Source organism: Procambarus clarkii, chromosome 42 (genome assembly GCF_040958095.1).
Source record: "Procambarus clarkii isolate CNS0578487 chromosome 42, FALCON_Pclarkii_2.0, whole genome shotgun sequence".
NCBI classification, from domain to species: domain Eukaryota; kingdom Metazoa; phylum Arthropoda; class Malacostraca; order Decapoda; family Cambaridae; genus Procambarus; species Procambarus clarkii.
This window is the reverse complement of record NC_091191.1, coordinates 22649370-22721458: the sequence shown is the minus strand read 5'-3', so window position 1 is coordinate 22721458 and position 72089 is coordinate 22649370. Positions and strand designations below refer to the sequence as shown.

The following is a 72089-nucleotide window of genomic DNA, read 5'->3' as shown; positions in this document are numbered from 1 at the left end:
AAGGAGGACCTGGAAGTAACCACCAATAAGGAACTGAACACCATGGGTTCCTCAGAGTCTGTATGGTGCAACATACTAGCTCAACATGGCAACATACTGACAGTGGGAGTATGCTACAGGGCTGACACAGCAGCAGAAGAGGAAGTTAATGATCTGCATAATGTGATCAATGCTGTGTCACAAACCCAAATTCTAATAATGGGCGATTTTAACCACGAGACAATAGACTGGGTAAATCTTACATCACAAGCAGAATGAGATCAATTTCTTGACCTGGTGCAGGACTCATTTCTCATACAACATGTGGTAGAGCCCCCGAGGTAACAGCATTCTGGACCTTGTGCTAACACCAGAAGAGGACGTGATCGATCAAATTCAAGTAGGGGAACCGCTCCCCCCATCGTGTGATCACAATATCCTAAGATGGAATACAATCACAGCAAACTCTCGTAAAGGTCCAGGATGATGACCTTCTAGACTACCATGGAGGAAACTATCAGAGAATGAGAGAGGTATTGCTCAACACCTCCTGGAGGGAGGTGATAGGTGATCACGGCAAGGAAACATCATGGAACAATTTCAAAAAGGTCATTACTGAACTCGTACAAAGATATGTACCAAAAAGGAGAAAAAAAGGAAACAAGATGGATGACACAAGTAGTAAAATGAGCGTTAATAACTAAACGAAACCTCTGGAGACGGTATATATCCACGGTGAACATCATGGACTATGAGATATATAGAAGGGCATTAAATTTAGCCACCCAGGAAATCAGATTAGCTGAAAGGAACTACGAAAGAAAACTTGGCCAAAACAAAAAGAAAGATCCAAGATTATTCTATACATATATACGAAGTAAAACCAACCAAAGTACTCTGTAGGACCCCTAAAAGATGAGACTAACCAAGTTATATTGGATGATAAAAGGGCGGCAAACACTCTGAATGAAGACTTTACATCAGTGTTCACACTAGTAAGATTCAACGATATTCCATCACCAACACAAATATTTGAAGGAGGTGAAGAGAATGAATTAAGGGATATACCCATCATATGCGACACAATCAGGAAGACCATTGACAAACTAAAAGACTCAAAAGCCTTCTTGCACTTTCTTTAAGTCAATATTGACTTATTAAATACGTCCATATGTGACATACTAATTTATTGTGAATATTTTAGTTTACCTCGAAAAGCTTCATTGAAAACACCGACCTTATCTAACCTTCTTAGTATGTTAAGATAAGCATCTTATTGCTTCGTAATTACAATTATTACTTAACCTATACCTATAATTGGTTAAGTAATAACCTATACCTATAATTGGTTAGGTAAGGTCGGTGTTTTCTATGAAGCTTTTCAAGGTAAACTAAAATATTCACAATAAATTAGCGTGTCACATATGCATTTATTTAATAAGTCAATATTGACTTAAAGAAAGTACGAGAACGGGTTGCAAAAGCCACAGGTGTGGATGGATTTCAATCCAATGTCGTAAAGGAACTGGCAAATGCACTGTGCATGCCACTGAAACTCCTTTTCAGAAAATCCCTGCACCAAGGGATAGTTCCCCTGGATTGGAAATATGCAAATGTCACCCCGATCTGCATAAAAAAGCATAAGGAGCTCGACAGAAAACTACCGTCCGATCACCTTGACATCACTCATCTGCAAGCTCATGAAGGCAGTCCTCAGAGAGGGAATCATACAACATCTCGCAGAGAACAATCTTGTAAAATCAACGCAACATGGGTTTGTTAACACTAGGTCCTGCCTCACTAACCTGCTCACATTTCTGGGAACGGTAACCCGCTATTCAGACAAAAGACTTCTGGTAGATATAGCTTACATGGACTTTGCTAAAGCTTTTGACAAGGTACCACATGAGAGACTGGTAAGGAAATTACAGGCACATGGAATAAATGGGAGAATACTGGAATGGATAAAACAATGGTTAAGAAAACAAAGGGTCGTGTTAAATGGGAATGAATCTGACTGGGGAATTGTGCTAAGTGGGTGCCACAGGGGTCCAGATGTGGCACCCACTTAGATGAGAATATTGCAAACCACATTATCTAATTTGCAGATGACACTAAGATCTCTGGTAAAGTGGGAAGTGAAGGTGATATTGAGACCTTACAAAGTGATCTACTTGAAATCCACAAATGGTCAGATGACTGGCAAATGGGTTTTAAGGGGCACAACAATCCGCGTCACAACTACCAAATAGAGAGAAGTACCTTACAACAGATTACTGATGAAAGGACCTTGGAGTCAGAATCCATCATTCACTAAAAGTTATGCAACAAGTGGGAGCAACAGTAAAAAAAAAAAAAAAAAAAAAACTGGGAAAAATCAAGCGTACCTTTACCTTCAAGTAAAAGAAAGTGGTCGTTCAGTTGCACAAGTCTCTGGTGCCCCCCCCCCCCCCACCTGGATTATTGCATCTAGGGATGGAGACCTCATCTTCAGACAGACATAGCTGCTCTGGAGAAAGTGCAACACCGGGCAACAAAAATCATCCCAGAGCTTAGTCAACTCACGTGCCAGGAACGGTTGAGGGCCACAGGGCTAACAACACAGCAGACCAGGCATGACAGGGCGGATCTCATCGAAACCTTTAAAATACAGAACAATTTGGAGGATGTTGATCCGGACAATTTCTTCAAAAGGTCAGATGTAACACGAACGAGGAGCAACGGGTTCAAGCTCAACAAGCCACAATGTAGGACAGAGAACAGGAGATGCTGTTTCACCCATAGGGCTGTAAACCCGTGGAACCGCCTACCCGCCGAAGCCGTATACGCCAAAACTCTCCTGGGTTTTAAAATAGAATTGAAAAAGATCATAAGGGCAAATGGGGGACCTTTGACAAGCCACCGGCTTCCTGTCCTCATCGAGGCCACTAGTATTGGTGGCCCTCAGGTAAATTCGGGTAAATTCTCCCATAACGCTTAGATGTGATATTCAGTGACATTAAATACAAATATGTCATAATGCTTATTGTCTGGTGATATTTGAAGGTTTGTCTTAAGGTGCGTTAGGGCGTCATTACTGGAGAGGAAACACAAGAGTCAGCATACATGGTCACAACTCTTGTGGGTAAACTGCTGCAAGTGGAATGTCTCAGGGCTCTCATCTTGGACCTCTGTTGCTTACCATATAAATAAGAGCTTTAGGAGTAGTATACTGGTAACTTATCGGCTAGCTATTCTAAGCTGTTCAACATGTACTTTTTAAAATTAAAGTAGCTATATGACCCAGCATGGAAGATCTAAAGAACTATAATTTCATCCACCAGAACTAAATTGTCATCCAGTCATCCACCAACTAACGTTGGTGGATGACTGTTCTTGTAGGCGGTTACGACCCCTGGATCCAGTATTGCACTGCGGTGATCGATCGTATGGCAGAGTTTACATATGAAACTCTGTAACTCTGTATTTTAGCGTGATAGGCCTTGAATGTGGGGAGATTATTTATAGTAAATGTTTTAATAAATACATTTGTATATGGTAGGGCTAATCAGTTAGGCATAGGGGCAAGGAAGGAATGTGTATGTGTATACAGGCTGGCTCACCCCAAAATGGCGGCCGATTGCGTCCTTGACAGACGTAATCACCTAGTTGTGCTTACAGGGGTTGAGCTCTGGCTCTTCCGGCTCGCCTCTCAACTGTCAAACAATCAACTTTATTTCACACACACACACACACACACACACACACACACACACACACACACACACACACACACACACACACACACACACACACACACACACACACACACACACAGGCCAGTGTTCCTAACTTGCATACCATGCAAGCTGATGGAGAAGATTATGCGAAGAAAGCTAGTGGAGCACCTGAGGCGAAAGAAATTTGTAACACAGCATCAACATGGGTTCAGGGATGGCATGTCCTGCCTCACAGGGTTACTTGAATTCTACGACCAGGCAACAAAAATAAGGCAAGAAAGAGAAGGGTGGGCAGACTGCATATTTTTGGATTGTCAGGAAAGCCTTTGATACAGTGCCACACAAGAGGCTAGGGAAAAAGCTGGAGATGCAGGCTGGAGTGAAAGGGAAGGTACTCCGTTGGATACAGGAGTACCTAAGTAACAGGAGACAACGAGTCAGTGTGAGGGGTGAGGTCTCAGATTGGCGAGACGACACGAGTGGAGTACCGCAGGGGTCGGTCCTTGGACCTATACTGTTTCTGATATATGTAAATGATCTCCCAGAGGGTATAGAATCGTTTCTCTCAATGTTTGCCGATGATGCAAAAATTATGAGGAGGATTGAAACTGAGGACGATAGTAAGCGGCTACAAGATGACCTAGACAGACTGAGTGAATGGTCCAACAAATGGCTGTTGAAGTTCAACCCGAGTAAATGCAAAGTAATGAAAATAGGCAGTGGAAACAGGAGGCCAGGCACAGGATACAGAATAGGAGATGAAGTACTTAATGAAACGAACAGAGAGAAAGATCTAGGAGTTGATATCACACCAAACCTGTCTCCTGAAGCCCACATAAAAAGAATAACGTCTGCGGCATATGCGAGGCTGGCTAACATCAGAACGGCGTTCAGGAACCTGTGTAAGGAATCATTCAGAATCTTGTACACCACATATGTAAGACCAATCCTGGAGTATGCGGCCCCAGCATGGAGCCCGTACCTTGTCAAGCACAAGACGAAGCTGGAAAAAATCCAAAGGTATGCCACTAGACTAGTCCCAGAACTAAGAGGCATGAGTTACGAGGAAAGGCTGCGGGAAATGCATCTTACGACACTGGAAGACAGAAGAGTAAGGGGAGACATGATCACAACCTACAAAATCCTCAGAGGAATCGACCGGGTAAACAAGGATAAACTATTCAACACTGGTGGGACGCGAACAAGGGGACACAGGTGGAAACTGAGTACCCACATGAGCCACAGAGACGTTAGAAGGAACTTTTTCAGTGTCAGAGTAGTTAACGGATGGAATGCATTAGGTTTTAATCTACACAGTTTTAAATGTAGATATGATAGAGCCCAGTAGGCTCGGGAATCTGTACACCAGTTGATTCACAGTTGAGAGGCCGGACCAAAGAGCCAAAGCTCAACCCCCGCAAGCACAAATAGGTGAGTACAAATAGGTGAGTACATGTGTGTGTGTGTGTGTGATCTTGGTAATCTACAATCCCCCACCAAACAGTAGAAGACCCAGGCAGGAGTATGATGACAACAACAACGCATGCATAGATGAACTGCAGAAGGCAGCAACACTAGCCCACAGAATGAGAGTGAAGCTGCTGATCATGAGGGACCTAAATCACGGAGAGATAAATTGGGAATCAAGGAATCCCCATGGAGGGGACGAAACGTGGGGAGCAAAATTAGTAGATGTTATAGACAGGAATTTCCTAACACTACATGTGAAGGAAGACACAAGGGAAAGAGGAGGAGATGCACCGAGCCTATTAGACCTGATTTTCACCCAGAACGTAGAAGATATCGAGAATTTAGAGCATGAAATACCTCTAGGGGCCAGTGACCATTGTGTCCTAGTCTTTGACTACATGATGGAATTCAAACTTATGACCATGGGACAAGAGATCTGGGAAAGGAGGGTTGACTACAGGAAAGGGGACTATAAGAGGATAAGGGACTATCTGGGTGAAGTGCAGTGGGAGGAAGAAATTAGAGGAAAAACAGTCCAAGATATGATGGACCTAGTCATACAGAAATGCCAGGAGGCCGTAGAGAGATTTATACCAACAGTAAAGGGAAAAAATAAGAAGTAATATAATAACCCATGGTTTAATAGACAGTGTCAGGAAGCAAAAATGGCCAGCAGGCGGGAGTGGAGGAAGTACAGAAGACAAAGGACAGAGGACAACAGGATCAGATGCAACAGAGCTAAGAACGATTACATTAACATAAGACGAACATCGGAAAGGGACTATGAGAACGATATTGCAATCAAAGCGAAAAAACAACCTAAGTTACTACACAGTCATATAAGAAGAAAAATGTCGGTGAACGACCAAGTGACAAGACTAAGGAAGACAGAGGGGGCATATACTGAAAGTGACAAGGAAATCTGCGAGGCACTGAAAGCCAGTTTCCATGGAGTGTTTACTACCGAGCCTGAGCAGCTCCCATTGTTGGAAGGGGTTACCCTAGATGAAAGACTATCAGATATAGAGGTGACAGCAGAGGAGGTAATGAAACAGTTGACAACTCTAGATGCAACTAAAGCAGTTGGACCAGACAAAGTATCACCATGGATACTAAAAGAAGCAGTGCAGGCCCTCAGCATGCCTCTGGCAATGATCTTTAATGAGTCACTTTTGTCAGGAGAATTGCCCAGTTGCTGGAAGAAGGCAAATGTCGTGCCGATCTTCAAGAAAGGCGATAGGGAGGAGGCACTTAACTATAGACCTGTATCACTGACAAGCATCCCCTGTAAAATACTGAAAAGAATAATTAGGCTACGACTGGTTGCACACCTGGAGAACATTAGGTTTGTGAACAAACATCAACATGGGTTTTGGACAAGGAAATCGTGCCTAACAAACCTCCTATTCAAATCCCTGAATATGTTAGACATTAAGTCACTGCACATTCTCTCATGTGTACTATACATATACAAAACGCTAAATTGTAATGCCAATCCTGATCTCAAAAGCTTCATAGAAGGTTGTAACAGAACCCATGAGCACCACACCAGAAATAAATACAGTTTTGATATTCCTAGAGTACGACTTACTCAAACCAGAAATGCTCTACAAATCAAGGGGCCCAGGATGTGGAATGACCTTCCCAACCATGTTAAAGACAGTACCTCTCTCAACCAGTTTAAGTTAAAAACGAAGCTATACCTAATAAATTCCCTGTAACCTACCTTACCTCTCTATTGTCAACCCATGTATGTTTTTTTTTTTTTTTTTTTTTTTACAAATCAACGCTGTTTTAATGTAATTTTCTGTAATAATTTGTAATTGTATTTGTGCTGTTTTTTCAACAATGTTCCCCCCTCTTTTACCTCTATTTTTATTTGTACTCAACGCATTTTTTTCTTTTTACCCATTAGTTTTAAGCTTTAGTCAGTTGTGTTTTTTCCTGCCCGAAACGCTTTGCGTAATAGTGGCTTTAGGCATTGTATGTACTAGCTCTTATCTATAAAGCCAACAAACTTTGTAAAATCTCTTTATGTATGTACCTTTACCTAAATAAAAATTATTATTATTATTATTATTATTCTGGAATTCTATGATAAAATAACGAGGATAAGACAGGACAGAGATGGTTGGGCAGACTGCATATTGCTGGACTGCCAAAAAGCCTTTTTTTTTTTTTTAGATATATACAAGAGTTGTTACATTCTTGTGCAGCCACTAGTACGCGTAGCGTTTCAGGCAACCCTTAATCCTATGGTCCCTGGAATACGATCCCCTGCCGCGAAGAATCGTTTTTTCATCCAAGTACACATTTTACTGTTGCGTTAAACAGAGACTACAGTTAAGGAATTGTGCCCAGTAAATCCTCCCCGGCCAGGATACGAACCCATGACATAGCGCTCGCGGAACGCCAGGCGAGTGTCTTACCACTACACCACGGAGACTGTAAAAATTAATATTTACTATTAATATTAATATACATTGATAATATTAATTATCACATTAATATACATTGATATATTGATATTACACATTGATATTGATATTAATATACATAATATACATTAATATACAATATACATATACAACCTCAATATTAATATACATTGAGGAGGTTCCTTATCTTATTATACAGCAGGCTTAGTTCACCAGATATAACTAGGATGTAGACACCAAATTATCCTCTGTGAGGCAGCTTCCATCACCCAGTAACTGATACACAAACTTGCTTCCTCTTCTTGACCTGTCAAAGGGCGCTAGCTGTAAAGCCAGAATCCTAATATATGACAGGTATATCAAAGAAAACACTGTATAGTGAATCATAAAGACCAAGGCTTAATTACCTTTTTTGAGTCGATCATTTGTGTTCTCACCGGTTCGCCCAATATCTACCTAACATTAATGGCCAAAAATGATTAGATAAACGGGTTTTGGAAAAACACTTCCCTTGTGGTTGATGACAGCGTGTTGATGATGGAAGACCTTTGGTTTCCATAACGCTTCGTCCAAGAGAATTTATAGGAGCCGAATTTGCCCCACGACTCTCAGGTCTTAACAACAATGGCTGACCACTCCTTCCTCACTGACGCCTCCCTCACTTTGTCCAGATATCAGTAACTGATAGAAGGGTCACATTTACTTTATTTTGATACTAATAATTAAGTTAATTTATATGTGATGTTTTTATGATGGTAAAAGTCCAAAGACTAATGTATTTAAGAATAATTCCAACACAATAGCTGGTGAATTTATAATAGTATGTGGCAATGATATCCCGTTTTCTATTGACGGAAAATTCCACTACAAGCTACATTTTCTATGGGTTAACTTGTGGATACAACGGCAGCAATATTATCTGCAATTGCATGTAATATTATTAAATGGTGTCGGATTTTCCGACATAATTCCCCGGGGGGATGCTCACGGGTCGCAGTCCTATTTAGAACAGACGAACATCGATACTCCTTCCTCGAATTATTAGATTAATTTGATGTTAGTAGTTAGTAATCACACATTTGTGCGTCTGTTCGTACAAGACGAATGTCCCGTATGAGAGTTGCAGGGGCTAGAAATCTAATGCGATTTCATTTCCCTGTTAACTCTTGAAAGGCTAAAATTCAAGCCTAATTACATATTATTTAACCCAGAGGACTGAATGTGATCAAGTACTACAGTCAAGTATGATTCAGGGACTGCAGTGAGATCAGTGACAATAGATATAACTTGAAGCTTGTTCAGGTAACTGGTCACTGATATATAAACACTGAGGCCCATGGAATTCATCTTGATTAAATAATAAATGTATCAAATCAGTCATCAGATTTATTGGGGTTTAATTTAGTTAATTGATTCAGAGGATTGAATAGCCCATCATTAAAGTCAAGTATGGTTCTGAGACTGCAGTGGGTTCAGTGACATTGGTCGCAGTGACTTGTAGCTGTTTAGGCTACTGTTCACTGATTGGCCACTGAGGCCTCATGAACTCATCTCTAGCTTTAAATGATGATATTAACATCAACCTCTGTTGCTATAGTCAGCTGTAATCTCCTTAGTATAATGCTACTGGAGAAATATAATCAGCTGACAAATTTAGATTTCTACTGGTATTGTTTGTCTGCAGGAATAGGTCTCCTCAGGCTTAATACTGGGCCTGAGAGTAATTTACCTCCTGCAGAATTTAACATGGTTATGCCCTGATATTTAGTAGGGCTACCGATGAATCGATGGTAGTAGTCTGTCCCTACAAGGAGATCGAAGTCGGTGAGGTGATCAGACTTAATATTATCTGCCAATTTTATTCCTCTATTTCTCAGGAATTTGGCTGTTGCTCTCAGATCTTGAACTTGTAGGTCTACTGGTATTTTGTCCACCACAATGGCTTGTACTTGACAGACGTACCTGCCTAAACGTACTGATGGTTGTACCACCTGGTAGACTTGAGGTCCTGCATCTGTTAGAAACCCTGAGATGTTGAATGTCGTCTGGGCTACAGGCTTTAATTGTAGTTCATCTGCCAACTTTTAGTGACATGTTCTCTGAAACCCTTGGTCAAACAACCCACGGGTATGGACCTTGGCCCTCCTATTCTGGATGGTAATTTGGGCAGTAGGCAAAGTTGTATTACCTTTAGACTTTGCAGATTGGAAACTCGTTGTTTGTTACACCTTGCAGTACTGTACTGTGGTGGGAATGCTATTTTCCACCTTGGGGTTTGGAGACGTTGTTTTGGTGTCTCTGCACAATGCTGCATGGTGCTGACCCTTGTTACACCTATTACAGGTGTGTAATTGGGGCTCACAGTCGTTGATGTTATGTTTCCTGAGGCACCTCGTGCAATGTTGCAAATCTTTGAGTCGCTCAACACGGGCGTCACTATCAGGAAAATTAGGGCAGTGGTACATTGAATGTTTCCTATTGCAGAACAAACATGTTCCATAGCTTCCAGTACCCTTTGGTGACACAGTAACTATAGGCTTGGAGGGTCCCACTGCATATACGCCCACACTGCCACTGTTCCACTTTGGTGTTGAATTATATTGTCTAGATTGATTTGTGCTATATTGTCTAGATGTGATTTGTGCTGATTGAGCAGTGCTACACTAGGAATGGAACGATTATTGCGAAGAAGGAAAGTGCAGGAAAAAGATATGAAATAAAGTGTGACCAACAACTCTGGCCTTCTTTAGAGATTGTGGTATATCTGAAAACCTGAACCCGACCAATGCCAGTACTTAAAATAACTCTTTCAGTGCCCGAGCCTAACCTAACTTAATCTAACTTTGTCCAAGGTGCTGTCTCTGCCTTACCATTTACCTAATGTTCTCTCATTCATATAATTTCCTAAATAATCCGTCAAGTCTCCATGCACTTATGCAACCATCTACCTCAGTTTCATTGTAAAATTTTAATCTTAAATCTAATCTTACCCTATTTCATTTAAATTTTAATTTTAATTGTATTGATTTATGTCATTTATCGAAATCAATTATTGATCTCATTTTGTTCTCTTAATTAAGTTCATACTAATTATAGGTTAAAAACTAAGCTAAATAAAATTTATTATCTTTGTTACGGCCCTATTGGGTCGCAACTGGGGTTCTTCTCTGATGTTATTAGAGTTTGGGTATCCGACCCCAAGTTAGTAGTGGCTTTCAAGGGGTGTGTTCCGTAACGCAAGTAAATTAAAGGGGAAGGGATACAAATACACTAAATTAAATATATATATTACCACCACCAATAAATAAATATATAAACTGTCACACGGGGGGTATAAACACTTATGTACATAATGGTCTTCCTCTGAAGACGCGGAATGTTCCACGGTGCTCAACGATGCTTAGCCCTAGTTCTCTTCTTGTGGCCTCACGATGAATCCTTCGATTCTCTAAGCGAGTCTACCCTGGCCACAAACCAGCCAAATCACAGTCCCACTGGGTGCACCGTCGTGGAGGCCTTCAACCACAAATCCAGCCTGTAGCTGGCAGGTTCCAATCAGCTCTGCTGTGTAGGCCACTCCACGACCGATACTAGGGTTGCGAGCCCTAGGCAGGAGCCTCGTGTGATTCCGCTGATCACTCTCCTCTCTATAGCACCACAGTGGCTAGTCTCTTCCACTAGTCAACCCCCGGGTACGACGATTCCTCAACTCTGCCACGTCACAGGCAGGCTAACACTCTCAGCAGTGTTAGTCCGGGAGCAACTCACAGCTTCTGCAGCAAACACGTGGAGAGACTATGGCTGCCTTGGGTAGACTGATCCACTGTCCGATTCAGCAGTCCCAGGTCGACTCTGTAATCAGACACGTCATCAGTACTGGTTACACTCTAGGGCACCTCACTTACAGGCTTAGACGCAAACGCCCACCTATCCACTCCATAGATGGCGTTGCTGTCTAAGCATCACCTCACCAGAGGTCAACAGCGGCTATGTCACGAGCTGATTAAGACGGGAAACCAGCCCCTGTGGCCGGTATATCCCGCCCTCGCTAGATGGCGTCGTCCATTTGGAGGGGGTTTCGGGAGCTGACCCACAGATGGCGCGGTCGTCACTGCTCCGTGCTCGGACGCTGGGCTCGGGTCCGTAACAATCTTTAAGATTATTTTACTTTACAATTATCATTTGTCAAATTTTTTATATATTCATCTTGACAGTCTCTACTGATTTTTTGTTCTCTCCACCAAACTTGTGTATCCTTCATGGCTATCTAGTGACCTTTATTCTACCTCTAATTGTTTCAATTCTTTTGTTTACTTGCATTTATTGTTGTGTTTTGCCATAATTATTCTCTAATTATAGCAGACTTAATACTTTGTAAGCTCTTATTGTATTGTTATATTATTGTATTGTTGTGTTTTGCTATAATTACTTTCTATTTTACAGCAGATTTAGTATTTAACTGTTCCTGTAATTGCTTATCTTATTGTATCGTGACATTATTGCATCTATATGCTTACTGATATTGATCCTGAGCGAAATCTTCTGTCCCATATCCACACAAATCAGCACATTGATCATCATTATTGCAGGTATTACACAGCAAATCTTGCAAAAAACAAACTCCTAAATAACACCTGCTTATCAGTTTACAACCAAAATGTTAGATCACTTGGTAAACATTTTGATAATATAAATGCACTACTTACAGCACTAGGTACTAAATTATCATTCATCATTTTAACAGAAATTTGGCTAAGTAATGACTATACCCAACTCTACAACTTAGCTGGTTATAAAGCCATTCATAACTGCAGGCATAATAAAAAAGGTGGTGGCACAGCAATATATTACAAAGATACCTTCATTTGCAATAGTGTTATTAGTGATAGAGACGACTATTGTAAATATACCTTTGCCAAGTTCTCCAGTAAATCCCTTAAATCCTCCCTGATAATCGGTGCCATCTATAGATTTCCTAATACCAACATAGCTTTATTCTCAGACAATGTAAGGAATCTTATCATAAATAACAATCTCAACAAAAATCACATCATTCTGGGAGGTGATTTCAATATTGATCTGGGTCTTCAAAACAACCCTCAAGTTGACTATTTCCGTAACAGCATGCACTCCTGTATGCTAATCCCCACAATCACCAAGCCCACCCGAGTCACTCAAACATCTGCCACTACCCTGGATCACCTATGGACTAATATAACAGCTCCCCTTACATCTGGGGTAATTTATGACAGAACAACTGACCACTATCCTACCTTCCTCATAGCAAACATTGACACATCACCACCAGAAACCAAGAAACTTTCATTCAGGCTACATAGTGAATCAGCTTTAGGCAATCTCTCTAATGCACTTCACAATATTAACTGGGAATCTGAATTAAATAATTCACAGGATATAAACTCATCAACTAACCTCTTTCTCTCCAAAACTTTAAGCCTCTACAACACTCACTGTCCCCTCCTTACCAAACAAGTAACTGATAAAAGAAAAAATAACCCGTGGCTCACAAGTGGCATAATTAAATCAATCAACAAAAGACATGAATATGAAAAGAAATTTAGGAGTGGCCTAGTTTCAAAGGAAGTAGTTAAAAGGTACTCATCAGTGCTTACCAGTATCATAAGAAAAGCAAAACTTTCATATTATGAGACTAGATTCAAAGAAGCAAAAGGCAACATGAAAAACACATGGAATACCATCTCTAACATTCTGGGAACTAAACAACACTCCCACAACCAGATAACACTCTCTAAGGATGGCCTTACACCGTCATCTGACTTAGAAATGGCGAATGAATTTAATAGCTTCTTTTCATCGATTGGTGCTAACCTTGCAAGTAAAATCCCACAGACTCAGACACATATCAACACATATCTCTCAGGCAGCTATCCAAACTCTCTTCTCCTCTCACCAGTCAGCCCAACAGATGTTGTGTCCATCATACACTCACTAAAAACCAAAGCTGGGAACATCAGTGAAATCCCATCCATTGTATACAAGAGCGCTTCCCACGCCCTTGCGCCACCTATAGCTCTGCTGTTCAACAAACCCCTTGAGTGTCATACCTTCCCTGATATCCTTAAAAAAGCAGGAGTAACGCCAGTTCATAAAGGAGGCAATCCGGCAGACATAAACAACTATAGACCAATATCGAACCTACCCATACTATCAAAAATATTTGAAAAAATTATCTACAAACAGCTCTACTCCTATCTCGTAAAATTCGACATTCTTAGCCCTTGTCAGTTTGGCTTCCGCTCTCAAAAGAGTACCAACGATGCAATTATTAGTCTCCTTGATATAATTTACTCAGCCCTTGACAAAAATGAGTTTCCGATTGGACTCTTCATTGACCTGAGAAAGGCCTTTGATACTGTTAATCACGATTACCTCTTATGTAAACTCCATCATTATGGAATCCGAGGCCATGCACTGGACTATATCCAATCCTATCTTAGTGATAGACACCAATGTGTAGCCATCAATAATATAATCTCTCCCATTCTACCAATAACCGTTGGAGTGCCACAGGGCAGCATCTTGGGACCTCTTCTATTTCTTATATACATCAATGATCTGCCTAATGTCTCTAACATTCTGAAACCTCTTTTGTTTGCTGATGATACTACCCTCATCTACTCCAACCCACATACACTAAATGATGTTGTTAATAATGAACTAAAAAAAGTCCACTTATGAATGTCAATCAACAAACTAACACTTAACATAGAAAAGACCTACTACATCCTATTTGGAAGCAAATCTACAAATGCAGTTCAGCTTCAGATAGACAATGTAAACATTAGCAATAAAAATGATGGAAAGTTTCTTGGCATATTCCTAGACAAGAGACTCAACTTCAGTACCCACATACAACACATAACTAAGAAAGTCTCTAAAACAGTTGGTATACTCTCCAAAATCAGATATTATGTACCTAACTCTGCTCTCATCTCTCTATATTATGCACTAATCTATCCCTATCTCAACTATGGTATCTGTGCATGGGGTTCATCCACTGCAAACCACCTCAAGTCCATCATCAACCAGCAAAATTCTGCTATCAGAATAATATCAAATTCTGCTTTCAGACAACACACAGCCCCCTTGTTTAACTCCCTAAACATGCTAAACATAATCTCACTCCATAAATTCTCTTGTGCCAACTACATTTACAAAACCCTGTTCTTAAATGCAAATCCTTGTCTGAAACTCTTCCTGGACAGATGTAATAGGACCCATTATCACCACACCAGAAATAAATATCTCTTTGATATCCCCAGAGTTAAACTTAATCTGTGTAAACACTCTATGCAAATAAATGGACCCAGTTTATGGAACTCACTCCCTACTAAATTGAAAAGTTTTTAGTTTAGTTCATTTATTATGCACCCCATACCCATCTTGTGGGCGGTAGTGGAAAGGGTTACAGAGGCACATAATGGGCTCAGGGACTGAACCCCACAATTCATTTAGCTAAGCAAGTTACAATCTTAATGAGCTAGTTACAAAATTCAATATAAGTCATCACATCAACAATGGGTTCGAGATCGACCTCAAGTACAGGTTCTAAATTAAGCAACTGACATATGTGGAGAGCTAGTGTCAAAATTTATATGTTTGTCCTGCACACCGCCCCCCATCCAGTGGGCAGCGGTGGATAGGTTACAATCTTAGTTACTACCTACAGTTAGCCAACTGGGGATATTTGGCTAAAATTTCTGGTAGCAGATCATTTTGAATGAAATATTGACACATCGCTGGAACATTGGTTATAGAATTGTCTCTAAATTCACGTATCTTTTCGCACTCCATCACATAGTGACGGAGGGTGTGCGAATAATTTTGTTGACACAGTTTACATTTGGTCAGGTCTACATCAGCAGATAATGAGAATTCCCAGAGATACTTGTAACCGAGTCTAAGCCGAGCAGTAGTAACATCTAGAAGTCTACTGATTTTATTGGATGATCCATAGATGTGTGGCTCCTCTTGCATGATAGTATGATGATAGATGGAATTACTGGTGTCAATTTCACTTTGCCTCAGATCTACAAGATCTTGTTGAAGTTCTCGGTGTACTGCTGCTCTCAGATTGCTCATTGACAATCCAAGGTTACACTCAACGGCTCCTTTAAAGACAGATTCTTTGGCTAACTTATCAGCTCTATCATGCATTCGGAGGCCAACATGAGATGGAGACCACATGAAATGGACTGTGTTACCATCCTTAATAATTTTGTTGTATTTGTGTCTAGCTTCGGACACGAGCATGTTACAGTTATGTCTTAAAGAGTTGAGAGCATTTAAGGATGATAAGTAGTCACTTACAATTAATGTATCAAGTTTTGAGACTTGTACACATTTCAGTGCAAGGATCAAAGCAAATAGTTCAGTCTGAAGGGTAGAGGCCCAGTTGTTTACACGGACTCCCCACTCAAAGTATAGGCCATCGCCCATTGTCAGGACAACTGCACTTCCAGCTGCACCCGTGGTGCGGTGTAGGGAACCATCAGTGTATATAATTTGAGAGAGAGAATGCTCTGTGGACAGAGCATCAATATGGCTTAAGGCGTTGAGCTTTGCCTCAAGACGAAGCTTGGGCTGATCTCTAATTTGCTTCTTGGGTGGAAAGGGAGGGATTAAAACTGGAAAGGGTGTAACCTCCCACGGTGCAGGAAAGTGCCGTTGTTGTTTCTCTTGGTACAAATCATGAACCCCATACATTCTGAGTTGAGTTCCAGTTTTTGTTATCCATTTGGAACAATGCTGATCTTCAATAAAGAATTCTGGAGGGCTTCTGTGCAAGGATTAGGATGAGTTAGCCTAAGCATTTTTATACCAATTTGACAGTTAATTTCAGTAACACGATCAACAACGCTCAGAATATTAAGTTCCTTTCTCATATTAAGTATCTTTGTGGTACGAGGGCACCCAAGGATTATCCTCAAGGCTTCGTTCTGCAATTTTTCAAGCCCTCCAAGCTTTCTTTCAGGCATCAAAACAAGCAGAGGTTCAGCATAATCCACTAAAGATCTGATGTATGCAAGGTACATCATTTTGACAATTCTGACTTTGGCACCATAGCCTGAGTGATAACCTGCAACAGCCTTGAGAGCTCGGAGCCTCTCTTTATACTGACGACAGAGTCTGAATACAGCAGGACCATACAGTGGCACCTCAAGGCCAAGGTATTTGAATCTGTTTACATAGTCAAGCTGGGATCCATCAGACAGTTGCATCTTGCGAACAGCTCCTCCCTGCCTGGGTGGGCGCCGATTTAGTATCTTTGTTTTCTCTGCTGAGATAATTAAACCTAGGTCCTGACATGAGTCTAATACAGAGTTAAGAGTGTTCTGCGTGTTAGCATACCCAGTGGTGTGTATCATTATATCATCAGCATAGCTAATGATGTGGACGTTGGGTTTGCTCGGTATAGAGTTTAACAGCGTGTTTATTAAGATATTAAATAAGGTAGGACTGAGGACACCACCCTGCGGGGTGCCTAGTTCAAAGTCTCTTGTTACACTTCTATACCCCTGGAAAAATACAGATGACTTCCTGTTGGATAAGTAACCCCTGATCCAACAAAGAAGCCGACCACCAATATTCATTCTTGCAAGCTTACTCAAGATAACATGTCTATTTGCAATATCAAAGGCAGACTTAAGATCTAGGAAGGTGGTATATGACTTTTCAGTGTGCACGGTAAGAAAGGTGGTGATGCAATGATGCACACTCCTTCCATGCATGAAGCCATATATCTGGGGGGATAGCATGGTTCTTATTCTATGGAGGAGACGGTTTAGGACCATTCTCTCGAATGTTTCGCAAATGCAGCTAGTAAGGGAAATTGGGCGGAAAGCATTCTCTTGATTTGGCTTGGGAATTGGAATGATTATACTGTTGGTCCAAGAGATAGGAAGCTCCCCAGTAACATAGCTCATATTATACAGCTCAAGCAGGGGATTCCCTGGTACTAAAGGGAGCAGACGCAATATGTCATAAGTGATACCATCTTCACCGGGGTATGTGGCTTTGCCTTTGTTTAGGGCCGCGAGTAATTCAAATTCAGTAAATGGCACGTTGCATTCATCTTCCTTGTGGAGCATGAAGTCAACGAGCCTTTCTCGATCTCCGTAACCAGCATTTAATCTGAACTGTATGTCTGGGGGAAGATTATTGAAGCTAGAGGTGGTTGCCCAAGCATCGACTAACTCGTTTGCTCTGTGTAGAGGGTGAGGGTGTGCTACTTGGCCGATCTTATCGCCTTTAGTTCTTTTAATATCCTTCCATGCCTGGCTGAGGGGGGTGTGAGAGTTGAGACTGTTAACAAAAGTTTCCCAGTTATCTTGCCTGAGCTCTGTCATGCGCTCCCTCGCCTTGGCTAGGGCTTTCTGAAAGAGCTTGAGCATTGCTGGCGTACGTGTCGGAAAATCCGACACCATTTAATATATCATACAGATAATAGCTGTGTTGTATAAACAAGTTACCCATAGAAAACGTAACTTGTAGTGGAATTACCGTCTAAAGAAAACGGGATATCATCACCACATACTATTATAATTCACCAGCTATTCTGCTGGAAATTATTCTTAAATACATTAGTCTTTGGACTTTACCATCATTAAAACATCTCATATAAATTAACTTAATTATCAATATTAAAGTAGAGTAAATGTGACCCTTCTATCACTTTCTGACATGTGGACAATGTAAGCCAGGCGTCAGGGGGAAGGAGGTCAGCCATTGTTGTGTCACATCCGAGACGCGTGGAGCAAATTCGGCTCCTATCATATCTGGACAATGTCGGCCAGACGTCAATAGTATGAAGTGTTAGACGCAGCCATTGTTGATACTAGACCAGAGGCACACGGGAGCAAATACGGCTCCTGTTAATTTTACTTGGACGAAGTGTTATGGAAACCAGTGGTGTACCATTATCACACGCTGTCAACAAATTCAAGTTAAGTGTTCTTTCCGAAACCCATTAACTATCATTAGTGGCCATTAATGTCATTGGGTAGGGTTAGCCAGTTAGAGCACGACATAGCCTCAAACTAAAGGTAATTAAGCCAGGTCTTTATTGTTCCATGTATAGTGTTTTCTCTGATATAGCTTGTCATATATAGGTACCTGGCTTCACAGCTAGCGCCCTTTTGACAGGTCAAGACGAGGAAGCAAGATTTTGTGCACCAGTTACTGGGTGATGGAAACTACCTCAAAGAGGATAATTTGGTGTCTACACCCTAGTTATACCTGGTGGACTAACCTGCTGTACTATAAGATAAGGGATCATAAGTGATGTACCACTCTGACACATGAGCAACAAAGTCTTCACGTCGAGCAGGAGGAACACTGAGCAGTTTGCGTTTGAAAGTCCCACCGGGCAGGATGGTATTTCCTATACATAGAGTAGTCAATCTAGGGTGATGATCTGACAACATATCTGTTACAATAGATGATGTGCACCAGACGTGAGAGACGTTGAAACCAACACAGAGGTCTAGAATGCCTCCACAAATATGCGTGGGTTCAAGGTCACCCACAATCTGCACATCTTGGTGACTATTTAGTAGAGACAGCAGTTGATTCCCATTACCGTTACTGAAGCGAGAGCCACCAATGTCCCTGTGTCTAGCATTGTAGTCACCAAGAATGATGGTTGGCTCTGCTTGAGCGCAGGCCGGAAGATCAATATAATTTAACTTTCCTGCTGGAGCATATAGATTAAATACATTGAGAAGAGAGTTGCCCACATAGATCCTCACTCCATGATACTGTTGACCCGCAGTTTGTTTTTCTGGCAGAAGTTGATGGGGTAGGGATTGTTTGATGTATAGAATGCAAGAGTTACTGGATCTGAGGTTGTAAGAAACAAATGAGGGCAATTTCGGGGGTGAGGATCTTGCGGGAACTCTGCACTCACGGAGACATACAATATCAATGTGTTCAGTTGTTACTTTGTGATGTAAATCTGAGAACCTTTTTTGAGGGACGCAATGTTCCAGCTAAGGACGGATAACTTAGTTAATTGTGCATTTAAAGTCAGCATTATATATTGATATTATTAGTTCACTTAATATTTATTATCTATATTCATATTATCTATTGCACTACGGTATAAGTCCAGAAACATTTCTTAGTTTATTACCAGTGTCACACATTTGCATCCAATGGTCTAGTACAATTTGTCGGTCATTTCCAGCTATAGAGTCGTTTTGAACATAGTTTAGCACAACTTTGGCAGTTAACCTGCGTGGAAGGGTTCCACTACACAAGGTTTCAAGATCACTAGAAGTTTCCCCTGATAGGCAAGCGAACACATGTTTGGAGGGTTCAGGGGTGGAAGGGGGAGTTTGGCGGTCATTGTTTACAAGTCCCCTCATACACGTGAGCATCATCGAAATATGGGGTGCATGGGGTTCAACCACTGCAAACCACCTCAAGTCCATCATCACCCAGCAAAAATCTGCTATCAGAATAATATCAAATTCTGCTTTCAGACAACACTCAGCCCCCTTGTTTAACTCCCTAAACATGCTAAACATAATCTCACTCCATAAATTCTCTTGTGTCAACTACATTTACAAAACCCTGTTCTTAAATGCAAATCCTGCTCTGAAACTCTCCCTGTACAGATGTAATAGGACCCATTATCACCACACCAGAAATAAATATCTTTTTGATATCCCCAGAGTTAAACTTAATCTGTGTAAACACTCTATGCAAATAAAGGGACCCAGTCTATGGAACTCACTCCCTACTGAATTGAAAAGCTGTCCAACTTTTACATCATTCAAAATCAATACTAAAAAGTACCTAATTTCATCTTCATAGTTTTTCACTTTTTGCCTTAAAATTGCACTGTATCTATTGCTACCCAATCTCCCAACCTTTATGTTCCCAATTTGAACATCTTTACCATTGTGATCATTGCTGTCTTCTTGTATGTGCTGCCAATCTGCTGTATGGTGTTTATAAATCTTGTTTGTCTGTATCTATTGCTACCCAGTCTCCCAATCTTCATGTACCCAATCTGAACATCTTTACCATTGTGATCATTGCTGTCTTATATGTGCTGTCAATCTGCTGTATGGTGTCTATTAGTCTTGTTTAAATTACTAATCAAGCTGTCAATGTAATCAATCAGAGCTTTAATATAACAATGTGCTTTAATATACTTACTAAGCTCTTTCATCTCATTTTTCTCTTGCAATGTATCTTTATCATTTATCAATTCTGATAGAAATTAGCTACTTAAAATTATTTGCCAGATTAAGGACCTCCCCGAAACGCTGCGCGTACTAGTGGCTTTACAAGAATGTAAATAATGTACTATCCAATATATTCTCACAAACCCAATGTACCTTCTTGTATATATATAAATAAATAAATAAATAAATAAATAAATAAATAAATAAATAAATAAATAAATAAATAAATAAATAAAATAAATTGGGAGTACCTTTGGTACTCTGTGGTTTTCTATTATTGGTTTCTGAGGGTTTACTTGGTGGTTTTAATTTGTCATGTGTTCGTAATTGATGAATTACTGACCTTAAACCCTCAGATATCTCATTCATGGATAAGATATTTTTATTGTAATGAGCACTCATTTGTCTCAATATGTCCCTAGGTATTTTCTCCTGGGCAATTATTTTCAAGACCCACTCAGCCCCGTTTGTATCTGCTGTCAGGCTGAGGGCATTGATCATTGATTCTACCTCCAGCTTGAAGACTTGGAGTGAATCAGCTGAAGCCTCCGGTGGGGGTAAATGCAACAGCTCATGAGCTAAATGTGATGTTCTTACTTCTGGATCAGCATAATTATCCTTGAGGAGTTTTACTGCCAGATCATAGCCGTCATTAGTTAATCTCAGATGGGATACTACTGTTTTAGCCTCACCTGATAATTGGCCTTGCAAATAAGAGAATTTACTACTCTTTGGTAAAGATTGTTTTGAGTCTACAAGGTCAACGAATTTGTTCCAAAATTCGTCCCAATCTTCCTCATCTTTTCCCGAGAAAGTGGGTAAATTAATTGGAGGGAGTCGAGCCTCAGCTTGACTCGTATTAGATGCAACTGTTGTTGTTGTTGTTGTTGCCTTGTTCTGGGCAATTAATTTGACGTAAGGCTGTAACATGGCCTGAGTGTGATCTTCATAACTCGCTAGATCAACCATAATATCGTCTATTTCTGTTTCTGATAAATTGGTGTTGGCAAGTTCAGCCACATATGTTGCTATTTGGCATTTGATTTGCTCAAATTTACCTGCAGCTGCTTGATAATAGCTTTCCAGGTCAGCATAATCAACTGGTGATTGTTGTGACAAATCTTCACATTTCTTGATCTGTCTTGTTAAGTGGCCTTTAAGACCTGCAAGGGTTCTTTTCATTCTCCCTGCATTATCCATACTGGCTAGTTGGTGAAGCCTTGTAGGGCTTGTACTTGGGCTGCTCATAATACTGAACAAGTACTGATGGTAGCCTAGGGTAAAATTCTGCACTCACTAGGCGATAATCCTACCTCTACTAGAGGTTAGCACTTAAAATTAATACACATTATATATATACAATCATACACACTAATGATTTGAGTGATTAACCAGTGTCACTGGAAGTACCTTTAGGTTAGCTCCTCAATGTTACCTTAGGATGGTATAGACACTAATTAATCACTCAAAGGTGTAATGATCATACGTAAATTATTATATATACACAACTCAACTCGAGTTGATAAAAATTACACCCAAAATAGGGTCTGCACCATTCATTAATGGTGCTAGGTTGTTCAATATAGTACAACTAGACTATGGTAATAATGGGACTAGGATGAACAATAAATAGTTCAACTAGTCAATGCTGAAAGGGGACTAGGTTATCTATAAAACACTAGTCAATGTATATCCTACCCTGATGTGGGTTGGCAATTGGTAAATATTATATTGAGAACACTAGTGCAATATATTAAATAATTCTCTATTTTGGAGAAATAATATACACAATTATTGATAATAGCCTCTATGAAACTTCTAATATTATCAAGAAGTATTAAATATTGTTAGTGACCTTGCGAAATAAACTCCACAAAATTCGTGAACAATCTTGTGAGGACACAGCCACTAATTTGGCTGGCTTCAATATAAGCGCTGTCATCTCACAGAATAACACGCCACCAAATCGGTGGGTGACCATGAAACCGCTGATGAAGCTGGACTGAGTTGAGGGGCTCGTGAACTCATTCGAGGGAGGCTACGCCGCCGGTCCTTGACTGGCTAAGTATTGTTATTGTATAAATCACACTGCACTAGCACCAGCGTATTTAATAAGTCCACTAGATAACTGGTTCATCCAGTACAAAGATGACCAAATAATCTGTCATCCGACTCGAAGATGACCAAATAATCCGGTTCGAAGGACCAATTAATGTGGGAACCGACCTGTGAGATTTATATTTATTTAATTTATATGAATTTATATAGAATTTATATTTATGTTAATTTATATATTTCGATAGCAATTTGTATGATGTTAAGTGGACTGTATTTCTGCAATAATCTCACAAATCGATCCATACATATTAGGGGGGTTTATATTGAATTTATATATGCAGCCAATCAAACTACAGTATTAAACTACATATATTAATATACATTGAGGAGGTTCCTTATCTTATTATACAGCAGGCTTAATCCACCAGATATAACTAGGATGTAGATACCAAATTATCCCCGTTTGAGGCTGCTTCCATCACCCAGTAACTGATATACCAAGCTTGCTTCCTTTCTTGACCTGTCAAAGGGTGCTAGCTGTAAAGCCAGAATCCTAATATATGACAGGTATATCAAAGAAAACATTGTATAATGAATCATAAAGACCAAGGCTTAATTACCTTTTTTGAGTCGATCATTTGTGTTCTCACCGGTACGCCCAATATCTACGTAACATTAATGGCCAAAAATGATTAGATAAACGGATTTCGGAAAAACACTTCCCTTGTGGTTGATGACAGCGTGTTGATGATGAAAGACCTTTGGTTTCCATAACACTTCATCCAAGAGAATTTATAGGAGCCGAATTTGCCCCACGACTCTCAGGTCTTAACAACAATGGCTGACCACTCCTTCCTCACTGACGCCTGGCCCACTTTGTCCAGATATCAGTAACTGATAGAAGGGTCACATTTACTTTATTTTGATACTAATAATTGAGTTAATTTATATGTGATGTTTTTATGATGGTAAAAGTCCAAAGACTAATGTATTTAAGAATAATTCCAACACAATTGCTGGTGAATTTATAATAGTATGTGGCAATGATATCCCGTTTTCTATTGACGAAAATTTCCACTACAAGCTACATTTTTTATGGGTTAACTTGTGGATACAACGCAGCAATATTATCTGCAATTGCATGTAATATTATTAAATGGTGTCGGATTTTCCGACAAGTATCTTTGGGAATTCTCATTATCTGCTGATGTAGACCTGACCAAATGTAAACTGTGTCAACAAAATTATTCGCACACCCTCCGTCACTATGTGATGGAGTGCGAAAAAATACGTGAATTTAGAGACAATTCTATAACCAATGTTCCAGCAATGTGTAAATATTTCATTCAAAATGATCTGCTTCCAGAAATTTTAGCCAAATATCCCCAGTTTGCTAACTGTAGGTAGTAACTGAGTGATTGTAACCTATCCACCGCTGCCCATTGGATGGAGGGCGGTGTGCAGGACAAACATATAAATTGTGACACTAACTGCTCTCCACATATGTCAGTTGCTTAATTTAGAACCTGTACTTGAGGTCGATCTGGAACCCATTGTTGATGTGACGACTTATATTGAATTTTGTAACTAGCTCATCAAGATTGTAACGTGCTTAGCTAAATGAATTGTGGGGTTCAGTCCCTGAGCCCATTATGTGCCTCTGTAACCCTTTCCACTACCGCCCACAAGATGGGTATGGGGTTATCTTGAGATGATTTCGGGGCTTTTAGTGTCCCCGCGGCCCGGTCCTCGACCAGGCCTCCACCCCCAGGAAGCAGCCCGTGACAGCTGACTAACACCCAGGTACCTGTTTTACTGCTAGGTAACAGGGGCATAGGGTGAAAGAAACTCTGCCCATTGTTTCTCGCCGGCGCCTGGGATCGAACCCAGGACCACAAGATCACAAGTCCCGCGTGCTGTCCGCTCGGCCGACCGGCTCCCCATAATAAATGAACTAAATGGGGTGCATAATAAATGAACTAAACTAACTAACTAACTAATTGTGAGACTCTCCATGCACTGTACAGAAAAGAAATTTGGACAATTTGAAATCTGTATGTATTCCCGAGTGTTGAAATAGCACTCAGAGTGATCATGTACATCGTGGTGACCAACTGTACAGGAGAACGTTCTTTTCAAGACAGAAACTTATAAAAAATCTGCTTCGTAGCACAATGGGGCAGCATCGTTTGAACTGGCTTTCACTCATGTGCATGGGAAATGACATCCTGAAGACCATTGACCTCAAGCCAATAATAAAGCAATTCTCTGAAAATAAATACCGCAAATGCTTGTTATGAAAAGAAGTTCGTAGTAATTTCATGTTGTGCCATCTGATCTATGTAGCTTACTGAGTAGTATTGTGTTTTTCAAGCCTAGTGTATTGTTCAAATGTTTATCTTGTTGATTAGTTGCTGCTCTTCAGCAGTATTTACTTATTATTTATTTATTTATATACAAAAAGGTACATTCGGGGTTGAGAGAGAACATAGAAATGAAGTTGATTTTACATTCTTGTAAAGCCACTAGCACGCATAGCGTTTCGGGCAAAAAACAGCATGTTTGTAATGTTTTAACACCAGTTTGGTTGAAATGCCAATAAAATAAATATATGTTTAATATTATCGACCATTTACTTTTTATTACAGAGAGTGGTTGTCGTAGAGGGCCCCAGCACACTGGTGTGCCCAGGGGCCCATAATGCTGTTAAGATGGCCCTAAGGTAACGTAACATCGAGGTGGTAAAGTATTTATGTTGTACTTGGGGGTTTCAGGGTTAATAAATTATATTAAGGTAAAACTTCAGCTGGAGTTTATTTACATCACCCATCTGGTTCAGTGTTAGGTGATCTGCACTAGACAGCAGTCCTTTCATAATTTATTATTTATTTGGGAACTGGTTCCCTGGGGGCCTGGCCTATCCTAACCTCATTAACTCCCTTACCTTGATTTTTACCATAACTCAGCCCCAACGATATAACAGGCAGTGGCTCGTGGTACCGCAGTGGTGAAATATATGCAACTGCGCATTACCATGGGAAATATACATTTTTGGTGACACTAGTATATGCTTTACCACAATTGATAATCACGTCTAATCCATCTTTTAACAGTCATTATAATAAATTATTATTCTGACAGCCATTCTGATGAAATCTTGAACTATATAATGAATATTGTTTGGTTATGTTAACAAAACTTGGGCTGTGGGGTTATAATTTCAACAACAATAGCCAGTGATGTTCGACAGAATCCATACTAATTCAGTTGTGAGAGATGGGGGGGGGGTTCCAGTGTTGAGAGACGATGTCAGGTCACGACATGCACTTGTGGTGCCGGTGACACAGTGCCTCCACGGACACATACTCAACCCTCACTTGACCTTGGCAATCCAGAGTTCAGAATACTTTACATCAGTGTTCACATTTAAGAGCTTAGACATCTCAATACCCACACAAATTGACAAATTTCTTGATTGACAGTTGAGAGGCGGGACCAAAGAGCCAAAGCTCAACCCCACAAGCACAACTGAGTACAGATGTTTGCTGCAGGTGAAGAAAAATAAATTAAGGAATATCTCCGTAACATGTGATATAATCAGGGAAAACTATTGACAAACAAAATGACTGAAAGCCCCCAGGTGTGGAAGGAATGCAATCCAAAGACATAGAGGAACTGGCAGCTAAACTATTTCTACCACTGAAACTCCTTTTCAGAAAATCTCTGGACCAAGATATAGTTCCCCCCTTAATTGGAAATATGCAAATGTTATCCATATTTTCAAAAAGACAGAAAAAGTTCAGTAGAAAACTACCTTCCGATCAGTGTGCCCTCCCATAACTGCCAGCTCATGGAGAGAAGCCTAGTAAGCATGGAGAGAAGCCTAGTAAGCATGGAGAGAAGCCTAGTAAGCATGGAGAGAAGCCTAGTAAGCATGGAGAGAAGCCTAGTAAGCATGGAGAGAAGCCTAGTAAGCATGGAGAGAAGCCTAGTAAGCATGAAGAGAATCTAGTAACATCAACGCAATATTGTTTTGTTAAAAATAAATCCTGCTTCACAAACCTGCTCACATTTTTGTAAATGATAACCAGCTACTCAGATAAAGGAGTCTCAATATATGAAGCATATATGAACTCTGCTCAAGTTCTCAACAAGGTACCAAATGAAAAACTGGAAAGGAACTTACAAGCAAATGGAATAAATAGCGGAATACTGGAATGAATAAAACATTAGTTTAAACAAAGCAATGAATCTGACTGGAGAAATGTGGCGAGTAGGTACGTACCGCAAGGGTCCATTTTGGGGTCAACCCTTTTTGTAATATGCATTAATGACATACATTAGATGAGAATATTATAAACATCATCAAATTTCTAGATGACACTAAGATTTATGGTAAAGTGGAAAATGATAATGATATTGAAGCCTTGCAAAGAGATCTACATGAACTCACAAATGGTCTGAAGACTAGCAAAGGATTTTTAATATACAAAATTGGAAGACTTTGCATGTCGGGCATAACAATGCGCGTCACAACTACCAAATTAACAACGTGCGTTACCTTGTAGCAGATTGATGAAGAATTTACCTGAGGGCCACTGACACTCTAATGGCCTCGACGAAAACAGGAAGCCGGCGGCTTGTCAAAGGTATCCCCGCCCAATTGCCCTGATGATTTTTCCCAACTGGATTTTTAAATTTAACAGAGTTTTGGCATTTACGGTTCCGGCGTGTAAGAAGTTTTCTGCGTTTATAACACTGTGGGTGAAAAAACATTTGTTTTCAGTCCTGCATTGTAGCTTGTTGAGCTTGAAACCGTTGTTCCTTGTTTGTGTTACATCTGACCTTTTGGAGAATCTGTTCGGATCAACATCTGGATCAACATCCTCCAAATTGTGCAGTATTTTAAAGGTTTCGATGAGATCCGCCCTGTCATGCCTGGTTTGCAGTGTTGTTAGCCCTGTGGCCCTCAACCGTTCCTGATACGTGAGTTGACTTTGTTCTAGAATGATTTTTGTCGCCCGGTGTTGCACTTTCTCCAGAGCAGCTATGTCTGTCGGAAGATGTGGTCTCCACGCCTGGATACAATAATCCAAGTGAGGACGCATCAGAGTTGAATCACTACCTTTTTTTTCCACAAAGTCAAATGTACGCTTGATTATTCCAAGGGTTTGGTTAGTTTTTTTACTGCTGGCTCTACCTGCTGTGCAACTTTCAGTGGATGGTGGATGTTTACTCCAAGGTGCTTTTCTTCATCAATCTGTTGCAAGGTAATGTTATTAATATGGTAGTTGTGCCATGGGTTATTATACCCCACATGCAAAGTTATGCATTTTTCAATATTAGAAAGCATTTACCAGTCTTAAATTATGACCATTTGCGGAGAAAAAGACCTTGGAATCAGAATCCACCATTCACTAAAAGCTGCTTAAGTGGGGACTGTAGTAATAAAAACAAGCTAACCAAACCCTTGGAATAGTAAAGTGAACTTCTGACTTCAAGGAAATGAAGGTAGTTATTCAAGTGGATATCTCATGTGTGCCCCCATGTGGGTCATTTTATCCAAGCATGGAGACTTCATCTTGTTTTCACATCAAAACACCAGCCATGTTTCCCCGTTTTTTATCTTTATTTTTATTTGTTCTCAACACATTTTATTCTTTATACTCAATTAGTATTAAGTTTTAGTCATTAATGTTTTTCCTGCCCGAAACGCTTTGCTTAATAGTGCCTTTAGGCATTGTATGTACTAGCTCCATCCATAAATCGATCAAATTATGTGAAATCTCTTGTATGTATGTACCTTACCTGAATAAACATTTTATTTTATTTTGTTTTTTATTTATCTTCAGAAAGACATGTGTTTTAGAGAAAGTTTAACACCAGGTAACAAAAATCATTTGAGAACTAAGTGGACTCTTGTACTAGGAACGGTTGAAGGGCACAGGGCTAATAACACTGCAAACCAGACATGACTGGGCTGATCTCATTGAAGCTTTGTAAATACTGAACAATTTGGAGGATACTGATCCAGACAACTTCTTTTAAAGGTCATCTGTAACACAGACAAGGAGCAACGGTTCCAAGCTCAACAAGCTACAATGTTGGACAAGAAACCGCGATGCTGTCTCACCTACAGGGTTAAACCCCCATTAAGATTTAAACCCCGGTGGATTAAACCCACCGAGGCCGTAAATGCCTAAAACACGGCTGAATTTCAATATACCCAATTAAATCAATAGGACAAATGGGGGGACCTTTGACAACCCGCCGGCTTCCTGTTCTCCTCGAGGCCAGTAGAGAGCTAGTGGCCCTCAGGTAAATTCAGGCAATGAATCCACCAATGGTGAACGTCCCAATTGTAAACACCCCGGATGAGAGCTAAGATATACTCTCCAACACTATATCTATGAGTGCCCTGTTATCAATGTTTTCAGACCAAATATGGCAAGAGATATTTTGAGCGCTGTAAGTGCTAACTCCTACACTCGCAAATATTGGAAGATATTAATCTTGTGCTCTATCCATGGCGGTTTTGCTAGTGCAGGCTAATAGATTATACTCGCATTCCATGTTATCTATCATTAACCATCCTGTGAGATTGGAATGTTAAGTAAAGTCATATGTTGCTAGTTTATGATCTACAGTGTGAAACCCTTCATTATAGACTAGGGTAGCAGCACGAGTGCATTACTGTGTACACCTAAGCTACTATAATGACCACAATTATAGCAATATGTGTTTTACTGCTAATGCGGTCAGATTTAGGTATGTTGCTGATGAATCACCGGATGACGTCATACATAGTGTTCGAACACTCCGGAACTCAGAATTTTAGTAAATACATACGTATTTAAAAGGCTTGTAATTGTGTACGTTCTATATGTAAGTTCCAGAGCGTATATCAGATATAAACCGAATCTCAATCTATATATCTTAATACATTTAATTGTAATTTATATATAATCTCGACGTAATTCATATGCGATGAGTGTATATTGTGTGTAGGTGTATATACAGAATTGTGTGTACATAGTGAAGCATTTTGCTTTCAATAAATAAACTAAATACAACTAAATTAAGCGTTGAAAAAAAATTTGATTGGGTTCGGCTCTCTTTTTTCGTACGCGGCTCCATCAACCGCGTACAGCAATCTCGACTCTGTTGCTTCGTATATTAAGGGCCATGAAATATTCAAGATGTACATTCTCAATCGAGTAGAACTCATACCTAATATGGAACAGTGCAATCAAAGGCTTTTTATGCGATCGAGACCACTGCATATTTACGCCAAGCTATTTTTTACTGGCCTCTTGCTGACTTTTGGTGAAAATGTAACTCATGTTAATGCAAATTCGTGTGAAAGTGTAATAGTGTTGAAGAATGAAGTAGTGTTGAGGATCAGGTGGCGGGTTTCCTCTGGGGTCATGACAGTGTCACAGGGGCCACCGGTAATCAGCAACTCTTGCCTAACAGTTCCAGCATTGCGCCCACCTGCTCTCACACAACTACAAAATAACATACTACAACACCATTTTAGTGTAGCTTATTTTGTATATATCAAAGAGATATATATGTATAATAGTTAGATGGAGTAAAATATCATATAAAATAAGGGTATAGATATGATATTGGTGTGTTTTTAGAAGTGTGTGGAGGGCGGGAGAGAGAGGGAGGCGGGAGAGAGAGGGAGAGAGGCAGGAGTTTCACCAGCGGCGGCGACATGGTAGGTCCTGCTGCTCCTCCCTCCCGCCTCTTACCTTACCTCACACACACTCTTATCTTGTTTATCCTCTAATACTGATACCATAGCAGCCTTATATACGCATATATATCTCAAATGATGATGCTAATTGATGTGTTTGTTTAATTACAGGCAGCGTTCTCTGAAGACCAGATTATAGGTGAGTGATGTTTGTTGTGGAGCGGCAGGAGTGGATGGGTGTGGCCAGCCACCACTATCCTCGCCCCTACATCCCCGCTCCTTCTTGGTCTTCCTGCTGTAGTTGTAGTTGTCTGCGCTGGTTGTAGCTTCTATATCTTAATCACAGTGTTCAACTTTATTATGTTGAAGGTTTTTTTTCATGTGAACGGGAAAGCCGGGCACAGAAGCATCCGTAATGTACCTTGAAATGTTTCTAGGACCAAACACACCTCCCCGACATTATTGAGGGTTGATAGATGTTAGTCTTCTTGTTTGAGGAGCTGTTCACTTGAGACAGTGAACACTTGTACCCAGCTGTGTCTGGGTACAAGTGACAGGATGAACAACCCAGCGGGTTTTCTTCCTATTGGGGAGTGTTGTACATGCTGCTATGGCGGTGTGTCCACTCACAGGATGATTGGCGCTGCCCAATAAACTCGCCCCTCGGGGCAAAATTTTAACATTTAAATTATATTTAAAATATAATTGTATATTCTCGTTAGCATGGGTTGGGATGGGATGGACCACGCTGACCAGGGCTGGGTGGGGCCCCTACGTTTGAGTTTGTCAAACTCATCACCGTCAAACTCAAACCATCGGTTAAAGAGAGATTCAAAGAGTGTCAGTTAGGAAGGGGTTCTGGTATTCCTGAAAATATCTATGGAAAACACCACCATGGAAGCCGCTAACACTGTTCATCTATGCTATATGTATCAGATGCATCATCACTAAACGCAGAAAACGATTCATCTACAGTATGTCATATCTAAATAAGTTGTAGATAGCATAGGATTGCAAGGGTGACGCTCAGAGCTACAACTGGTTACGTTCGCTGTATCGTCCTCATAGGTGCTGTATCATCCTGTAGGTAATTACAATCACTTAGGTAATTACACACACACACCCAAAGCACATTGTGAAAGCAAACACTATTCATTGTTTTAAAACTTGACATGATAGGGGAAGTAGAACAAGTCATTGCTTTAACCACTTAACTGCGCCAACCGAGTATTCTCGGTCGGTGGGAAACTGCGCCAACCGAGAAAACTCGGTTGCATCCGACATTTGTGTTAGGTCCTTATTGCGCCTAGCTTGACCAATATTGTGACCCTTATGTTATTCAAACAATAAGGTTTGAATTTCACCGACAGCGTTATCTTTCAACACCGCATCTGACAGGTGTGGGAGCCAGAGGTGCGTGCACCACCCATGGTTGCTCATTCAATACTAACCCAGCCAGCAGCCCTAGGGCATTCTGGGAATTTTTTCCAAGATGGCTGCCTCTGACTGGAGGTCCTAAGAGTTCATTTAGTACATAACCAACATCGTATGCATTTAGAATTGGTACCGAAAAATCAAAGATAGTTTTCTCGGTTGGCGCAGTTAAGTGGTTAAAGCAATGACTTCTGTTCTACTTCCCCTATCATGTCAAGTTTTAAAACAATGAATAGTGTTTGCTTTCACAATGTGCTTTGGGTGTGTATGTGTAATTACCTACAGGATGAGAGTTATACTCCTGGTGTCCCGTCTTCCCAGTACTCTTTGTAATATAATGCTTTGAAATTACTGGCAGTTTTGGCCTCCACCACCACACTTGTTCCAACCGTCTACAACTGTTTGCAAAAGAAACTTTTTAATATTTTTTTGGCACCTTTGTTTCCATAGCTTGAATCTGTATCCTCTTGTTCTTGAAGATGCAGAGGAATTCCTCTTGTCAATTTAGCTAGTTGCTGTTAGTATTTTGTAAGTGGTGATCATATCACTTCTTTCTTCTATCTTCTAGTTTTGGCATGTGTAAAGCCTCGTCTCTTCTCGTTACTCTAGTTTTTCAGTTCCAGGAGCCTCTTTGTAGTATGCTTTTTGCACCTTTCCAGTTTATTTATGGGCACATACAATTGCTGCATACTCCAATTTTGGTCTCAAACATAATGAACATTTTTTTTAATATTTCACCATCCATATAATTAAAAGCAAGTCTGAAGTTGGAAAGTGACGCATACGCTCTTCTCACGATGTTCTTTGTGTTCCTCTGGTGACAGTTTACTATCTAAAACCACTCCTAGATACATTCTTTATCAGAAGTCCTTAATTCCTTTCCACATAATTTGTACGTTTTTTTTTTTTTCCAAATCCATATTCCATAACATGGCATTGATTCACATTGAATCCATCTGCCAAATGTTGTTCCATACACTTTCGTCCAGGTCATCTTGAAGGGCATGACAATTGTCTCAAGTTTCCTATCTTCTCTAGTAGCTTGGCATCATGAGCAAAACATGTTACTATTTTTTTTTTTTTTTTTACAGGAAGGTACATTGACTTTTGAAAGTTCATAATAGCAGAGTTCATACATTCTTGCAAAGCCACTAACAGGCATAGTGTTTTGTGCAGAAACCATGCATTTCTATGGAAAAGGAAAGTGCTGAGCCTGCTAATAAGAGTCGGAAGTTGTCATCACTGTAGCTACCTTTAAAAATAAAAATAAATAAATAAAAAATAGCATGGACTATCATGGGAAATTTATTTTTCTCATTAGTCTGGTTTTGTTATATCAGACGATTCATTTGCTATACTGGGTATTTCTATTGCAAGTGGTGGATGGAAATCAGGTAGTGGCTGGATTTGAACAATCTTATTGTAGACTAAGTGGGTTTAGACCAGTAAATTTTTCCATAATGGGACGATGCTTCTGCTTTTGTTTTACACGTCTCACTGGGGTCTGTCTGAGTAGGCCTTCACTGTATTTTATTTGGAAATTTTTGCCAGTGTAATCTTTATGGCATCCTGAATCAAATTAATACTGTTTATTTTTAACTATGTGCTTCAGTCATTTTTAAGTGATTATTAAATTTGTGTATTTCATAGAAAATAATAATACCCTAAAACATTTGCAATTTCCACATTGCAGAATTTCAGGAAGCTTTCTGCATCTTTGACCAAAAGGGCGATGGAAAAATCCAGGTATCACAGATAGGAGAGGTGTTGAGAGCCCTTGGCCAGAACCCAACAGAATCGGATGTTAAAAAACTTTCCCATCAGCACAGACCAGGTGAGAAGCTCGGCTTGCTTGCAAGTGGTGTAAATGTATGTAAATTCATTCTTCTTGACGTCAGGCTGCGAGCAGCCGCGTCCAACAGCCTGGTTGATCAGTCTGGCAACCAGGAGGCCTGGTCGACGACCGGGCCGCGGGGACGCTAAGCCCCGGAAGCACCTCAAGGTAACCTCAAGGTTGACCAAATGGTATGGTAAAGTTGGTATGGCTGGTTGCTGGTATGGTAAAGTTGTCACTTAAAGTAAGTTATTGGTGTTCAAGACAAATTTTAAAATACAAATAATACTTTCACATAAAATTGAGGGTTGTATATCACACACAGACATTTGACTTGTAAAGTTACACAGGCTATGTCTGTAGATATAATACTTGTTTATATATAAACCAAAGTATGTAGGTGTGTGGATAAAGCACTATGTAAATTGTCTGGATTCCCTGTTACTAGTATCCAGATGGCAAGACTTTCCCTTATTTGTACTGTACTGAATAATCACGTATATTGCGAATATTCTTAGGCCTCATTCTTGTATCTTACCTGGTTTACAATGTTCTGCATCCCAGAGGAAGGGGGTCCCTAACCCCCTGCATCCCAAGGGAGTTAGGGGGGTCTAACCCCCCTGCATCCTAAGGGGTTAGAGCAGTCCCTATTCAGAGGGTTAGGGGGTCCCTATCCCCCTGCATCCCATGGGTTTACTTAGGGGGGTCCCTAACCCCCTGCATCCCAAGGGGTTACTTAGGAAGGGGATCCCTAACCCCCTACATCCCAGGGTGTTACTTAGGGAGGGGATCCCTAACCCCCCTGCATCCCAGGGGGTTACTTGGGGGGGATCCCTAACCCCCCTGCATCCCAGAGGGTTACTTATGGGATCCCTAACCCCCTGCATTCCAAGGGGTTACTTAGGCAGGTCCCTAACCCCCTGCATCCCAGGTTAGGGGGGGTCCCTAATCCCCTGCATCCCAGGAGGTTAGGGGGGGGTTTCCTGGCACTGGCTTCCTAAGAAACCAGATGCTGGCCCCAAGCACCCTAAATGGGAAATACTGATTGCTAAGGTCAGATATTAATATACAAAGTGGCATATTTGTCCATATCTACTTTTTAAGTCATTCAGTGAATTGTCCATTCTATTTTAAGGTGAACAAAAATTATCTGAATGATCCCCGTTTAGATTAGTCAACATACATAATACCTCAGTTTCTTGATTTTGTCCCAGATTGACTGGTAGTCATTGTTTGGCAACAGTCTGTTCACTTGTACAGCAAAAGGGCACTGGGGAAATATGTCTGTCCAATCCAACTTTAAAATATTGTAGCACCTCCAATATTGTGGGTCTCTACATTATCAATCAGTCTTTTGTGGGACACTGCATAAAAGGCGAATATTCTAGAATATTCTATTCTAAAGTCTAGATAATGTTACAATCTTTTGTGATACAGTATCACTACTCAAAAATCTTACATTGAATGTAATGATGTGCCTCTTTTGGGTCTTTTGGTGGCTCCCTAGCCACCAATAACTGTTAAGGCTAGACCATCTGACCAGATCTGAGTTATAACAGTTACCAGGGACAAGGGTGGGAATCTGACTCTCCCTCAACAGAGGCAAGGGACACAAGGTCATCCCTGACCAAAAGAAAAAACTATCAGAAAGGTTAAGCAAACCAAAACAAGTAACTGCATGGAAAAATATTGATAATGCTGATGCAAACTATGTACATGCTTGTTCCTGAACCAACCATTAGTTATCAACTCTAGCTCTTCACCAAATTAGCTGAGCTATCCACCAAATCCACCAGAGTACCCAAATGAGCCACAGAGACATTAGAAAGAATGTTTTCAGTGTCAGGGTAATTAACAAATGAAATGCGTTAGGTAGTGATGTGGTAGAGGCAGACTCCATACACGGTTCTAAATGTAGATATGATAGAGCCCAATAGGCTCAAAAATCTTTGTACCAGTTGATTGACAGTCGAGAAGTAGGGACCAAAGAGCCGAAGCTGAACCCCCGCAAGCACAGCTAGGCGAGCACAACTAGGTGCGTACCGGATGGTAGGGGCCCTGGTGACTTTGGGGGGTCCCAGCTAGCTGGTCAAAGCAAACCCTGAAAACCACAATGAAGGGTAAGAATGGGGAGTCAATGAATGAACCTACCAGAAAGGGGTATGTTGTTACATTTAATGCTGGATTCCTGGAAAACCTCCCTTCAGTGGTTTCCCAAGCTAACACACCACAAAGACCAAAAGGAAAGTGCTTTCCATGGGAAGAAGGGACAGGATAAGTACCGGGCTACATAACATAATGCCCCCAGCACTATTGGCATAAGACATCTTCCTTGAAGACCTCAGTCTATCAAATCTTAGCCACTGCACTGAACAAAGTGCCTCAAGATTCCTGATCAGGTGTGTGCAGTGTCAAATGGCACTTTTAGGTATAGGGAACTATTCAAAACTCGTGTGGGTACACGGGGCTCACATCCTGTGCCACAGGACTCCAGTAAACAGATGCCATCTTGAAGAAAAGTTGTCTGCATCCCTACAGGTTGAGAGCCTTAGTATTGAGAGAGCGACCCTGTCTCGTCACTTGATATTTGCTTAAATTATTACTGACATTGTACTGGTTTAATTTATCCTTGAATGATTAAGCATTTGTGGGATCAGCACTTGAAGCCTCGCCAGAAATTTTTTTGGTGTTAGAAATGTTATGTTGAGCCTTAAATTTTTCAACCCACCCATCACTTGCAGTGATATATTTTATACCTAATTGAATGGCAAATTTACTTGCTGCAACTTTAAGCTCTTCAAATCATATTCCACTGTCAATTGTGCGGTGCTGAATAAACCACTTATACATTGCAGCATCCAATTGTGGATACTGATCAGCTTTTACTGCTTTTCTTGAACATGAAGCACCAGAAGTAGCACACTGTAGTGCTTACATATTTTAATAGCATTTCCTTCTGGTTTTTTATATCACTTAATGTACTTTTGCCAATGTTAAACTCTGCTGCTGCTCGTGCATGAGAATATCCTTTGTCAAGTTTTTAATTAAATTAACTGCAGCTTTTGTGCAACCATCAGGCGCTTCCTTTGGGTAACTTCAGGCATTTTGTAAATTAAATTGAAGATCACAATTAACATTACTGTCTTTCAAAATTGAAGCTAACCATGCGAGTTCACAGTAAACAATGTGGAGACATGGCCTGGCACAGTACATTCATGTCTGTGAGAAAAAAATTACCTATTGTCTATAGGTACTGTAAATGGTATTTAACACTTTCGCCCGCCCGGCTAAGGTAAAAAAAAAAAATAGCGGTATGTGCGTCGCTTAAGCGTCGGAACAAAAATGTGTATACTCTTTTTACTCTCCTGACCTTAGTTCTAGAGCTACGTATTTAATTTTGGTATCAACGTGTTCGCAATAAAATTCTCTAGAAGAACATCAGTAAAAAAGATCACGAAAGGTATAGGGATACTGGCACCAAATAAATAACTACGTAGATGACTCGCCGTGAGCGCCCAACAGCAACAAAGTTTTTACTCATGGGATTGTTATCACCTCCACACTTGTCCTACAGCGTTAATTTTGGTATCGATGGACTCGCAATGAAATTCCCAACACGGTGATATGAATATAACCATAGAATAATGGTCGCGGCCCACCCGCAAGAGTGTGGGAAGTGGCGGAACTGTTACCCGGTATCGGTGACGGGACGACACATGTGCGATATGGCGCTTTGAAAGTTTATACTTATTTCACTGTCCTGACATTATTATTCTATGTACGTCATTCATTTTTGTGCCAATGTGTTCGCAATAGAATGTTCTATGAGCCCGTAGGTAAAAAAGATCAACAAAGCATAAGATGAATAGCGCCAAATATAAAACAACGCTGGAACATATCAGTGAGCGTCAAACACACACGAAATGTTTTTACTGTTATGTTTGTCAAGTTTATACTTGTTGCACAGTTATTTTTGGTTGTACATTGATCAGAATAAAATTCCCTAGACAGACATACGCATATAATACATGATATGGGGGAAGCATTACGAGTATAAACGGCTAAAGTTACCCACCTGCAACCCGTTTGGGACACTCGTGCAGACACACGCTACACCCAAAAAAAAATCTATGAAGGTTCGAGTCTACTTACGGCAGTTTATGTGATAGTGTTCATTCTGGTATCAAAATACTCGTTTCAGTTTGTAGTTCATGCGATTTTCAGAATCAACTGAATCGCTGGAGGTTCAACATTTGAGTCAGTCATCTGACAAAACCGTCTCGTTAAATGGCAGTGTGCCAGACATCTCGGGTTCTGATTCGGTTGCTGCTTCAGCTTGAGGTGTTGAAGTGAACAAAGGCCGCCTCACACCAGATGGTCCGGGAGTTTGCATGGCGTCAGCATAGGCAGGACCTGTTATCATTTATGTCTGGAGTGTGCTGCAAGTGTTGAGATACTGTTGCTGTTTGAGGCCAATCTTCCGGGTCCCAGCGCAATAGGGCCCAAATTGCCACCTCGTGGAACTGTAGCAATGTTAGCTTTTTTTGATCAGTTGTTGTATTTGTACAAAACAAAGGCATTATGCAATGCCATTTGCAGGAAATAAAACGTTATCTTTTTGGTCCACTTGTGAGTTTTCCTGGTAAAATGGTAATACCATTTGATCGAAGTGGTCCACACCTTTTATGAACTTATTGTACCATGCAGCCTAGTGGTGAGAAAGAAAACCTCATGGCGCGCAGTTTGAAACAAACCCAAAGTAAATCGGATTAAAATTTAATTTTATACAAATATTTTTTTGAGGACATCATTTTATGTCCACATTGCGGAAGCGGGTTACCTGGTTGATACCTGGTTGATGGGGTTCTGGGAGTTCGTCTACTCCCCAAGCCCGGCCCGAGGCCAGGCTCGACTTGTGAGAGTTTGGTCCACCAGGCTGTTGCTTGGAGCGGCCCGCAGGCCCACATACCCACCACAGCCCGGTTGGTCCGGCACTCCTTGGAGGAATAAATCTAGTTTCCTCTTGAAAATGTCCACGGTTGTTCCGGCAATATTTCTTATGCTTGCTGGGAGGACGTTGAACAACCGCGGACCTCTGATGTTTATACAGTGTTCTCTGATTGTGCCTATGGCACCTCTGCTCTTCATTGGTTCTATTCTACATTTTCTTCCATGTCGTTCACTCCAGTACGTTGTTATTTTACTGTGTAGATTTGGTACTTGGCCCTCCAGTATCTTCCAGGTGTATATTATTTGATATCTCTCTCGTCTTCTTTCTAGTGAGTACATTTGGAGGGCTTTGAGACGATCCCAATAATTTAGGTGCTTTATTGCGTCTATGCGTGCCGTATATGTTCTCTGTATTCCCTCTATTTCAGCAATCTCTCCTGCTTTGAAGGGGGAAGTGAGTACTGAGCAGTACTCAAGACGGGACAACACAAGTGCCTTGAAGAGTACAACCATTGTGATGGGATCCCTGGATTTGAAAGTTCTCGTAATCCATCCTATCATTTTTCTGGCTGTCGCAATATTTGCTTGGTTATGCTCCTTAAACGTTAGGTCGTCAGACATTATTATTCCCAAATCCTTTACATGCTGTTTTCCTACTATGGGTACATTTGATTGTGTTTTGTACTCTGTATTATGTTTAAGGTCCTCATTTTTACCGTACCTGAGTACCTGGAATTTATCACTGTTAAACATCATGTTATTTTCTGATGCCCAGTCGAAAACTTGGCATCAGAAAATAACATGATGTTTAAGGCAAAACAGGGTAGGCGAAACAGGACTCCAGGTTATGTCCTGATCCGCATAAAGTGTTAATTAACACTTTCCCCACTCGGTGGCGCACGAGCGTGTCACTAAGTTTTGTTCGGGTTCAGCAAGGGTGACACTGGCGGGCGTCACGAGAATAAATATTTGTATAAATTCCAATTTCGATCCGATCTACTTGGGGATAGTTTAAAAATGTTCGCCATGAAATTCACGTTTTCTCTAATAGCCAAAGAGCTTATTTGGGAGAATGGCATGGCAGTGAATCATCGTGGTAAAACAATTGTATTATTGACATGACACGTATGATCGACGTAGTTTTTATATTTGTTGCAGGTCGAACGCATCCTTGTGACGTTTTATACTTATGTTCTTCTAGAACATTCTATTGTGAACACATTGGTACAAAAATGAAATACGTACATCGAAAAATGTCAGGACAGTGAATTGAATATACACTTTTCAATGCGGGTTTTGCCGATATGCCGCCACTGGTAACACTTCGGCCACTTCCCAACACTCTTTTGGGTCGGTGTCAACATTGATTCTATATTTATATGCATATGTCCGTGTAGAGAATTTTATTGCGATTTCAGTGATACCAAAATTAACCCTGTAGGACAAGTGTAGAGCTGACAACCCTGAAGATAGTAGAAACATTTCGTTGCTGTCTGGCGCTCACGGCTAGTGATCGACGTACTTTTTTATTTGGTGCTGATCTAACTTATGTTTTGGTGACATTTTATACTTATGTTCTTCTAAAACATTCTATTGGGAACACATCGGTACAAAAATGAAATACGTACATCGAAAATTAACGTCAGGATAGTCACAAGAGTATACACTTTTAAATGTTGCCGCTCGATCGCCGAAACGCTCATTTCAGTTGGGGAAAGCTTTTTTTTCATATACCGTTTTGCGAAAGTGTTAATAAGAAAACAACAAATTTTGCTTAATAGTTTCAAAATATTTTATTAATAATTTATAATTTTCTTCGTTAAACTGTGTCATTTTAAAAGAAAGTTAAGATTTAATTTATGACTGGACAATTGAGGCCGGTGGCCTGTTGCCATGTGAGGGGCCCACTGATGCCAAAACAAACTCAATATCGATTGCCAGAGTGGTATATAAGCTCCAGATACCGGTCTCCCAAACCGGTCGATAGAACTGGCAGATCAGTAAATAAGAGGCTGTTAAATCGAGTGGATACTATTCTTCGTCTGTCGTTCCGGTGGGCTAACAGAATGGTGACATACTTCATTGTGCCAACCCATTTTTCTATGGGCATACAAATCTGGGTTCAGTTTAGGCATTTTTCACTCAAATCTGTACCATGCCATTCTGTCAGCCGTTTTGATTGTACAGCTTTGAAGAGATTGGCCTTGGATTAGCTGGATCTTTGGGTTTTGGGATCAGCACTGTTTACCATATTCCAAACTGTTGGCCTGGTTTAGGAAGTCCAGGCTAAATTTATTAATTTTATTAATTTTACTAAATTTATTAAGCTTAGGTAGGCAGCATCTTCCTCAAGCTGAGTTTCTTTATCATTTTATAGGTTATTTTGTAGTTTCCGGGGGATGTACCTTCAGAGTTTTCTTAGCCCGGCTGATCTCATCTAGTGTGAAAGGGGATTATCAGTGTTGGTCTTCTCCACATGCTGTTCGAATTCTGTGCCACCTTTCTTCCTCTAAGCCTTTCTGCACTACTAGTACTTCGGATGGAAGCTGATTACTGGTTGCTCTTTCTATAGATTTAGTTGCTGGTACTTCGGCTTCCTGTTAGGGATCTTTAACAGGATCCTTCTTGTTAAGGATACTTAGGGTAGGGGGGGGGCTTTTGGTGGTCTTCTGGTGCACATGTTCTTTGACTTCAGAGAGTAGGGTTCTGTTGTGATTACTTGACTGCTTTTTGTTTAGCTTCCTTGTGCAGTTGTCTATGATTGAGTTCTGTGACTCATTTACCAGTGATCTTTGAGGTGTCTGGTGGATTGTTTTTCAGTGGAATTGAGTGGTTGGCTGCACTTTGAATTGCTTTCACAAAATCTTGTTCTACCTGATAGTCTCTATGGGAACAACATTGTCTATGCCACTCTAAGATAAAGCTTTGAAAGCTCACCTAATGGTACCCACCCCACCTCCACCTTTGCAAGTGGAGGTGGGATGGGTAGTTTTAACTTTAGGTCAATTTGAACCCCATAGTGAATGCTTGGGAGTGTGGGCTCTACTAACCATGTTGCTGTGTCTGAGGAAGGCTGAAATGAAGGTAAGGTCTAATCTATCTCCTTGGATGTGGGTGCGTTCATCCTTGTTTAGAATATGAATTTCTGATAGCTGGTAGAGAAAATGTGCTACGTGAGTGCCAACCTCATTTCTTGTATTGGGGCCCAGTGCCACATGAATATTGAAATCACCAACAATTATTGTGTTTGAGATGGTGGCATGTCCAAATAATGCTGAAAAATCCATTTCTGCACACGAGATCTGTAAATATTGAACACTAAGTTTGTCTTAGCTCGGTGGATATTCTCATAACCTCTGTCCCCGGCCTACAATCAGATGGGTTGGGTGGGCTTGGAAATCAGGGGCCAGATTCACACAGCAGTTACGCAAGCACTTACGAACCTGTACATCTTTTGTCAAGCTTTGGTAGCTTTGTTTACAATTATTACAGTTAATGAGCTCCGAAGCACCAGGAGGCTGTTTATAACAATAACAGTTTATTGGGAAGTTTTCTTGCTTGTAAACTGTTTAATAAATGTAACCAAAGCCGTCAAAGATTGAGGAAAGACGTACACGTTCATAAGTACTTGCATAACTGCTTTGTGAATCTGGCCTCCAGGTCATTTTTCGCATAGATGGCACATCCCCTTTATTGCCCATTGATCCATGGCAGGAAGAAGCCTCAATAGCCTGAGATCTTAGGTTCTAATGTCTCAAAGCAAGCTCTCCTGTAGTAGCATGATATGCATGCCTTTGGTTGCTGTTATGCATGGCAAGTGCTGCAATTTTTTGTGCAGCCCTTGTGCATTCCTTTGCTGGACATGGTCCTCTTGGGGTGTTAGAACATGTTAATATTACTGTGCAATCCATAGAGGTAGTCAGATGAACTCGCCACAGAAGTTGGAAATGGAGTTGAGGATCTTGGTGTACTTTTGTACCTTGATACATAAAATTTTTATCAAGGGTGCTTTCTTGACTACCTGTTTTTTTGTGTGGGGTAGATTAATTTGTTCTGCCGTGTGTCCTAAAGGTGGTGATGTCGTTTGTTTGAATTTCCTAAGGTTATCCTCGGTTGTCTTTAGAGTTTGTGGATTGCGTGATACTATGTTTCACTAACAAGATTTGGACCAATTGTGACCATGGCTTTAAGTATTGGCTAGAGGGTGTCTAATAGTGTGGAAGCATTACTTCTGGTTTTGGTGTGTGTTTATTGGTTGGTCTGTTATCTGCTGTGCTGGTTTGGGGTCTGTTTACATTTTGGCCTTGTTTCTAGAAATTCCTCCATTCCGTGCCTTCATTGCTCTGAGTGTCCTTGCTAGGTGCAACAAGTGCGACTACATTGGATTATTTTTTTTGGGGGGGGGGAGAGAACAATGAACTTTACACTCCAGGTCAACATAAATTTAGAGAGGAAAGATCCTGTCTTTTGCAATTGCTAAACTACTATGACAAAATAATGGGAGCATTAAAAGAAAAGTAAAATGCAAATGTTGTGTTCATGGACTTTGCATTTGATAAGTGTGGCCATGGGGTGATAGCCCATAAAATGGGATCAAAAGGATTAATGGCTAAAGTAGGACATTGGATTTTAAATATTGTCACAGAAGGTAAAGAGTAACAGTCAAGCAAATAAAATAAAAGTCCAAGTGCAAAGAACAGCTGTGTTCCCCATGGCACAGTCCTTACACCACTGCTTCTTCTCATTCTCATAATATAGACAAAATACAAGGCATAGTTTCATGTTATCGTTTGCAGATCATACAACAATCAGCATGAATATTACTTCTGTAAAATACACTTGTATGTAGAATACACACAAACTGCAAGACAATATAAATAAAATCATCAGTTGGGCAACAGACAATAACATGTTTACCCCCTGTACTGTGCCCCTGTTTATAGCTGGAATCCCCCGGTGCTTATGAAAAATATCAGAAAAAATAAAATGTTTAAAATGCATTCCCTGATCAGAGAAAAAAAAAATACCTGTGACTTTGGCATGTCACAGCTACATACTTTTCCATGTGTAAAGAATGGAAATTTTTAGTCACAATTCATAAGCGTTCATGCAGCAATTGCTCCAGCCTTGCCACAGGGAGGGAGTTGCCGAAAAGATATTTTTAGATAAATATTTCATTCTCTGATTTTTCTCTGGTATTTTGCAGTAATAATATTCAATAGTGTCATTTGAGAAATTTATATAATAAAATGTGTGGAATATCGGATTGTTGAAATATATTTGGGATATGTGCATAATATGTGCTTTGAATAACAAGACAAGCTGCTGCTTGCTGTTATTACGCTATATATGCATGTCGTGTGCAATTCTACATTTGCATGGACCATTATGAGCTAAACGTTCTGGTGGGTATAATAATCTTGTAACAAGTTATCAAGAGACCTTGATAACTTGGTATATAGACCTTGATATATAGACAAGGTATATAGACCTTGCTCTGCATGTTTCGCATGAAATTGTAACTGCATGCATTGAAAATATACAGGGGTACCTCAGTTTTCGTAGTTAATCCATTCCCAGAGATGGTATGAAAACCGAAACTAATTTTCCCATAAGAAATAATGTAAATTGAATTATTCCGTTCCACACCCCCATATATATTGACTAAAAAATACATTTTATACAGATTAATACTCTTGGGTACCTTACCTTTATCGAAGACTCATGTTGGCATATAGAAGGCAGTGAGGGAGGGGGAGAGGTGTTAGTGTTTGAAAGGGGAGTCCCTTTCCATTATAACAGCAGTAATGACATTTCTGGGGTACACTCAAGTTTTGCAGGCATTCCACTAGGACCTGGTTGTGGTTCACTGCTCTCTTGTCCTACTAAGATCTGTATATAGACACTTGTTTTTCCTTATGTTTTAACACTTGCTGTAGTGAGACATCACATTTTCATTATGGATGATCTTGTTTTTCCTCTATCGTCATCCTCACAACTTTTTTCTTCGGTTGAACATTACCACTGACTTTCTTGGAACCCATGGCATGATACATAATAAGAACTTATGTTCAGAAACCAAAAAAGCACAAAAACAATGAAATTCTTCACAGTATTCATGAGCGATCATCACTAGGCGGGAGACACTGGTAAACTGAAGCTCCACGTTTGCGGTGAACCCGCACGTGTATGAACAAACTCCGAGCACCGAGGCAAACGAGTATCAAGTGAATTGATGCATTTGGCTGCAATATCTTTTTTTACCATAAAATGTATAGAAGATAAATGTGCAGATATATTCGTGTCACTAATATGAGTTCAGTATTATATTCTCTAAAACAATAAAATGTACTGTTTTTGCTGTTATTATTCAATATATACACACATGGTAATGAAAATCCAACCACAGTATACTGCCACATGCTACCAGCAGACGACACCCCCTGACTTGGCAAAATGCCTCATATACTATGCATATTGCTAACACTAGTCACAACACTATCAGAATTTTGGTCACTAAATCATGAATATGAATAATTTTTCACAAGCTTATTTTCTATAGGAACGTGAGATACCAGTTCTTTCTTAACCCTTGTATGGCGCCTGGCTATTTAGCATGTCACCCACAGGCGCATACCAAAAAAAAAAAATTTTTCTTCTAAACCTGTTAATTTGTCTTCACTGATCATGGGAAAAATAATAATAAAAAATCGTAAGTGGCATATATTGCCCACTATAGAGTGGGGAAGTCTGGCAAAAAACAGGCGCTGACTCAGCGTGCGTCCCAGACGGTCTGTTGCTCGCCAGCTGTCAGACCGGAGTTGCCACAGAGATAATTACCTAATTATTTCAATGTCTCTGATTTTTCGTAGTCTTTTTGCTGTAATATTATTCAATAGTGTGTAGTGTGATATATTTATATAATAAAATAGTGAATCATCGCTGTACTCAAAAATATGGTGTGCATATTGTTGATTCAATTATGTTCATCAAACAGTGAACAAATACTTTGTCGGTTATTACACTATACACAGGTTATATATAAGTATCTGCATGTTTTGTTCACCATAACAAACCACTAAGTTGCTATTATGAGTCAAAAAGTAACGAGGAGTGACCGCCACACACCAGCCAGCCATTCGCTACCACTCGCTCCCTCAACACTCGCCCACATTCTCCGCCCACCATACTGTTTTTTCTTTTATTCGCTTTTATATAGACGTTATATATAAGTATCTACATTCGTGTTCACCATAACAAACCACTAAGTTGGTATGCTGAGTGGCAGTGGCAGCCCACCACTGGCTGCCACTCCCTCCCTCACCTCACCTGACTTGCCACCATTCTCCTCCCACCATACTGTTTTTGCTTTTATATACAGAGGTTATATACAAGTATTTACATGTTTTGTTCACCATAACTGTACATCTAAGCTTGTATGGTGAGTAAAGGCACAAAGACGTAGCTACTCACACAGTCAGCTGGTGGTGGCCGCCCTCAAGGCCAGACGCACTAATATTTCTCCTCCAACAATACTGTTTGTGGTGTTATTGCGCTATATACACATAATATATATAAGTATCTACCTGTTTTATTCACCATACTTGTACAAGTAAACTGGTATGGTGCCCAAAGACCATAGTGGACACCAGTAAACAACATAAGTCGTGCAGACGACGCTCCTCCCTCACCAAAATGGCAGCTCCCAACCTACGCCTATTGCTGTTATTACACTCGATACACACGTTATATATAAGTATCTACATTTGTGTTCACCCAACCCGTTCTCGCAAATTTAATAAGTCAATATTGACTTATTAAATATGTGCATAGCTGACATACTTAACATAATAGATACCCTTAAAAAGATTCATAGAAAACCCCGACCTTACCTAACCTTGTTAGTATCTTAAGATAAGCATCTTATTGCTTCGTAATTACAATTATTACCTAACCTATAATAGGTATAGGTTAAGTAATAATTGTAATTATGAAGCAATAAGATGCTTATCTTAAGATACTAACAAGGTTAGGTAAGGTCGGTGTTTTCTATGAATCTTTTTAAGGGTATCTATTATGTTTAGTATATCACCTATGCACGTAGTTAATAAGTCAATATTGACTTTACGAATTTGCGAGAACGGGTTGGTTCACCATAGCGAACCACTAAGCTGGTATGGTGAGTGCAGTCAATAAAAGGTGGCCACACACAGTCAGAAGACAACGCCACCACCCTCCCTCTCACAGCATTACTCCTCCCTCCATGGAGTACAGCGCTAAAAATCACCACAACCCTGCTATTATCAGAATCCTGGTCAGTTTTATCAGTCAGGGGTCTTCTGTAATAATATCATCGCTAAATAATAGTAAGAACATGTGTATTATGGCATTTTTAGGCGATGCTGTGGTCACAAGCTGAACAGCAGTGCTGTGAGCTCATGCTGTGTGCGTCAGGCTTGGTAGCTCACTCGATACTGAGGCCCCACACACCCGGGAATTTGGCCCACGATTTAAAAAAAAAATGGCGTCTGTTTACAAGAGCCCTGATGGTGTGGTGAACCCCGTGTATCCGCGGACCGTTTAAATCTTGTGCGGGACTCCAAAACATCATATGATGCCAAGCTCAAGTTACTGCAAGTCACTCAACGCATCATATGATGTCTTGCGCAACTAAAGGGTTAATTGCCTGTCTAATGTCAAATTCTAAGTGATCCTTTCTATTCTTGAGTTCCAAACATACTTTGATTGTTTCCACTTTCCAATCCTCTATTACCTACTTCCATTTGAGTTGCCCATTAATTTTCTCTTGGAAATTCCTTGCCTAACTATTTTTTGGCTGGCCTGTTAGTTTCTCTTAATTCTTGTCCATATGTCATTTTGTTTATTTCTTCAAATTCATTCCCCTTCATTTTCCATGTTTCATTAACTCCCTGGGTGTCAGTATTGATGGGTATTAGTGTGTGTACTTTTGAAGTGTGTAATAATTTTTTTTTTTTCCAGAAGAGAGAATCAGCTTTGAGGTTTTCCTGCCTATTATGCAGACCATCTCACGCCAGAGACCAGTTGATACAGCTGATGATTTCATCGAGGGTCTTCGTCATTTTGATAAGGATGGAAATGGCTACATCTCTTCAGCAGAACTTCGCCATCTGATGACTCACTTGGGTTTGTAGATATATGATTATTCTGTCTGTATCTATAGGGCGGGCCATTGCCTTACTTCCTTCAGGGATTACCCAGCAGCAGCAGTTTCTCCAGGAGGTTATGTCAAATTTTTAATCTTCCAAGCTTTCTGACCCCTGGAATATACTCGGAATTGGTTCTAAGAGTTTTACTCCTCACTTTTATATATTGTACTAATGTTGCCTCCTAGATAGACTCAGTCTTGTAAAATATGATCCCCCCCCCCCCCCCATTCATCCCCTAGTAAACCCTTTTCATTACTTGATTCTAAGGCATCGAACTTAACATGCTTATACCACTTAGGTTTCACACACTTCACTAGTCCACATTTTGATGTCTTGCCCCTTTTTACTGATATGGCCATATTATTACTACAGTATATGTCCAAGGTACATAAGATAGTTTTCTCGCTTCTTGTGCTTGTACTCTAGAGCACTCCCCTTTCCATACCAAAATTTTACTTCCAAATGGATAGCTCTGGGGAGCCCCGTCGGCTCCCTGGGGCTATCCAGGCTGAATGGATATGTATAACTTTCTGGCATTGTATCAATGCCAGAGTAGAGGGAGGCTCAGACGGCATTGCAGGTTCTTTTGGGGTGGCAACTTTGAGCATCTCAAAGCTTGTTTGTTCGCTCCTGCCATTCCGCGGGATGTTGGTGTGATGCAGCTTCATGTGCAGGTTCCTTCCCTTTCGGCTGCCTTTGTTGCGGAGGATTTGCGTACACATGGCCTGCTTGGCTTTGCGTTTCTTTTCCCCCCCCTCCTTGAGCTGTCCTCAGATTGACCTGAGGTAGATGTGGAGGAGCTTGGTGCCACCTCTGGGTCTGGTGCATTGTCTGAATTGTTGTGGCTATTCGCGCCGCTCCTGCGGGATGCGTTTCACGTTTTTTTTCTTCTCGACTTGCGTGTCGGCAAGGGGTGCTTGCTTCTACTTTAGAATCCACTTGGGCCTTGGCTCTTTAGTTGTCTTTGCCTTTTTGTCCTCTGCTGTTTGCTGAGTCTGTTGTGGTGCAGTATCTACAGGCGGCTTAGACTACTTGCCGTCCTAAGTCCGACTTGTTAGTTCTCCGGGGGGCTCATTAGGGGCCTTCCCTGGAAGGGTTGTGGCAAGGCTTGAGGTTCTTCCCATCGTGGTAGGCCAGTGGTACCAGATTCGGGGCAGGCGCATCCTCTGGTTCTGTCTTTTTCTGGTCAGTGAGGGGATCGCCCTGTGAGCTGCTTAGGTTCTCGTATGGTGCATCGGCCCTTTCGCGGTTCATCTCATTGATGGGGCGATGGGGGGGTCTATTTCGCTCCGTTCGCTCGTGCCAGGTCCCACGCTTTGTGGGCCTTTTGGGTTGCTTTGTGCAGCCTGCGGTGTTATTGGGTGACTACTCCTTCGGGGGGGGGGGGGGGGCTGGCAGGGCAGGCCTCTTCTCTTGCGCTCTGCCGAGTTGTCTCTAAGTGGGTTCACTTGGGCATGGTCAAAAAAAGACCTCGTCCCTTAGGTGGGTTTCCTGCCTGTTTCCAGTCCTGAAACGGGACTGCGCGGACCTCCGGTTCATTCTGGACTTGTCCTATCTGAACCCTGTGGGTTTATTGCCCTTCTTTTTGGATGACTACTGTCCCAGGTTTGTTTTCCGTTGGAGCCAGGTGCTTGGATGATGATTTTCCTCAAGGACCCATATTGCATGTCCCGGTTTATCCGAGGTTCAGGGACTGGCTCTGTTTTTTTGTGGGCCATCCAGGTTACCGCTTTCGTTGCCTTCTATTTGGCACGAATCTGGTGCCTTACGTTTTTACACACCTTACTCGGGGTCGTGGTGACCCACTTGCATCTGTTGAGTGTTTGGGTTCTGGCTTTCCTTGATGACTGGCTAGTTTAGGCCCCTAGCCAGTCTGTGTGCCTGCTCGCCAGGGATTTGGTTTTCCTGGCTCGCTGGGTTCAGGTTCTTGGTGAACTGGCTGGAGTCCCATCTGGTTTCCTCTTGAGTTCGGGCTTGGCTGGGTCTTGTGTGGGACACTTGGACCTCTTCCTTGTCTCTTGCTCCAGTGGCTCTGCTTCATCTACATCTGTTCCTGAGGGGCTCCAGAGTCACGTGGTGGTTGCTCGAGGATTTGTGCGGGAGCCCGAACTTTGCCATGATGGTCTACCCGCTGGGTCGGGTGTGCCTTCATCGGCTGTTCTGGTTCCTTCGGGGACGTCCCTTCCGCCTCAATTGCGACTGCTGGGTCCGGCCTCCGGGGGATAAAATTCCTCTGGAGAAAATTCAACCGACACAAGGCCTTGTGTCGGTTGCTGCATCGCCGGCTTCTTCGGGTATTTCGGGGTTCGGTGCCTTAGTGCCTTCCGGAGCCCTCGCTCGATGTGTTCATGGGCGCGTCGTCTTTTGGCTGGGGCTTTGTAATCGGTGCTCACTGGGCCGGGCAGGGTCAGTGGAATCCGTCCTTCCGTAGGGCTCACAGCGCTGTGTGGGAGTTTGCGGTTGCAACAACTGTGTGCTGTTGCAACCTTCCCCGACTGAGGTTGTCGGGGTCGCCGCCTTTGACTGGACTGGGCGAGGTGGGGTTACCTGTACCTCTTTCCCTGGTTCAGCTGTTGCTCCAGGTCCTGGCTAGCTTCCAGACTTACTTGGGAGGGGTGGAGGTGGTGTCTACCTCCTTGGTTTCGGGCGCTGCTTGCTTGGTGTCCTAACCCAAGAGACTTCCCGTGCCTCCGCCCCTTTCAGCAGATCGGTCCAGCCCGATACAAGGCTGGTTCGTTCTTCATCGAGTCGTCTCATCTGGAGTTTGACTCAAGTTGATCGTCACTTGTATGGGGCGTGGGTGGCTTCGTTGTTGGTCTCCCACCTGCGTGCTTCGTCTCTGCAGCAGTTTGAGTTTCCTGGCAGTCCTTTCGGTTTTTCCTATCCCTGCGTAAGTGTACTTCAGTCTCTGATAGGGTTGTCTTGTCCTTCCTTTCGTGGTTGCTCCTGGAGCGTCATCTGATGTCACATACTGTGGCCTCGTCTCATGCAGCACTGGCGGAGCCGCTCCAGCTTGCGTTTGGTGTTGATGTCCCTTCTGCCCCATTCCACAAGCTGTCTCGTGAGTTTTCACCCTTGCCCTGCTCATGCACCTCCTGAGCTGTCCTGGTCTTTGGACCGGGTGCTCTCGTCTTTTTTCTCCTCGGTTTGTGGTGGCCCCTTCAGTTCGGGTTCAGTTCAGAAAGGCCCATCTGGTTCCCTCCCAGATTCGGACCTAGCTGGGCCTTGTGTGGGACTCTCGGACCGCTTCCGTGTGTCTTTCTCCGGAGTCTCTTCTGCGGCTGCGGTCCCGCTTGTGCCAGTTTCTGGGGGGCTTTGGGTCACCCGGCGGTTGCTCGAGGGTCTGTGCGGGAGCCTGAACTTTGCGATGCTGGTCTACCTGCCGGGTCGGGTTTGGCTTTGTCGGTTGCTCTGGTTCCTTCGGGATATCCCTTCTGCCTCTCGCGATCGCTGGGTTCGGACCCCAGGGGCTTTGCGTCGGTTGCTGAGTTGCCGGCTTCCTCTTCAGGTTTTTCAGGGTTCAGTGCCTTGGCGCCTACCCGAGCCCTCACTCGATGTGTTCACTGACGCGTTGTCTCTCGGCTAGGGCTTTGTGACCAGTGCTCACCAGGCCGGCCAGGGACGGTGGGGTCCGTCCTTCTGTCGAGCCCACGGCACTATGTGGGAGTTCGTGGCGGTGTGGTTTGCTCTTCAGAGAATTTGAGTCGCCCGCGAGTCGACGATCCGGCTCCATTCGGACTGCTCCTCGGTGGTTCATTGTCTGAACCCAGGGGGTTCGATGCGGTCCTTGGCTCTTTGGCGCTGGTCGCTTCGCGTGACTTGTCTGCTGAGTTCTCGGGGTTTGGCTCTCCTGGCAGTTCAAGTGTGTGGAGTGTCCAACGTCTTGGCCGACGGCCAAGACTGTCTCGTTTCATTCCCTTCTCCACGGAATGGACGGTCGACGCTGACTCCTTCCATTGGCTTTGCCAGATGTTCGGACGCCCCGAGGTGGACCTCTTCTTGTCGGCGTGATTGAGACGCCTTCCCCTGTTTGTGGTGTCCTTTCCCGACTGCGAGGCCGTCGGGGTCGACGCCTTTTGGCAGGACTGGTAGAGGTGGGGGTTCCTGTACCTCTTTCCCCCAGTTCAGCTGTTGCTCCAGGTCCTGACTCGCATGGAGACTTACCCGGGGAAAGTTATCCTCTTGGCCCCTTGGTGGCCAGCCCAGCCGTGGTTTCAGGCGCTGCTAGCTCAGTGTCCGAACCCGGAAGTTTTTCTGCGGCTCTGCCTCTTCCAGCAGGTCGGACCGGTACGTCACGTGGATGGTTCGATCTTCTCGAGTCTTCGTGTATGGAGTTTTTGACTGGAGTTTATCATCTCTATGGTGATCGGGTGGCTTCCTTATTAGTGTCCCACCTGCGGGTTTCTTGTCGGCGGCAATATGAAGTTTCCTGGTGGTCCTTTCGGTTCTTCTTACGTCTTCGTCGTTGTACTTTGCTTTCTGTTAGGGTGGTGGTCTTTCTCTCTTGGTTGTTCAAGGACCGTCTCCTTATGCCTAACACTGTTGCCTCGTATCGTGTGGCGCTGGCGGAGCTGCTTCAGCTTGCTTTCGGTGTTGTCACGTCTGCTCCATTTCACAAGCTGTCTTAGGTGTTGTTTCACCTCCGGCCTGCTCATGCGCCGCCCGAGCTGTCCTGGTCATTGGACAATGCTCTTTTCTTTCTTCTCCTCGTTTTGTTGTGGCTCCTTCGGTTCCGGATTGTTTTTCGAAGGCTCTCTACCTGTTGGCATTGGCCTCTGGGGGTCGGGTAAGTGAGCTTCATGCTCTCCTCCAGCGCAGAGGTTTCTGCTCCTTCAGTCGGGGTGATCGGTTTGTTCGTCTGCAGCCTTCTCCTATTCTGGCGAAGAATGAGTGTGCTGCTTTCCGGAGGGGTCCCTAGGTTGTTGATGCTTGGTTGGTTCGGCCGGGGGTGCATCATGTTTTGTGTCCGGTTGCGGCTCTCCGCCGTTAATTGAGAGCCACGGCTTCTGTGTCCGTGGACGCGCTTTGGGTTGATCCGGTTTCCTTTCTTCCCTGTTCGAGGGAGCAGGTCTCCCAGGTCGTCCACAAGTTCGCGGCTCTTGCCGCCGTCTTTGGCAATATGTCCTGGGCTGACATTCGGGCGTGGGGATTTTGGTGGTTGAACAGGGTCCTGGCTGCTCGTTACCTTGTAAACGTTCCTGGGCCCGGTCGGGCCTGTGTCACTTTGGGTCGGCGGATGCAGCCAGTTGTCTTGACTTCGGGTTGAGGAATGAGCAGCAACAACCTCCTGGGTAAGTCCCTATTCTTTAACTCTGTGGGTAGTTAGCTCCGGGGAGCCGTAGGGGCTCCCCCTCCCCCAGAAAATCAGCGTTGAATGCCATTTTCTAGGCGAGTCCTGGAGGCTCCCCAGCATCCCTCCTTCCCTCCGGTCGGCGATTTTTCCTGTGTTTTGACATCCAGCCTCAGAACTTGGGTGTGGATCGCCAGTTCGGTAGGTCTGGGGCTACCCCTTTTCCCTCCCGGGGGGTGGGGGGCTGCACAGACAGCGGCGCGACAACTGGTGACGTCATACTAGTTTGCTTGTTTTTGTTTGGGGAGTTCTATCCACTCGTTCGGCTTTTGTTTGCAATTTTCACCAGAATAGGGGTTTGTTTTGGGACGCCTACCTTTCTGGGTGCCTAACCCGGTCGATGGCAGACATAGAATGCTTCCAATTACACGGGGGTTTCTATAGGCCATTGCTCCCCTTGCCTCTCTGCAGGGGGCCAGGTTCTGGCTCGTGGTTCCTGGTAGTCCCATAAGAATTCCATACACATGACTGATGCCAAAGTCTGACATTAGCATATCAGCTTAGTAAGCTCAGGGGAGCCTCCGGGACTCACCCAGAAAATGGCGTTTCATTACATTCAACGCTGTTTTTTTTCTCCATTGCTGCTGTCAAAGGGTTAATCAGTCATCCTGGCACTGGCTTCTTAGATTAGTCACGTGTCTGTGCCTTTCCCAGACAGCGTCGTCAGCACTTTTAACATGAGCACTACTAATAATTTGTATTGTGCATTGCTACATCACACTCACTTAGAGCATAACTTGCAAAAACCTTGTCTTTAGCCTGCAATATATCATAAAGAGTGGTTTTACTAACTTTGTATTTGCACACAGCACTCCTAGGAATTTGTTTTACCTTAAGCTGAACTTTTTGTTCAAAATTCATGACATGTTTTTTCTTGGCTTCACTGCATGTTGAAGCCCTGAATAACAGATTTCCAGCATTTCTTGATGCCATACTAGTAGAATGCCAAAATTATGCACAGATACAAAACAGTGAGAGGGGAAGGGCTTTGTCCGCTGCGAGCAAGCACGAAAACAAGACTGGGTCGTTGGAGCAGGTACAGAGAACAATGTTACAGCAACTCGGTTGCCGGCTGCCAAACTACATAGGCCTCTCATGGGTGAACGTGCCTAGGCTCGGACTCGCAAACGAAAGGATGGAATAATCGAAAGATTAAGGTCTGACAGTTCAGTTAGGGAGTGTTACCTTAACCCCTTAACTGCGTTGCCTCCAAATGTGACACCCCCGCAGTGCGCAGGAAATAAATTCTCTGGAAAAAATTCTTTTTTTCTTTTTAAAGTGTCAAAAATCCTTCCCTCAGTATGGGTATGCAAAAAAAAAGTTCGAAATTGTACTTACTTTGGCTGCTATGGGGTCCGGAAGTTGGGGCGTGACGTCATCATTCCCCGTGCGCCCGTGCCGTAAGCTCTCGGGGCGGGGCTCGCGAGTTGCCGCGAATATATTTTCGTTCATTTTTTGCGCACCTTTCCAAATACATTTTCATTGTTTTTATGTGCCAATCCAATGTATAATGAACACGTACACTATAATATCGCAGTACAACATCCGTACTGTCTGTAGACACTGTTACGTGCATGAAACTTGTGTACACATATGCAGCACATATTTACTATGTATCATGCTAATTTGTGTATATATACAATCTATTTACACACTATACACTGTCACACACTATATACATTCACCATCAACACATTCAGAACACCGCGTAGCAGCTGCTTCGTATGGGCCAATAGCAGCTGCCTCGTATGGGCCAATATCAGCTGCCTCGTATGGGCCAATATCAGCTGCCTCGTATGGGCCAATAGCAGCTGCCCCGCATGGGCCAATAGCAGCTGCCCCGCATGGGCCAATAGCAGCTGCCCCGTATGGGCCAATAGCAGCTGCCCCGTATGGGCCAATAGCAGCTGCCCCGTATGGGCCAATAGCAGCTGCCCCGTATGGGCCATAAGAACATAAGAACATAAGAACAAAGGTAACTGCAGAAGGCCTATTGGCCCATACGAGGCAGCTCCTATTCTATAACCACCCAATCCCACTCATATACTTGTCCAACCCGTGCTTGAAACAATCGAGGGACCCCACCTCCACAATGTTACGCGGCAATTGGTTCCACAAATCAACAACCCTGTTACTGAACCAGTATTTACCCAAGTCTTTCCTAAATCTAAACTTATCCAATTTATATCCATTGTTTCGTGTTCTGTCCTGTGTTGATACTTTTAATACCCTATTAATATCCCCCCGGTTATGTCCATTCATCCACTTGTAAACCTCTATCATGTCACCCCTAACTCTTCGCCTTTCCAGTGAATGCAACTTAAGCTTTGTTAATCTTTCTTCATATGAAAGATTTCTAATTTGGGGAATTAACTTAGTCATCCTACGCTGGACACGTTCAAGTGAATTAATATCCATTCTATAATATGGCGACCAAAACTGAACTGCATAATCTAAATGGGGCCTAACTAGAGCAAGATATAGCTTGAGAACCACACCAGGTGTCTTGTTACTAACGCTGCGATTAACACTTTCGCGTTATCTGGACGCGCCGGCGCGTTCGGTTTCGTCTAACGTAAACGCATAGTGGACATAAAGTTATGTCAACTTTTAAAATATTTGTATAAAATTCAATTTTTATCCGATTTACTTTGGGTTTGTTTCAAACTGCGCGCTATGAGGCTCTCTTTCTCACCACTAGGCTGCATGGTACAATAAGTTCATGAAAGGTGTGGATAACTTCGATCAAATGGTATTTTGTCCCAAACGGGTTGCAGGTGGGTGACTTTAGCCGTTTATACTGGTAATTCTTCCCCCATATCATGTATTATATGCATATGTCTGTTTAGGGAATTTTATTCCGATCAATATACAACCAAAAATAACTGTGTGCAACAAGTATAATCTTGACAAACATAACAAAAGTAAAAATATTTCGTGTGTGTTTGACGCTCACTGATATGTTCCAGCGTTGTTTTATATTTGTCGCTATTCTAACTTACGCTTTGTTGATATTTTTTACCTATGGGCACATAGAACATTCTATTGCAAACACATTGACATAAAAATGAATGACGTACATAGAAAATTAATGTCATGAGAGTGAAATAAGTATAAACTTTCAAAGCGCCGTGCGTCGTCCCGTCACCGATACCGGGTAACAATTTCACCACTTCCCACACTCTTGCGGGCGGGCTGCATCATTATTCTACGCTTATATTCATATCACCGTGTTGGGACTTTCATTGCGAGTCCATTGATACCAAAATTAACGCTGTAGAACAAGTGTGGAGGTGATTACAATCCCAAGAGTAAAAACATTTTGTTGCTGATGGGCGCTCACGGCGAGTCATCTACGTAGTTATTTATTTGGTGCTGGTATCCCTATATGTTTCGTGACTTATTTTACTAATGTTCTTCTAGAGAATTTTATTGCGAACACGTTGGTACCAAAATGAAATACGTAGCATGAGAACTAAGGTCAGAAGAGTAAAAAGAGTATACACATTTTTGTTTTTACGCTTAAGCGATAAAAACGCAGCGCGCACATTCGGTTGGTTGAGTGACCTTTGCGGAGAGCGCGAAAGTGTTAATAAATCCAAGTGTCCGATTTGCCTTATTACGAACATTTATGCATTGATCCTTTTGTTTTAAATTCTTACTAATCATAACTCCCAGATCCCTTTCGCAATCCGACTTCGCCATCACAACACCATCTAGCTCGTATCTTGTAACTCTATCATCATTACCTAACCTCAGAACTTTACATTTATCAGCATTAAACTGCATCTGCCAATCCTTTGACCATTTCAAAACCCTATCTAGATCAACTTGAAGTGATAGTGAGTCCTCCTCCGAATTAATTTCCCTACCGATTTTCGTATCATCGGCAAATTTGCAAATGTTGCTACTCAATCCTGAATCTAAATCATTTATATATATTATAAACAACAGAGGTCCCAGGACAGAGCCTTGAGGCACTCCACTTACAACATTTTCCCACTCTGACTTGATTCCATTTATACTAACTCTCTGTTTCCTTTGGTATAGCCATGCCCTAATCCAGCTTAATATAGCACCCCCAATACCATGAGACTCTATTTTTTTAATCAGTCTTTCATGTGGCACTGTATCAAAAGCTTTGCTAAAGTCAAGGTATACAACATCGCAATCCTTACCACTATCAACTGCCTCAACAATGCTAGAATAAAAAGATAACAAATTTGTTAAACATGAACGGCCATTTATAAAACCATGTTGCGACTCAATTATTAATTTATGTTTTTCAAGATGAAGACGAATTTTATTTGCTATTATAGATTCGAGTAACTTTCCCACAATAGACGTTAGGCTAATTGGTCGATAGTTAGACGCAAGTGATCTATCTCCTTTCTTAAAAACTGGTATCACATTAGCAACTTTCCAAAACTCTGGCACTCTGCCTGACTCTATTGATTTATTAAATATGGTTGACAGTGGGTCACAAAGCTCCTCTTTGCATTCTTTAAGCACCCTAGCAAACACTTCATCCGGCCCTGGGGATTTGTTTGGTTTGAGTTTTACTATTTGTTTAAGAACATCCTCCCTGGTAACTGCTAAACTCGTCAACCTGTCCTCGTCCCCACCCACATAGACTTGTTCGGCTGAAGGCATATTGTTAAGTTCCTCTTTAGTAAATACAGATACAAAATATTTATTAAAAATACTACTCATCTCTTCATCACTATCTGTTATTTGACCTGTCTCAGTTTTTAATGGACCTATCCTTTCCCTAGTCTTAGTACGATATAACTGAAAAAACCCTTTAGGATTTGTCTTTGCTTGCCCTGCTATGCGAACTTCATAGTTTCTTTTTGCTTTCCTTATCTCTTTATTAACATTTCTAACCAGTTGTACGAATTCCTGTTCTAAAGTGACCTCCCCATTTTTAATCCTTTTGTACCAAGCTCTCTTTTTACCTATAAGGTTCTTCAAATTCTTTGTTATCCACTTTGGGTCATTAGTATACGATCTATTCAATTTGTATGGTATACTACGTTCCTGTGCTTTGTTTAGAATATTCTTAAATAAGTTATATATTGAATCCACATCGAAATCCCCATTTAAGTCACCTATCGCTGGGTTCATGTCTCGCTCCAAGACCGGCCCACACCCCATACCCAAGCCTTTCCAATCAATTTGACCCAAAAAATTTCTTAGGCTATTAAAATCAGCTTTTCGAAAATCTGGCACTTTAACAGAATTTTCTCCTACTGGTCTATTCCATTCTATGCTAAATCTGATTTCTTTGTGATCACTGCTCCCTAGCTCACTCCCTATTTCGATGTCATTAATTTGCGTTTCCCTGTTAGTTAACACTAAATCTAAAATATTATTTTCCCGTGTTGGTTCCTTAATGTGTTGCGTAAGAAAGCAATCGTCAATTAATTCTAGAAAATCTTCTGCTTCACTATTCCCTGTTTTGTTCAACCAGTTTATTCCGCTAAAATTAAAGTCACCCATGACATAAATACTGTTAGATCTAGATGCTCTAGATATTTCATCCCATAGATAAGAACATAAGAACATAAGAACAAAGGTAACTGCAGAAGGCCTATTGGCCCATACGAGGCAGCTCCTATTCTATAACCACCCAATCCCACTCATATACTTGTCCAACCCGTGCTTGAAACAATCGAGGGACCCCACCTCCACAATGTTACGCGGCAATTGGTTCCACAAATCAACAACCCTGTTACTGAACCAGTATTTACCCAAGTCTTTCCTAAATCTAAACTTATCCAATTTATATCCATTGTTTCGTGTTCTGTCCTGTGTTGATACTTTTAATACCCTATTAATATCCCCCCGGTTATGTCCATTCATCCACTTGTAAACCTCTATCATGTCACCCCTAACTCTTCGCCTTTCCAGTGAATGCAACTTAAGCTTTGTTAATCTTTCTTCATATGAAAGATTTCTAATTTGGGGAATTAACTTAGTCATCCTACGCTGGACACGTTCAAGTGAATTTATATCCATTCTATAATATGGCGACCAAAACTGAACTGCATAATCTAAATGGGGCCTAACTAGAGCAAGATATAGCTTGAGAACCACACCAGGTGTCTTGTTACTAACGCTGCGATTAATAAATCCAAGTGTCCGATTTGCCTTATTACGAACATTTATGCATTGATCCTTTTGTTTTAAATTCTTACTAATCATAACTCCCAGATCCCTTTCGCAATCCGACTTCGCAATCACAACACCATCTAGCTCGTATCTTGTAACTCTATCATCATTACCTAACCTCAGAACTTTACATTTATCAGCATTAAACTGCATCTGCCAATCCTTTGACCATTTCAAAACCCTATCTAGATCAACTTGAAGTGATAGTGAGTCCTCCTCCGAATTAATTTCCCTACCGATTTTCGTATCATCGGCAAATTTGCAAATGTTGCTACTCAAACCTGAATCTAAATCATTTATATATATTATAAACAACAGAGGTCCCAGGACAGAGCCTTGAGGCACTCCACTTACAACATTTTCCCACTCTGACTTGATTCCATTTATACTAACTCTCTGTTTCCTTTGGTATAGCCATGCCCTAATCCAGCTTAATATAGCACCCCCAATACCAATAGATGCTTTGCTTCCATTCTGTCTAAATTTGGTGGCCTATATATTACTCCTATTATAATATTATTAGCTTTTTCGTTTAATTCAATCCAAATAGTTTCTGTGTGTGGCTCTGTTTTGATTCCCTCTTTGAGACTACATTTCAAATTGTCCCTAACATATATGGCTACTCCACCTCCTCGTCTAATATATCTATCTGTGTGAAATAGTTTAAATCCATATATTTGATATTCAGCTAATAGTTCTCTATTTTCTACATTCATCCACGTTTCGGTAAGTGCAATAATATCTATTTTTTCTGTGCAGACAAGAGCATTTAATTCGTTAATTTTATTTCTTAGACTTCTACTGTTAGTGTAATATACCCTAAGTGAATTGTTATTTTGCGGACCTTCTCTTTCCCTGATCGTTTTGCCAATTCCTTTCTCCCACAAACACATACTTTTATTACCTCCTTCCTCCAAATCAATTCCCATACCTCTATCTACTAACAGTTTAAACCCAAACAAACACCTCTAACCACTTCTTCTAGCGAGTTCGCAACAGCAACAACCCCAGCTCTCGATAGATGCACCCCATCACGAGCATACATTTCATTTCTTCCATAGAAGTGTTCCCAGTTGTCTATGAAAGATATTGCATTTGATTTGCAATATCTTTCCAGCCGGCAATTGACACCAAGTGCCCTCGATATCCATTCATTTCCCACTCCCTTTCTTGGAAGAATGCCACATATGATCGGGATTCCTCCCTTGCTCCTAACTAACTCTATGGCTGTTTTATACCTCTGAATCAGTTCCTCACTCCTGACTCGACCAACATCATTTCCTCCCACGCTAATGCAAATAATGGGATTGTTCCCATTACCAGCCATAATATCATTCATGTTGTTTATAATATCACCAATGCCAGCTCCGGGATAGCAAACCCTTAACCTGTTCCCCCTATCTCTAGCACAAAACGTTCTATCCAAATACCTTATCTGGGAATCTCCCACAACTAATGTTTGCTTAGGTACTTCCTTTACTTTCTGAGGGGCCTGCGCTTCCTTTCTCTTCGTTGCTTTCCCTTTTGCGCGATCCACAGTCTCTCCACAGCACTCGTCCTCCAAAACGTCAAATGAATTTGAAGTTGCTATGGCGTTTGAAGGCGGCTTTATCAAAGTCTTCTTAAGGCCCCTGTCTTTCGCAACTCTCCAAGACGAGGTCCCTTTACTGCTGGTCTCCTCCTTCGTTACTTCTCGTTGTTTTTTAAGCTGACGCACCTCCTCCCGCAGAGAGTCCAACTCTGTCCTCAGGGCTCCCACTAGAGTCACCAGGTCCTTCACTACAACTTCCATATTGATCATAGTGGTCCTTCACTACAACTTCCGAGGCAGCTGCCAATAGCAGCTGCCTCGTATGGGCCAATAGCAGCTGCCTCGTATGGGCCAATAGCAGCTGCCTCATATGGGCCAATAGCAGCTGCCCTGCATGGGCCAATAGCAGCTGCCCCGCATGGGCCAATAGCAGCTGCCCCGTATGGGCCAATAGCAGCTGCCCCGTATGGGCCAATAGCAGCTGCCCCGTATGGGCCAATAGCAGCTGCCCCGTATGGGCCAATAGCAGCTGCCCCGTATGGGCCAATAGCAGCTGCCTCGTATGGGCCAATAGCAGCTGCCTCGTATGGGCCAATAGCAGCTGCCTCGTATGGGCCAATAGCAGCTGCCTCGTATGGGCCAATAGCAGCTGCCTCGTATGGGCCAATAGCAGCTGCCTCGTATGGGCCAATAGCAGCTGCCTCGTATGGGCCAATAGCAGCTGCCCCGTATGGGCCAATAGCAGCTGCCCCGTATGGGCCAATAGCAGCTGCCTCGTATGGGCCAATAGTAGCTGCCTCGCATGGGCCAGCATTTGGCCATGAACACATTCAGAACACCTTGAGTGAGAGCAGCCACACCCAGCCAGTCTCCCTCACTCCAACATCTTACTCGCCAACATTGCTCCTCCCACCATATTGCTATCGTTCTTATTACACCAATAAGTCGGTCAGGTGAAGTCACAGTGAGAGGTTGTGTTAACCGGAGCTCCTGAGTGTTGTTATATTATCATAGCAATATGGAAGTTGTAGTTAAGGACCTGGTGACTCTAGTGGGAGCCCTGAGGACAGAGTTGGACTTTCTGCGGGAGGAGGTGCGTCAGCTCAAAAAACAACGAGAAGTAACGAAGGAGGAGACCAGTAGTAAAGGGACCTCGTCTTGGAGAGTTGTGAAAGACAGGGGCCTTAAGAAGACTTTGATAAAGCCGCCTTCAAACGCCATAGCAACTTCTAATTCATTTGACGTTTTGGAGGACGAGTGCTGTGGAGAGACTGTGGATCGCGCAAAAGGGAAAGCAACGAAGAGAAAGGAAGCGCAGGCCCCTCAGAAAGTAAAGGAAGTACCTAAGCAAACATTAGTTGTGGGAGATTCCCAGATAAGGTATTTGGATAGAACGTTTTGTGCTAGAGATAGGGGGAACAGGTTAAGGGTTTGCTATCCCGGAGCTGGCATTGGTGATATTATAAACAACATGAATGATATTATGGCTGGTAATGGGAACAATCCCATTATTTGCATTAGCGTGGGAGGAAATGATGTTGGTCGAGTTAGGAGTGAGGAACTGATTCAGAGGTATAAAACAGCCATAGAGTTAGTTAGGAGCAAGGGAGGAATCCCGATCATATGTGGCATTCTTCCAAGAAAGGGAGTGGGAAATGAATGGATATCGAGGGCACTTGGTGTCAATTGCCGGCTGGAAAGATATTGCAAATCAAATGCAATATCTTTCATAGACAACTGGGAACACTTCTATGGAAGAAATGAAATGTATGCTCGTGATGGGGTGCATCTATCGAGAGCTGGGGTTGTTGCTGTTGCGTACTCGTTAGAAGAAGTGGTTAGAGGTGTTTGTTTGGGTTTAAACTGTTAGTAGATAGAGGTATGGGAATTGATTTGGAGGAAGGAGGTAATAAAAGTATGTGTTTGTGGGAGAAAGGAATTGGCAAAACGATCAGGGAAAGAGAAGGTCCGCAAAATAACAATTCACTTAGGGTATATTACACTAACAGTAGAAGTCTAAGAAATAAAATTAACGAATTAAATGCTCTTGTCTGCACAGAAAAAATAGATATTATTGCACTTACCGAAACGTGGATGAATGTAGAAAATAGAGAACTATTAGCTGAATATCAAATATATGGATTTAAACTATTTCACACAGATAGATATATTAGACGAGGAGGTGGAGTAGCCATATATGTTAGGGACAATTTGAAATGTAGTCTCAAAGAGGGAATCAAAACAGAGCCACACACAGAAACTATTTGGATTGAATTAAACGAAAAAGCTAATAATATTATAATAGGAGTAATATATAGGCCACCAAATTTAGACAGAATGGAAGCAAAGCATCTATGGGATGAAATATCTAGAGCATCTAGATCTAACAGTATTTATGTCATGGGTGACTTTAATTTTAGCGGAATAAACTGGTTGAACAAAACAGGGAATAGTGAAGCAGAAGATTTTCTAGAATTAATTGACGATTGCTTTCTTACGCAACACATTAAGGAACCAACACGGGAAAATAATATTTTAGATTTAGTGTTAACTAACAGGGAAACGCAAATTAATGACATCGAAATAGGGAGTGAGCTAGGGAGCAGTGATCACAAAGAAATCAGATTTAGCATAGAATGGAATAGACCAGTAGGAGAAAATTCTGTTAAAGTGCCAGATTTTCGAAAAGCTGATTTTAATAGCCTAAGAAATTTTTTGGGTCAAATTGATTGGAAAGTCTTGGGTATGGGGTGTGGGCCGGTCTTGGAGCGAGACATGAACCCAGCGATAGGTGACTTAAATGGGGATTTCGATGTGGATTCAATATATAACTTATTTAAGAATATTCTAAACAAAGCACAGGAACGTAGTATACCATACAAATTGAATAGATCGAATACTAATGACCCAAAGTGGATAACAAAGAATTTGAAGAACCTTATAGGTAAAAAGAGAGCTTGGTACAAAAGGATTAAAAATGGGGAGGTCACTTTAGAACAGGAATTCGTACAACTGGTTAGAAATGTTAAAAAAGAGATAAGGAAAGCAAAAAGAAACTATGAAGTTCGCATAGCAGAGCAAGCAAAGACAAATCCTAAAGGGTTTTTTCAGTTATATCGTACTAAGACTAGGGAAAGGATAGGTCCATTAAAAACTGAGACAGGTCAAATAACAGATAGTGATGAAGAGATGAGTAGTATTTTTAATAAATATTTTGTATCTGTATTTACTAAAGAGGAACTTAACAATATGCCTTCAGCCGAACAAGTCTATGTGGGTGGGGACGAGGACAGGTTGACGAGTTTAGCAGTTACCAGGGAGGATGTTCTTAAACAAATAGTAAAACTCAAACCAAACAAATCCCCAGGGCCGGATGAAGTGTTTGCCAGGGTGCTTAAAGAATGCAAAGAGGAGCTTTGTGACCCACTGTCAACCATATTTAATAAATCAATAGAGTCAGGCAGAGTGCCAGAGTTTTGGAAAGTTGCTAATGTGATACCAGTTTTTAAGAAAGGAGATAGATCACTTGCGTCTAACTATCGACCAATTAGCCTAACGTCTATTGTGGGAAAGTTACTCGAATCTATAATAGCAAATAAAATTCGTCTTCATCTTGAAAAACATAAATTAATAATTGAGTCGCAACATGGTTTTATAAATGGCCGTTCATGTTTAACAAATTTGTTATCTTTTTATTCTAGCATTGTTGAGGCAGTTGATAGTGGTAAGGATTGCGATGTTGTATACCTTGACTTTAGCAAAGCTTTTGATACAGTGCCACATAAAAGACTGATTAAAAAAATAGTCTCATGGTATTGGGGGTGCTATATTAAGCTGGATTAGGGCATGGCTATACCAAAGGAAACAGAGTTAGTATAAATGGAATCAAGTCAGAGTGGGAAAATGTTGTAAGTGGAGTGCCTCAAGGCTCTGTCCTGGGACCTCTGTTGTTTATAATATATATAAATGATTTAGATTCAGGTTTGAGTAGCAACATTTGCAAATTTGCCGATGATACGAAAATCGGTAGGGAAATTAATTCGGAGGAGGACTCACTATCACTTCAAGTTGATCTAGATAGGGTTTTGAAATGGTCAAAGGATTGGCAGATGCAGTTTAATGCTGATAAATGTAAAGTTCTGAGGTTAGGTAATGATGATAGAGTTACAAGATACGAGCTAGATGGTGTTGTGATTGCGAAGTCGGATTGCGAAAGGGATCTGGGAGTTATGATTAGTAAGAATTTAAAACAAAAGGATCAATGCATAAATGTTCGTAATAAGGCAAATCGGACACTTGGATTTATTAATCGCAGCGTTAGTAACAAGACACCTGGTGTGGTTCTCAAGCTATATCTTGCTCTAGTTAGGCCCCATTTAGATTATGCAGTTCAGTTTTGGTCGCCATATTATAGAATGGATATAAATTCACTTGAACGTGTCCAGCGTAGGATGACTAAGTTAATTCCCCAAATTAGAAATCTTTCATATGAAGAAAGATTAACAAAGCTTAAGTTGCATTCACTGGAAAGGCGAAGAGTTAGGGGTGACATGATAGAGGTTTACAAGTGGATGAATGGACATAACCGGGGGGATATTAATAGGGTATTAAAAGTATCAACACAGGACAGAACACGAAACAATGGATATAAATTGGATAAGTTTAGATTTAGGAAAGACTTGGGTAAATACTGGTTCAGTAACAGGGTTGTTGATTTGTGGAACCAATTGCCGCGTAACATTGTGGAGGTGGGGTCCCTCGATTGTTTCAAGCACGGGTTGGACAAGTATATGAGTGGGATTGGGTGGTTATAGAATAGGAGCTGCCTCGTATGGGCCAATAGGCCTTCTGCAGTTACCTTTGTTCTTATGTTCTTATGTTCTTACACATGTTCTATATACCCTATCTACATGTTTTATTTACCAGAACTATGCAAGTAAGCCGGTATTGTGTCCAAACAGTACAGTGGCCACCATACACTGCATGAAAAATCACACAGCAGACGACGCTACGATTACGTCGCCTCCCTCACCAAAATAGCTCCTCTCAACATTCTCCTGTTGCTGTTCTTACACTATATACACACACTATATATTCCCATGTACATATGTGTTGCCCATAGCGAACCACTAAGCTAGTATGGTGAGCAAAACAAGAGTGGCAGCCACACACACACAATGAGGCTACCTCAATTCTCGCCCTCCCTCCCTCATCAAAATTCCTTCTTCCACAATACTACGCACAACGCTAATTATAACCACAATCCTGCTATTATCACAATCCTGGTCCCTAATTCCTGTAAATGAATAATTGACCACACGTTTATTTTGAAAAAGAACCTAAGAAATCATTTGAAGATTCCTAGATGATCGAAATAATGCTGTGGTGCTGTGGCTAGCGCTGTGAACATCGTGAACAGCATTGAATCACTGATATTTGAACATTGTACCCAGTCATTATCACACTCAGGCTCTAATATAACACTATCATAGCTAAATAATACAAGTTATAGATATATTTTGACATTATTAGGCGATGCTGTGGTCACATGCTGAACAGCAGTGCTGTGCGCTCATGCTGCGAGCGCCAGCCTTGGTTGCTCACACACTACTGAGGCTCCCACACCCGGGAATGTGGACCACGATTTTTTTTAAAGATGGCGTCTGTTTACAAGAGCCCTGAGGAAGCTGATGTGAACCCCATGTAGCCGCGGGAGTTTTGAATGGAACGTGAAAAATACAAATACCCGGAGGCGCGTTGCACAAACCAGACGTGAGCCTGCAGGCGCGTTGCGCAGTTTAAGGGTTAAATGAACGCGTGGAAACTGCTACTAAGGAGGCTGTCCGCACTTGTCCTATTTCCTAAAATGGCATTCTTATTCAGACTTCTACCCACTCTTTCATTACTCAATCCACAACTGCTGGCAGGGTCATTGGTCTGAGGTTACTGGTAAAGGGCTTTGGCTAGGTCATGTTTTGGCCATACATACTTTACTCGTTGACATTTTATGGAATGCCACTCTGCTCCTTGCTGTCCAAATTCGAAAAAAACTTGCTGTCCTCTCGAAAAAATCTTTGGTGAATCCAATACCATTGATATTGCTCGCCTCATGTGTTTATAATAAAGTTCTAATATTGGCATCCAGTAATATTTAGGGCCTTTTGAATATCCAGTGACACTGATGGTGCTACAAAAATCTCAATTTTAGTGCCTTCTTTTGATAATTACTTGGTCACTGGCAGTACTGAGGCTCTCATAGCTAGGAGGGATGTTGACAATTTTACTTTCAAGATAGTCTGTTTACAAGTCCTGAAGAGCCCTGTGTACCTGTTGAAGTTTTATGAAATACTCACAAACGTGATATACTGGTGTGTGCGTATATGTTTTTCCCATGATATCATTGTGTGCACAGTACAGTGGGTAAAGGTAAGATCTTCTGACACTATTACTCCTAAAACTCTTGTATTGCTTTTTCTTTCTAAAGTGTGCTTTGACTGTATTATGTGGTTTCGGGTTTAATATTTTTTTCTTTTCCATGGCTCGGTAACGAACTGGTCATGGTGGAGCAAGAAAAGCTCATGGTGTCGTGTTTCTCAAACATTAATGGAGCAATCCTCCTTTTGGAGGTTCCAACAGGCCAGGAGTAAGGAGCTTGCTGGGGTTGTCACAAAGATATTTTTACATATATTTCAATGTCACTATTTTTCACATGGTTTTTTAGTACTGTACAGTATTCAGTATTGTGTTGAATGAAGTATGTGGAACAAAAATGTTCATACATACGACACTAATATGTGCACTATATTATGCTCTTAGAACATTAAAACAATGGAATAACAGCTTCTGCTGTTATTACACTGTATACATATCTTGTATATAAAACTGCATCTTTATGCACCAATACAAAATACTAAACTGTTCTAGTGAGTGTAGTAATATCTCAATCTGATCATAGCATGGTGCCGCATGCTAGTTGGTTGACAACTGCACTAAACAGAGCAAAATGCCTCCCAATATACAATGCACATTGCTAATTGTCACAACACTGCTGTTACTTTCAGAATCCTGAATATGAGTAATTTTCCACGTTTATTTTCTAAATGAACATGAGGCCCCCCTGTTTCATGATGTGCCAGACTCCTGCTGCTGTCCTGTGATTGTCTGTCACATGCTGTGAAATTGTAAGCAGCATTTGGCTCACTGATATATGAACTTTGTGCATAGTCTTTATCTCACTCAGGATCTTTGACACTCATTGTAAAATGATCGCAGTTATTTATTTCATTGTCATTAAGTGATGCTGTAGGCATAAGCTGCATGGCAGTGCTGTGAGCTGCTACTGCTGCATGTGCTACTCATGGTCACTCAGTAATTGAGGCCTTTATACTCAATAGGGGTGCCCACAATTTTTTTTACAAGATGGTGTCTGTTTACTGGAGGCCTGAGGAAGCAAATGTGGGTCCTGTGTACCTGCGCGAGTTTTAAATTGTGTAGTAAAGTACTTTAAGACGTCCTTCATGTCGCATAGCTTACTGATAAGTAGTGAGAACATCTTGATCGTCTTGTGTGGTTGAAAGGTTAATTTAGATCATAAAGGGAATGACATCAATCAAGTTCTGGATCAGTGTCCAAACCTATGCATTTCTGTGGCTTGTCCATTTCAGAGAATTGGTTGAGAGATGTTCCTCGATGATTTTGAGGGTCATTGTCAAGCTTCTCATAAAATCTCAAGTCTCTAGTGTTGCTTCTCTACCAATGGCAGTATGAAGTTGCTTGGTTGTCCTCTTGGCATTATGTCTCCTTGGCACCTGTCCTCAGTGTCAGTTCTGGTCTTGTCATTTCTTTATTGGCCTAGTTCTGTTGTTTCCTTTCCTCTTGGCAGTCACTTACTATGGCTTTGGCTTTTGACATCACACTTCATCTTTTTGCTGTTTTGCAAGTTCGTGTCATTTCTGGAAAGGCTGTGCAGTGGTTTCCTGGTTAGCTCATCTACAGTATCCAGTCACACCAGACCCTTGAGTCAATAATAGCCTACTGTCAACCATAGGCCAAAACTCTGACTTCCTCAGAGGTGCGGACAGCAGGGGATATGTAATTTCCTTCTCCATGATAGCCACCAGAAAGATAAGGTGAAATAAAATAGACAGCAGCTAGGTAAGTCAACAACTTTGCAAGTCATCCTCAGAGTAGTTAGGCAGTTCATCTTCTAGTTCCAACTGCCCACCACCAGGTAGCCACACCAGAACCCTCTCCAGGTCAACTGGGAGCTCATGGATGTTGGCCCTGCACTGACTGTTACTTCTCTGTAGTGTTTGGGAGGTTACCCCCCTGAAAGGCTTTCCGCTGGGATGGAGGGCCTCGCCCTGGGTAGTGCCAGTCAATGACTCGTAGACTACCCACACTGGGGGCGTTCTATTTACTTGTGGCATGCTAGGGTTTTTGTTTATATGGCATGCTGCAGACACCCTTCATAGCCAAGATCATTACCTTGCTCTGTTTGGTGTCTGTTCTTTCAATGAGAATCTTTAGTACCTGGGTGTCCTGCTTGGTTTGTTGCCATCAATCCCTGGTAACTCCATGTGAGTCTGTGGACTGTTATGGATAGACCTGCCAAGCATGTGCTAGCTACATGCAAATTTGAAGGGTGCTCCTTGGTGTTTTTTACAAGTTGGTCTCGTCTGCCTGGGCCATGCCTGCAGCTGCCTGCACCATGGATCAGCAGCACTTTCGACACTGAAGCCTGCAGCATAAGTGCTTGTTAGGTTCTATGTAGTGGGCTTCTCACGACAAGAGGCTTAACAGGCAGGTGCCAGTTTGCTGGCTTGCTTTTTCCACGTTCATGGTTTGCTGCTTGGTGCTAGTTTGGATGCCCCAGAGTTGGCTTGAAGGTGGTGTTTAGGGACTAAGATTTAGAAAGGATGGTGTAAGTCTGCCCCTCTTCTTCCTTACCCTGTTGGTGTGGTCGACCCATCTTCTGGTCTTCACCCTTCCTGATTCCAGCTCCAAAAGTGCCCGAGAGTTTGAGTTGCGTCAGGGTTTAGCTTTGAAGGTAGCACTTCCGGGAGGGGCCCCCATTCAGTTCAATGGTGGAGGCTGTTGAGCCATCTCTTCCTGCCAAGGATGCAGAACCTTCTCCTTCATACCTAATATCTAGCGTCTGTCTTTCTCTTTGGGATGATGCTTTCCTGTTCCAGGCATTGTGTGCAGAATATGACTTCACACCATTATGACTTGGCTTCCATGGCTGGGGAGGAGTCCAAGAAGGATCCATGGGTGCCCTTCAACCCCTCCTAGACTTTCATTCTGCTTAATTGTTTTGCTCCTTGGGGAGGACATCTACCCCTCCCTCAATGTACGAGTTCAATTACTAGGCTACTCTCAAGTACTCATTTCAGTGTACCATTCATTTCCATGAATCGTCACCTTTCCAGAGGTTTTCGTTGTCCCGCTTTATGCATTCTGTGGTACAGGTGGATCTCTCTGTTCCTAGGCCTAATATAATGTGTGTGCTATACTAGGCCTAGAAATATTTAAGTTTGTTTTAGCTTCAGTTTTTCTGACTGACGTGAATTGTACCTAATTATATCTATAATTGCCATTTAAGTCATTGTATGTACTATGGTGCACATTGTTACAAAAAGTGTACTCTAAACAGGAGGATGGATTGGCCACTACCTGTGTGCCAGACATTTTTGTCTTGGTAAATGCCTTGTTGATCGGGTTTACTTGGTCCCATGTTCTCATGCTGTGGACTGACCTGGAGCTGGCTGGTAGCTTGAAGCTTTGAGTGGGATGCCATCTGTTGGTGGGCATTTGCACTAAGGGGCTCGTGCTAGTTTAGAGTGAATCATTTGTTTTGGACAAATTGTTTGACTGTATCATTGCATAGTTTTCTATGAACCTTAGTTATTTGTCTGTGTTGCTTTGTTGACTTTCTGGATGCTTTCCTGGTATTGATCGTAATAATACCAAGTGCGCTCTGCCTCTTATGATGAGTGGGTCTGGTTCTTGCTCTCGTAGGTAGGGCAAACAGGACTCTTCTGATTGATGTGACCCATTATTGGAATGCCATCTCAGCCAGATAGCTTTGGGGAGCTACCTTTCCTGAAGCTTACAGGGGATCTAGCAGAAAGAGGAGTATCATTACATTCAATGCTGTTTGTCTATAATGAAATTTTTTACTTTTTTTTTTATGGCAAGGCTTAATATGTAAACATTGATCAAGTTTCTAATTGTTTATTTTATAATTTTGTTATAGGTGAAAAGCTAACTGATGAAGAAGTTGAGCAGTTGCTAGCTGGCCAAGAAGACTCGCAAGGCAATGTTAACTATGAAGAATTTGTTCGTCTTGTGCTTAATGCCTAACATTTTAAGGCTTGGAATGAAGTATAGCAATGCAATCAATATTTATTTTTCTTGATAATAAATTATGCTTCCAGTATACATTCCTACTAATATAAAAGTTAATCTAGTTATATAGGTAAAACGATTATGGTAAATTCATTTAAATATTTCATAAATGCTTTCATTAAAAAATTTTAAATGCAATTAATTTTTCATTGTCAAACTAGCAATAATTGCAACAACTAGTCCATACTGCTTTTTTTTTTATTCATCTGCTTTAATCGGAAAGGGTATTGTAACATACATTTTTCATTGATTATGTATGAAAGGTTTGTGTACCACTGGTATCTCTTTGGAATGAAACGGTCTTTTTTGAAAATAATACAAATTAAATTTATAATGTGAACAGGCCGTCAAAGAGAAAAATTTGTGTGCCTAAGAAAACTGTTAAATTTATTAAATTTTATATAATTAAAATATTTAGTTTTACTGTCCAAATATGTTGACCCAATAAAAATGTCCTCACCCCAGAGGTGGTGGTGTTATGGTGAAGGGACTCGCCATGACTCCCTGCGGCTGGTGAGGGAAGGTGCTTTCCCTTTCCCAGCCCCTGGGGAAACATGCAAAAGATACAAATATAAGGCACCTATTTATCAAACTGCAGGTCAATTTGGGCA

At 41.7% G+C, this 72089-nt stretch overlaps 1 protein-coding gene across 1 annotated transcript; it reads left to right on the top strand.

Annotated features, from left to right (window-relative positions):
• The first annotated feature begins 30508 nt into the window (after positions 1-30508).
• On the top strand, positions 30509-71889 carry Mlc-c (Myosin light chain cytoplasmic). Its single transcript, XM_045761911.2, has 5 exons — positions 30509-30628; positions 30779-30806; positions 33735-33875; positions 47826-47990; positions 71327-71889. The coding sequence occupies exons 1-5, from the start codon at positions 30626-30628 to the stop codon at positions 71431-71433; spliced, it is 444 nt and encodes a 147-aa protein (XP_045617867.1). The 5' UTR covers positions 30509-30625; the 3' UTR covers positions 71434-71889.
• The last annotated feature ends 200 nt before the right edge of the window (positions 71890-72089 follow it).

Bases quoted from the DNA above. Each gene is read 5' to 3' on its own strand.
- Mlc-c (XM_045761911.2), top strand. The intron at 30,807-33,734 runs GTGAGTGATGTT...TCCACATTGCAG, and splicing joins CTCTGAAGACCAGATTATAG to AATTTCAGGAAGCTTTCTGC. The intron at 47,991-71,326 runs GTTTGTAGATAT...ATTTTGTTATAG, and splicing joins CCATCTGATGACTCACTTGG to GTGAAAAGCTAACTGATGAA.